Source organism: Chinchilla lanigera, unplaced genomic scaffold (genome assembly GCF_000276665.1).
Source record: "Chinchilla lanigera isolate Chin_1 unplaced genomic scaffold, ChiLan1.0 scaffold00075, whole genome shotgun sequence".
NCBI lineage: Eukaryota > Metazoa > Chordata > Mammalia > Rodentia > Chinchillidae > Chinchilla > Chinchilla lanigera.
This window is the reverse complement of record NW_004955476.1, coordinates 9,120,091-9,192,179: the sequence shown is the minus strand read 5'-3', so window position 1 is coordinate 9,192,179 and position 72,089 is coordinate 9,120,091. Positions and strand designations below refer to the sequence as shown.

General features: G+C 43.1%; 1 long non-coding RNA gene across 5 annotated transcripts; it reads right to left on the bottom strand.

Moving 5' to 3' along the window:
• Nucleotides 1-21,434: 21,434 nt before the first annotated feature.
• Nucleotides 21,435-44,186, bottom strand: LOC106146361. Of its 5 annotated transcripts, none has more exons than XR_001230772.1 (6): nt 44,107-44,186; nt 40,345-41,329; nt 39,299-39,467; nt 25,348-25,503; nt 23,279-23,391; nt 21,435-21,699 (listed from the first exon to the last, which is right to left on the bottom strand). It is a non-coding gene; the product is annotated as an uncharacterized LOC106146361 (long non-coding RNA). The 5 variants fall into 5 exon arrangements; XR_001230773.1 differs by lacking the exon at nt 44,107-44,186 and having other exon boundaries at nt 40,345-40,986; nt 41,193-42,230; XR_001230771.1 differs by lacking the exon at nt 44,107-44,186 and having other exon boundaries at nt 39,299-39,506; nt 40,345-42,230.
• Nucleotides 44,187-72,089: the final 27,903 nt, after the last annotated feature.

Sequence of the window (72,089 nt, the reverse complement as noted above, 5' to 3'; positions counted from 1 at the left end):
GCCTGCACTGCTTTCTGCAGAAAAAGCCCCTGTGCCTACCGCATCAGCATCGAGCTTGGGTGAGGCTAATACAGTGTGGGCAGTGGGGAGCCAGCCCCATGGAGCTCTAAGAAGCTGCATCTGATTTCATCAGCTTGGTTTTGTGTTTCCCCTACCCCAAGTTTGATAAAGTTAGCGGGAACTGAGCAGATCTGCTTTAGTCTTTGGACCTGATCCTAGAATGCAGAAGACATAGGGAAAAGATGCCACAGACTCATGGCCAAGGGGCAGCCATGCAATATAATCAAGAGAAAGACGTGGTTTTTGTTCTGACTTGGTCAAAGCTGTCTGATAGATAGTGCTGACCAATGAGAAGGGGCCAATTTGGGGGAGGTATGGAAGTGTGTGTGTGTGTGTGTGTGTGTGTGTGTGTGTGTGTGTAGGTGAGAAATCATTTGCCATGCTCAAGGAATGAGCAGAGACAGAGACTCTCATGCTCAAGGAACGAGACAGAACAGAGACAAAACTGGGGGTAGGGTGACACAGAATTGGAGATGACCTAGGACAGGGAAGGATGAGCCAGGCGTGTAAATCTGTACAGGTCACTGGCCAAAAGCCTGGACTATCTAAACTCTTTAGAAGGTCTAACAGAGGACACACCTGATATTTGTCTTTAAAACACTTTTCACACACCACATTAGATATTGGCTTTTGAACTTTTATTTTGAGTGCTTTCCAGTATGGGAGTAGAGTTCTAACAGTAGCAGAGGGGATTTCTGTACAGATTTCACCCAGCTACTTCCTCCTGTGGCCTCTGACAGGAGCCCAGCGGTTTCCAGGTCCAGAGTCCACATGGGTTTGACACCGAGAGCTGGACCACAGGCCTAGGTGAAGGTCACCTAGTTTTTCTGTGCACCTTGTTTTTCAGCCCCAGGGTCTTATTCAGGACCTTACCTTTGTGTTTGGTTCTCATTTCTCCTTAATCTCCTATGTTCTGTTATAGTTCTGCAGTTCTTTCTCTGGTCATTCCTGGCCTTAAAATTTTGAAGAATCAGGATCACGTATTTTGTCAAATGTCTCTCAAGTTTGTCTGATATTTTGCCATGATTGGAATGAGATAAAGTTATGCATTTTTGGCCAGAACATCAGAGAAATAGGAACTGTAGATGGATACAATCATTACAGAATTAGTATCGATTTTGTTCAAAAAATTAAAACTGGCAATACTGTGTGACTCATCGCTCCATCTTCTGCATACGTACTCAGCGCCCAGGGACATGGCACTGGGTAGAGTTTGAAGCTCCCAAGCTCTTTGCACTATTGTTCATAATGGTCAAGGTATGGAGACAGCCAAAGTGTCCACAGAGGAAAGATAGAGAAGTGTGTGTGTGTGTGTGTGTGTGTGTGTGTGTGTGTGTGTGTGTAAAAGGGATGATCAAAATACAGTGAATGTTTAAAAAGTACTACAGTGAGACAGTGCCCTTAATCCCCTTACAATCCTTCACTACTGTATGAAGCAGTTCTGGGAGTCCTCTTTCTTGGGTATCTTCATGAGATATAGTAAAAATATGGTAATTATTGCTGCTGAGTGGGTTCCACATAAAGGCAAGCTCATGAAAACATGATGATGTATCTTCACCCACCTTATTCGCTGGACCTAGTGTCTTGCAACTTCTATGTCTCCCCCAAAGTCATAACAACCACAAAAGAGAAAAGTGCTCAGCCATTTCCAGACATGGAGCAATCACAGCAGAGCAACCAAGACCCTCATGAAAGAGTACTCCAGAACTGCTGCAGAAGGTGGCAAGAGCAATGGGATGGGTGTGTTTGAAATGAGAGTATGTATTTTGCCGGGGATTAATGGTAATTTGTAATAATTTTTTGAAATTTAAGCATTCACTACCTTTTTAGATCATATCCCACAGGTATATAAATGGAATTTTATTCAGCCTTTAAAAAGAAGGCATTCCTGCCACTTGCAACAACGTGTGCAACCTATATGTTATACTAACTGGAGTAAGCCAGACACAGAAAGGAAAACACTGCACAATCTCGCTTACGTGTTGAATCTTAACACCAAAAGAATACATGGAAATAGAGAATGGTAGCCGCCACAGATGGGGATTGAGAGAAGTGGGTTTAAAGGAGGCACATTGAAACTGTGTAGGATAAGAGTAGAAATGTTATGCACACAGTGAGGACTATAGTTAGTAATACTGAATGTACCGACAGTAGATTTCACGTGCTCTTACCATACATGCACAAAAAGATAGCTATGTGAAGTGACGTGTAAGTTAACTTGCTTGACTGCAGTAATTATTTCAATGTAAATATCAAAGCATCATGCTTGACACCTTAAATATACTGTATACAGCTTTAAAAGAAGAAAACCACAGAAATTATATTCTACTGTGCTGTTGATGTATTATGCTGCAGGATTCACTATAACCATTGTCTGTGAGGTTGACTGATCTCTTCTCACCCACATTTAGCAAGCAGGTCCTTCTCACAGTATCTTGCCTCACACATGAAATTCATCCCTTCTACTAAGAGCCCTAGTCCCTTTTGTTAAGGAATGGTGTTTAGAAACCAAATCTGGTGCTGCACCTGCAATATTAATATGTTTTGCAAGCATTCCTAAGCAGACAAGATTGGGAAAGATGTTACATGTTTGAACGCATGTACATATGCACATGTTTATTGTTCTGCATTTATCTTTATCTATCTATCTATATATACATGTAGGTATGAATACATATATATGTATACACACATATATAGTGTATCAGTCAGAAACAGATAACAATAATGACAATAATACAAGATACACAAGTGTATATGATTTTACAAGATTGGCTTACAGTGGCTGCCCACAGAGCCAGCTGTGGAAGAGTTCGAAGGGCTGTCTGCACAGTGAGGATCTGAAGGATCCAGTGGAATGCCTCAAGCTCAGTGTAGTGTTCCCATGGGGGTCTGTACCAGGGGGCTGAATAGTTGGTTCTACAAGCTGAAAGGTCTTTCTGGAAGCCAGGGGAAGATGTCCAAGGTGAAAACAGATGGGAGCTCCTCCAAAGAAAACAGAAGCAGCCCACCCTTCTCCATTTCCCTTTTATAGAACTGTGGTGACAACCCCCCTTGGGGTGGGTCTTCCACACCCAGCATTATGCTGAACTAATTTAGTTGGGCATTTCTTATCAAGTTGACACAATCAATTGTCACAATCCACCCCTTGTCAACCTGACAAATGAACACATTTCTTTAAACCACAATCTCCAGATACAAAGGCAAATGTGTAATTACACCTAACACGTTATAACTCTCCTGTGTACAAACGGAAATGCACTCATTCCCTCCCCAGAATAGAAGCAAGTTTTCCTTGAGTGGTACTTACTCTTAACACTTTATAACTTGAACATTATAACACAGGCTTAACCATCCTTAAGAATAAATATTAAGTCTATCAGCATTATATTACATTGGAATCACATTAGGAGAAACTACTGCAGTTACAATCCTCGTTTTGGTAGCTGATCACGGGTTCAAAGCTGGTATTTAGAACTACCTTCTTCTATTACTCATGCTGTGTTCCCTTGGCCTTCAGCAAGCATCTCAGCAGGTCTTGGTTCTTTCCCAGGTGGAGTGACCCATACCTTCATTCCGGAAGGCTCTGGACCATTTGTTATTCTGCCTGGATTGGGTTGATGTAGTTTCCTATTGACTTTAATAACAGGGAATAGTTAAACTAGGAGGCAGCCTGAGGGATCTCCTGCACTCCATGTATATTCTCCCTTTACTCCACTGTGGAGTAGTAGTCCACTTTCCCCCTGATAGTCTGGGTCAATCACCCCTGACCACACTGTGACTTCCTTTCAGCTTATTTCCTCAGAGTCAGAAGGAGACCAAAATGATCAGAGGAAATCTTAGCTTCTAGTTCAATCATATCATTGTTGTGCTTCCTGGAATAAGCCTTCTTGCTACAGAGCAAAGACTTCTAAACCAGCAGAACATAAGGTTGTGGAACCAGGAAGCAAAAATTTTGCTAGTGAATCACTGGGGGTAATGGTGAGTGGTGCCTTTCCCACTTCCACCCCTTGATTCTTGGAGCCATGAATCCTGGATATGGGAAACACAGTGCCACACGGTGGGTGCTGATTCAAAGCATACACAGCCTTTTGAAGAACCTTGCCCCAGCCCAGCAAACTATTGACACCTAGCTGGCACCATAACTGTCTTCAAAGACCATTCCACCTTTCTACCAATCCAGCTGCTTCTGGATGGTGAGAACCACGGTATGATCAGTGAATTCCCTGAATAGGAGCCCACTGCCTCACCTCTTTGGCCGTAAAATGTGTTGCTTGGTCAGAGGCAATGCTGTGTGGAATTCCATGACGGGGGATAAGGTATTCTCTAGCCCTTGGGTGGTAGTTTTGGCAGCAGCACTACATATAGGGAAGGCAAATCCGTATCCAGCATAACTGCTCAGATATGTGGCAGGGATTTTATGCTAATATCTTATATTTTAACCCAAGGTTAAGGCATTTGTTTTAGACTTTCCTTTTCTTTTTAAAAAGTTCTTTCTCTGACTGTGAAAAACACATTTATAGGCAATATTATAGAGTTTACGTGTACTTAGTATTTCATGCCTTCAGCCTTACAATGGCCAGTTTTGACACTTTTTCAAAGTTACTTCTTTTCTTACCTATCCCCTAGTGTGTATTTATGTGATTCATTTGCAACAATTAGATCACATGTTAGTGTTTCCGTTCCATTGTGCATTCCCTGCACACGCTGTTTGCTTTAACTCTTGATTGTTTTGGTTGTGAAAAAGATAAGTGGGAGATTAGCATAGTCCTAAGAGTCACACCTCTAAAATATACACTAGAGCAGCGATGGTGAACCTTTCGAAGACAAGTGCCTGAACTAACCCAAGCCTGCTTACTCACTACAAAGTGTGATACTCCAATTAAACCTGAATACTGCGGTTTTCATTTAATCAAAAACAACTCATACAATAACATCTTTTGTCTTAAAGGGCAACCAAAATAATATGTGTGTTATAGGTTGGCCGTCCTGATCTAGAGTAATTTCCCACGTTCCTTCCCCCACTAACTTGCTGATTCCCCTGTTACTTCCCCTACTTTTCCTCACCTGCCTCCAGCATCCAGTCTCTTTCATTTCTGCTGTAGCCTTCCTGTATGTCTTCCGTATAACTGGGTAGATACCTGTGTACTTTCTCAAATACTGTTCTTTCTGATTTGAAGGATAGCATACTACACGCATCTGAAATTTGCTTTTTCGTGCAATAATTCTGAAAAATCAACAGTGTGTTTTAAAATTGGAGGGAAAATGCCACTTCTCATTCAGCTTAATCCTTTCTGCTCCTGTAATTTAAACAGAAAATAGCTCTGAGTTAAAGAGAAAATAAACTTCAGTATAATGTGTTCTTTAAAGCACACTGTTTACATTAAACCTTTAAAATGTTCTCATTTTACTTCCGTCTGTATTTCTGGCAGAAGAGCAAATACTTTGGGGCAGACCACAGACTTGTACGCTCCAGGCAGTGTCCACACTGTCAAGTGGGCTTTCCTTGCAGGTCAGCGGGCCTGACATCTGACGTGAAGTCAAGCAGTTGTCTCTCTGTTTCCACAGTTGGAAACTATGCACAGGAATGGAAAAAACTGGAAACGAGTGGCTGTGTTTGGTTTGGACGATTCGCGCAAAGGAGAGGCAGCCCAGCCCAGGTTCTGTGTGAGCGATGCCTGGAATTCCGGCTCCTTGGTCTACTTTCAAACCCTACCTGTTTGACTTTGACTGCAGCTCAGATGCATAAACTAAATCTCTTTGCTTTGGCCCGTCTTGAGTCATATCAATCCACACCGTGGCAGGAGTATGCAGTTTTTAAGAACAAAGAAGCAGTTGAGCATCCTAAATCCAGCTGTTAATTTTGGCCTCTGGGAATGTCAAGGAGAGGGCTTAGCATTGTTTATTTAATCGCGTTTCACTGGTACTTTCTGTGGTTAATAGGAATTTGAGTAGGAGAAGTTGTATTTTCTGTTATCAGTATGAAGAATTTGTTCCTGCCAATGCCAGCTTTTAAATTTAGGACTTTTTTAAAAATCACACTTTAAAAAAGAAAATATTTATCCAGAAGAGTACATGTCAATCAACATTCAGAAAAAGAGTGATTTGTTGGAATATTATATTATATTTTGGTTTATGAGTTTAAAAGTTTTTTGGTGTGTTTGTAACATAATGTTTCAAAACCTAATTCAGCAGCATACTTATTTGTGTAAGGAAAAATGTACAACTTGAAAATTACATCTTCATAAAGAAAGGAAAAGTGGAGTTGGTTCTATTTAAAAGCTATAGCTTTTCAGCCAAGCCTGGAAGTGATATAGTCTTGCCTCTCTCCATCAAGAATGGAGGAAATTCTCTGGATAGACCATTGCTCCTAAGCTAATAGTATTGGGAGTTAGAGAATCAAACTATTGATATAGTCACCCGCACTCTTCACTTGACCTTTGCATGCAGATGGCTTGGGATGGTCAAAGTTCCCACTGTCAGGCCTGTTCTAGGATATTTGTGTAAGCGTAGAACAAATTCTTTGTGTGAAGAAGAGTGAGAAGCACTGAAAGGGCAGTGGTTTGGGGCTGCTCCTGGAGACTGGTCCTAAAGGCTGTGTTTACAACAAGGACGAACAGTTAAGAAACCATATCCTAGGTTGGGGATGAGGACATCACCAAGCCCAGCGTTCACTTCACAGATTAACAGGCGGAGGCCAAGACAGAAGTCAGAGCCGAAAGGCAATTCTACTCCTTCATTCAAAAAGTATTTAAGGGAAGCCCATCCTCGATGGAGTAGATGTGGGAACTTGGTGGCAAGAAAGATGGTGTGGCTCTTGCCTTTACAGTGTAGCAGGAAGAAAGGGTGAAGGGTAGAAGGGAGATTGGGAGAACTGGCTGTGTCCTAAATTTGCATTCTTTCTATACTAATACAAAGCTTTTGCCTTCATTTGGGTTCTCATTACAACATCTACCTCAAAAGAGGAAACATCACCAAGTGTTTGCATGTGGGGCTGAGGCGGATAGCACTAGGGTAGGTCTTACCAGGAGGGGCCAGCAGTGTACCATGAATTTGGGTAAGTAACTATAGACAATTGGACAAGTGAAGTATGTAAATTTTATGTCTCGTAAATACTAAGAATCATCTTTTACATTTTCCCTAAGTTTTAAAAGGTCTGTTGTGTTTTCCACTGTCACACCTCCTTACTGTGTTTGACCCCTGGAGAGTTTGGGGTTACACTGCAATGTTGGCAAGTGAGGAGCTGTGACCCCTCAGCCCTCTCCAACTTCTCTGACTCACACTGAGACTTCTCAGACTCACACCAGGGGCCCTGGGAAACGCTGCAGCAAGGCAAGACCACCTGCAGTCAAACTTATATAACTTGTGTTTATAGAAAAGTGTATTGTTTCATCTGAATGCATTGTTTTGTTTTATTTTATATGCAGTGTACAAAGTAACATGGCTACTGATGCTCCCCATGGTTCTGTCTTGCTTTCCTCTGGCTTTAAAGGTTCATGGTGAATATTTTGGCAAGATAGGAAAAGACCAAGTTCATAACTCAAAGTTGATAGTTTGGAGATATTTAAGTTCCAGGGTTAGTAGATGATCTTACTATTGCTAACTGTAAACTGTGAACCGAAACTTGTGCTTCTGGGCTTTTAATCACAATTTCTTAACATATGTTCTTGTCTCAGAGGTGTCTCCTACCTAATTAAATTCAGTTGAGTGAATGAATTGAATTATAATGACATACTTTTAAGCAAATTCTAAACAGAATATAAGACAACTTCTACAAATGATTAGGTTTAAAATCTATCCAAGCTATACATTTCATGGTAGGCTTATAGTGTTTTTCTCAGACCTACTAGTATCAACATTTTATTTCAGATTAATAGATGATGCAACATAGTAAAATAGATATTAGACTTCAAGTTGCTTCAGACACTTCCCAATTAAGTTGTCACTGGTATTTGGATAGAATTTGGTTGGAATTTTATATAAAAATTTCAGAAGTCTAAAAGTGTAAGCAATTATTCTATTGGATATCCTCAAGTTTGTGCATTTGTTTGGACCTTCCTAACCTTGCGAGCCTGTTAAAAGCTATTGGAAATTGCTCATGGACAGGCTTTCTCATTAGATTTTCGGCACCTCTGCCTTGGTCCCAGCAGATCCCCGAAGAGCAAAGACTGTGCTGGAACACATTTATCTAAGTATTTCAGAGTCTCCAGTGAGGCTGCTTTGAAACCTAGAGAGGGTCATGGGGATTCTTTTGCTCCCTGCTTCATCTACCAAAAAAAAAAAAAAAAAAAAACAACAAAAACTTTCATTATCCAAATTCATTATGGAAAAAAATGCTGTCTCCAAATGTACTTTATTTGTAGAATATCTGCACAAAAACTTTTTGGTTCAGTTTCAGGTCCAGAAAACAATCTTATTAAACACAGCGGCCATCCAAGTGCAATTTAAAGATCCCATGGTGATTTTCAAAAAGAGCAAGGATTAGTCCCAAATCCTGGCCAATATCAATAAAACTGCTTCTAATTTCCACAGTGCCGTCTGAGCTACTGTCAAGAGCATAATGGCTTTCTCCACTAGCACACATGGCTTCTCACTCCTAGCGTTTAACTCATTACTTTGTAGAGCACTTTGAAGTACTTTAAAATACCCCAAGTATGAAAACTGCCATTTAAAAACAATCCTGCGCTGTTCTGCCCCACATCAGAATAGCCCACCTAGCCCACCTGAAATAACAGTAATCGTTTCTAAACTAGGGGTTTCACAGAAGTCTTTTTTCTCCACCAGTTCCAAATAAAATGCATGGCACCGTGAAGATGGCTCACAACCCATATCTAATGAATGTGATGCAGCTTCTCTTGGTCTTTTGGAAAATGGTCGTGAGTGATATAGGCCCTTTCCTTGTCTATGAACAACTTGAGCATAGGTTCTACTTTGAATTTCTCTCACTCAGAACAAATGTTCAGCATAAACTTGTCATTCATCAATCCTTTCAAATATCTTTTTTATCTGTCTTATGTGATAGTCCCTAGCCAGGCACTCAGGACAAAGTCATAAATCTAAATTTAAAGAGGCAGAAGTAATTATAAGTATAGAGTTATGAAAATTGGTTGGTTGGTCCTGACCTCAAGAGCTCTTGGGATAATGCTGGAAATCAGATAACACAGGACAATCAAAGTCTGGGGAGTCTTTCCCAGAGCTGTGCCTCCTGGGGAAGCACGGGAAGAGGAACTGGAGATTTACACTGACTTCCTGGATAAGAGACACCCACCCAGGCGGGGCTCTGGGGCTGAGCAGGTCATAGTGAGGCCAGGTAGGTGAGGAGCCTCCACACTTAGTCAAAGGCTGGCTGTCCGGAGAATTCCAGGCTCTTAGTATGACCTCTGCAGTATTCTCAGTGGGCACAAGACCAGTCCCTAGGAGACATTTTGAAAATTAAATGGGGATTATTCTAGGTCTCAGTGATTGGTTGGCCCTGTTGGCCTAGAAATGGTGAAGGATTAGCAATGCCACATGGTATTTAACAGACAAGGAAGCCTACACAATGAAGAATTGCCTCAAGTTTAAGTTTGAACAACCTTGGAACTTCCTTCCAAGTATGGTGTCAATGACAAGCCTATTCATAACTGTCTGGCAGAGCTTAACTCCTAATACATCTAACACCAGATATTTTTGTATAGCTTTAGCATACACTGAATTTTCCAAGAGTGCAATTACTATGTAAATCAAGGAAAGATGGTACTGTGGTTCATTTGGTGCTTTGCTGAGAGTCAATCCGCATTTCAGAAAATAACATCAGTGATTCAGTAACAGCGCTTGGTGTCAGAACTGCCAATCCAGCCACCCATACCAATCTCTGTAGTTACCATAGTCCAGGTGATTCTATTTTCAATCACAATTATCTACAATTTCATTAAGTTTCCTGTATAGCTGTGCCCAAACATATTTTACTATACATTACTTTTATTTTTCCTTTAATTATACTTGGGACATTTTTTTTTAAAGTTCTATAAAGATAGGTTATTTTATCTCTCGATTTCATTCCAGGACAGTAAAAGCGTCTTACTAACTGCTTGTTGCATCTAGGAGGGCTTTGGGTTACAGAGGAAGTACAGGCTTGGGCATCCATAGTATCTCTTTGCCCAAAGACCTCAGTTGTTACATGCAAGCCTACTATTAGCATGAGGTGTTTCCAGTTCTAAGGGTCTGATTATGGTTTAATGGTTGCTAGAAAAATAAATGAGCAAAATCAAGTCAGGAGGCCACTTATTTTTCCCTGCATGAAACATTTTAATATGACTTTATACTTCTATTCCCTTGGTTATTTTGGCCACATAAAAGGCCTCTTCCATCTCAGGACCCAGGTAAAAATATTCAAGGGCTGTTTTTAATCTTAACTTTTCTAATTGGTTCTTCAGTACCATTTACAGATGGTAGCAGTAATACTAATGACATTAAAATATTAGCATTTATGAAGTCCCTACTATATGCAAGGTACTGTGCTAAGTATTTTCACATGTACAGTTAACATGGAAAGTTAAGCATTCATATCATCGTGCTCTGGATGAGCAAACAGAAGGAAGTAAGTGTCCTGAGGCCACCCCAGCCTTAAGTGGTAGAGGAAGGATCCAAGGTCGGGTGTGCTTGGATCCACAGCGCAGAGTCCTGCATCACCAAACTGCGTATGTAAAGACAATCTTGTCTTCTGTGTTTCTAGGGTTTCCCACTTTTTGGGCAAGAAGGATTTCCACCTGAGTGGCTTCCACACGTGGGTGAAATCTACCCCCACTTGCGCCTCTGGTGGGAGCACAGGTAAGAAGGAAACTTGACTAAATACTCATCCGCTGCTCCATGAAATCATGACAAATGGCAAGACTGTGGGCCTCTCTGTGAAATATGACAAAAGCATATCAGACATGAGCCCATTCGTGTTGGATTTTTCCATGAAAAACTAATATTGCTGTAAAGTTGAAATCAATAGAATAGATGATATTGGATTTAACTGACATTGCCCAGAACTGATTGAAATATAGAAAGTGATTATGCTGTATTAAAAGGAAGACTTGGTGCCTGACCACGTTGTCCTTGGGAAGACATTCATCTTCTCTTCTGGTCCTTTTTAAGTAAAATTTTACAGGGAAGACAAGACAATGAAGTCATCACTATGTGACATGAGAGATTCCCTAGGGCACAGGCTTATCCCATTGCTGACACTGTAGTAAACCTACATCTCTTCTCTTCAAACACTTACTAAAAAAGTTCAAGTAAGCTATGAAACACGTAGTTAGATGGGAATATTTTTGGCTTTAAATTTGTGTTAAGTTCCTGCTGGGTTCATTTTGATTTCATTTTCTTCCCTTATCCTGTTATCCTAACTTATCTTCCTCACCGTCATTGTCACGTACACGTAGAGGTCACTAAGAAGAAAGACAACAGCCTTGAAGCTAGAGAACCTGCGATGAGCCTCCTGCAGCCGGACGGAGGAGGAAGTCACCGCTATGTGAAATGTGAGGATACTACTTCGTGTATGCAGGACCAGGCCTGGTGCAGGGCCCGTGCTCAGCCATCTGCCATGTCAGAAGTGCAAAATGAGTGCAAGAGTTTGATCCAGAGGTGTCCCTGAGTGTTCCCCTCTGTGAACGTCTCCTCACTGTGCTCCTCCTGTCACCTCAGGGTAGGTTCACAGATACAGCTGACCCTCCTCCGGATTCACAGATACAACTGCCCTTCCTCCAGGTCCCCTCCATTGGGCGTTTGGCCTCCTTACCCTCTGACAACCTGAGCTTTGCCACTGTCTTCCTCCTTGCCAGTGTTACCTTGGCGTGTTCTTTTCCATGCAGCTCCTGCCTGCAGGTCCAGACTACTGAACGTCACGCCTCGGTCATGTGGCCAGGATGAACCTAAGATTAGACTAGGACCAGATCTAGAAACAGATGAAAATTGAGGTTCTTCTAGTTCCCCAGGAAGGACATTGGAGACAGTGACAACACTCTGCAGGCTTAGAGGATGTGACCCAAATTAGAGTTTGTCTTCAAGTAAAATTAAAAATGAAAAAAACATTAAACTAGGTTCTCCTGGTGTAGCCCAGGCTGGCCTTGAACTCGTGATCCTGCTGCCTCAGCCTCCTGAATATTAGGAGTGTAGTCTTATGCCACCATGCCCAGCTAAAATTTCAAATAAAATACTTTGACATTTTGTATTTTAAGATTTTTAATATTAAGAGCTTATCAGCCCACCTTAAACAAAAGGGTAAGTACAATTTTTTTTCTCCTAAAATTTTCCTTTCTTCAGTAACGTCTATGAAGAATGAAACTGGAGAACTTCCACTTCTTCATTTTTCTACGAGTCCACGTTTGTAGCACACGATGATTCTCTTCCTTGTAGGAGGCTGGTGTGCGTACACAACACATCTGAATTCCTTTTTCAGTCCCTTTCCCTCACCTGCCTCCATATTTTAACCCTTCCCATTTGAAAAAGGTCTATCTCCCTACTTCCTAGTCTGTCTTTTGTTTTGCTCTTATTTATAAATTGGGTTTCTCGTATAAGAGAAACCATGTGATATTTAAGCTTCTGAGTCCTGCCAGGAGAGATACCAAGATTACAAAGGTAGTTTTCCCGGGGCAAGGCCTTCTTCTGTACCTCGGATTTGAAGAGTGGTTGTTTTCAGGCCTGGCCTTACTAGTAGATTTTCCATTTTCTTTCTATGATAGGCTTGGAATTTATTCTCTAATGTAAGAATAAACTGCACTGCTGCATTCTGGAAAACTTTGCATTGGGAGATGAAAAAGTCCTTCCTGCCAATCAGAAACATCTGCCACCAATTAAATGTAAAAAGGTGAATTCCTTTGCATTAAAACCAATTCTAATGCTTCAGTCTATTTAAAAACTGCTACCCAACATATCATGACTGCTGGATGTACTGCACAGATTTAACAGTTTATAAAACAAAATAGAATATTTAATGAAACTCACAGTTATTCAGCAATTTGGTATATGGCATAGTTTGGGAAAATACTAATCAGATTTGGAATTAAGAGATGTGGGTTCAAGCTCCAGCTTCAATGACTTGTGTCAAAGCACTTAACTTCTTCAAGACTCAGTTTTCCTTAGTTACAGAAGCAGAAATATGGGAGTAATAATATGTCACAAGTTTTGCTAAAGAGAACTCAGTATAAAAGGTAAAATGCCAGGCACGGATTCACTTACCTTATGTTGCATAACTGGTTTATAATTTTCTCTACTAGGACCTATACATTCCTTGATTGGAGGAAAATGGCAGGATGAATAGCTTCCTATCTCTTGATAATTTCTATTAGTTCTGCCCTTTGTGTGTATTGCTTCCTGACTGATGGGGTAAATGAGCAGCATGCATTTCATCTCCCTCACCTAGTGCTACCCTTGGCACGAAAGAGGTGCTCAAGAAATGTCAGTGTTCTCTGAGTGTCAACAGTTGTTAAGAAACTATAATGGAGCCAGGAGTGGTGGTGCACGCCTATAATCCCAGCACTTGGGCAGCTGAGGCAGGAGGATCACAGAGAGTTTGAGGCCAGCTTGGGCCACATAGTGAGACCATCTAAAAAAAACAAGAAACAGCAATGGACTATCCAGACAATTTCAGTTGAGGAGAATAAAGATAAGAATGCGATGGAAAAGAAGTGAATGAGAAAGGTAGACAATCTGGGGAAAAGACAAAAATCAAGGTGCCACTGGGAATGGGCCGGAAGAGGGACTCCCCGTTCCCAGGGAGACGGGCCAGGCCGCTCGCGTGGGCGATCGACCTGGCTCTGCTTGGACAGCATCTCTGCTGTGTTTTGCTTCCTTCTCCCGTGCGCCTCTGGCCTCCCATGTTTTTCCCGGTCTTCCTCACCTGTCCTTGATCTCTTCTTCCTTCCTCGTCTGTGAGGGTGTGCCTTTGCCCCCCGCCTGTTGTGTACGGACTCAGCCTGCACTGAAAATGGAATCTATTCAATTCAGTGAAAACTAGATGTTAAGGAAGAGAAGAGAACTGTTTACTAACTGACGAGTTTTGTTTGGCTGTGTTTTAAAAATTTCTGGACCCATCTCTGTTCGAACAGCAGCCAGGGTGTTCTAGACTCCCTGTGTTGGGGAAGGAACATACAGCTGGAAGTGGGCGTTTCAAAAGGTTGTGGCAGCACTGGTCTATTTGGGGGAATACGTAGTTGACCGAAATTGCTTGTACCCGAGTCCAGAGACTCGGTTAAGGACTAGGGGAGGCGAACAGAATAGCGGAAGTGGGGAAGGTCCCAACACGAGGCCCCCAAGGCGCGAAGCGACAGAATGTACAGGTGAGTTTTGCGCTCTAAGAGCACGGTGCGTCCATGAGACACAGCAGCCGGGCAAGGAGAAAAACACCGAGTCAGCAGGCGGCAGGAGCCAGAGCCCGAAGTGGCTGAATATGTTCGCTTCTTGCTGTTATAACAAATTAAAACACATTTATTGATTTAACACAACACAGATTTATTCTCTTAAAGTTATGGAGGTCAGATATCCACTGTGGGCCTCTGTGAGCTAAAATCCAGCTGTGGACAGGGCTGCACTCCTTTCTGGAGGTTCTAGGGAGGAATTTTTTCTTGTATTTTCTGGCTATTTCATGGCTGTGCACACTTCTTTGCCTCTGGTCCCGTTCTTTCATCTTCGAAGCAGCAATGGCCACTCACGTCTTTCTTACACTGAAGTGCTCTGACATTGACTCTTCTGCTGTTCCTTCCATGGCTGAAGACCCTTGTGATTACACCTGGCCCACCGGATATTCCAGAGTAACCTTCCTGTCTTGAAGTCAACTCATTAACAATCTTAACTGCATAGTCCACCTTAATTTTCCTTTGCTGTGAAAGATAGCATAACCAGCATAACCGCAGATGTTGGGGCTCAAGCACGGATATCTCCATGAGGACTTTGTCCAGCCCTCCTTAGCTGTGTGTGATGCCTGGCAGGACCTCACAGAAAGCCCAAGGTGTTGCAGAGTGTTTAGTCCTCATGCGGTGAGAACAGCGAGGACGGGGCATGGGCTCCTGGGGGATCCAGAGAGGTTGGTCAACTCCAGAAGAGATGGCAGCAGATTTCTATCCTGGACTAGGGCCTAAGAATGGGAAAGCGGGTACCATGGAGACTAATGGAAGTCCCAGCAGCTGTTGGCATTGAAACATGGTGGCCAAGGATGGGACAGCTTGTTTGTTTGTCACTGTAGTCGCTTTGAGATTACAGAGCGCCCCACTCTTCTTTCTCTTGGTGAACACAGAGACACCCCCGAGAAGAGAAATGGCAAATCCCAAATCAACCCAGCTACCCTGGAATTGACTAAAACTTAACCCCTCACTTCTATATGTAGACATTCATACTTATAGGGAAAATAGCACATTACACTTGAGTTTATGGTTTTGTGTTTATGTTTAAATAACATTATACTCTGAACCTATTTTGTGTGGTGCTGGGGATTAAACCAAAGGAGCTCTGAGGAGAGTATTTCCCAGCCACTTTTATTATTATTATGAATTACTTTATATCCAGACAGAGTTTTGATAAGCTGTTCAGGCTAGCCTTGAACTTGTGGTCCTCCTGCCTCAGCCTCCTGAGTAGCGAACACTTTTAAAAAAATAAACTAGAGCAAGCACTTTTGCTTTCTTTTCTATGTCCACTGGCAGTGAAAGACCTCACTTGTGTGATATTTCTCATATTTTTACTTCAGAGACAGAGGGAAGGGTGAAGACCCCAGACCGGAATCCTGTGTCCTTAGAAATCATCATCTCTTTCTCCTTCTCTTTCCAAATGGATGGCTTTCCCAGAGAAAACCCTTTCTCCTACCACGTGTGTGAAAGTTCTAATCCAGTTGCGTGTTTTAGGATGGTAAAGTTGAGTTCCCTACCACCTTTCAAAATCATGGCCTTTCCCAAGACTCATTGGAAGAACTTCCTTGAAGGACCTTCGTTTTCCACTGAAGAGGCATTTTACCTTGATAATGTCAAGAGAGAGAGCTGTGATCTTAATGAAGCTTACTGCTAAGAGTGTGATACTTTATCTCTAACTCCCGCAACTCTTCAAACTCTATCCCATTTATGTAAGAGAGCACTGAGACCCCAGTTTTACGAAGAGTGCTTTCCAATGTCTTCAGCCCAGTCCAAAATGGACACAAAGGCTTCTGTGCAGGTGGTTTGTTTGGGAACTGAGCCGGGAATAGGACTGAGGGGCACAGGAAAAGGAACAGAGAGGAGGGAAACTGGAAAACCGGTACAAGCTTTGCTCTGCCAGCGCCTCAGAGCTGGGCCGCCGAACTGTGCACCTGGGTCAACAAAGGGCGCTTTACCTTTGGTGTCTGACCTTATGGTTTATATCTAAATGTCCCCCAAGCCTCATGTGCTCATAGGTGGGGATTTTGGGAGGTGATTGGAACATGGGGCGTGACACTCACCAGCCAATTAGTCTACTGTTGAGGTAGTAGCTGAATGTGATGTTGGGCCGTGAAGCCCTGGTGGAGGAGGTGGTCACTGGATCTGTCTCCTCCGCACTCCTCCCTTGATCTAGCTCTCTGCTTCCTGCTGCTACACCATAAGCAGGCCTCCTCCACCATGTCCCTCTCCCATGCCACCCTGCCTTGAACTCAGCTGGCCACGATCTGAAACCTCCACAAGCCAAGCCAAAATAAACCTCTCCGTTTTTAGCTGGTAGGTGTTGGGTATTTTGTCCCAGTAAGGATAAAGTAACTAAGACAGACCTCTCTCTGGTCAAGGTGGCCCACCAAGCTTGCACATTCAAGATGGCATGTAGAAGTGCTGTACCAGTGGCAGCCTGTGAAGAGACAGCCAGGCCATCCATGGCAGAGGCACAAGGTGGGACTGGAGGACAGGAAGCGACCCACAGAGGTGGCCACTCCTCAAGGTCATGTGGCTCTTCCACACTTGTAAGCAGGCCTGTATGACTGCAAGCCCGGGTGCCTCCTATAATTCAGATGAGTTCCCAAGAAGATATTTGGTTTTGTGGAACTTAAGCATGACTTTATTACCCTGGCAATTAGATGAGGATCTGGTATTGATTTTGCACTATATCAGAAGCGCAGCATTCCCCGACCACTCTGCTTCTATCTGAGGGCATGAATCTTTCCCCCATTAACCTCCAAAATGGCTTTGGAAATAAATACACTGAATCTCAGGCTCAGCGACAGTGCTATTAAGCAGAAGCACCAAGTGAGCTAGATGGGTCGTTTTAAAATTTTAGTAGCCACATTAAAAAAGAAAAAAGAAGTGAAATTAATTTTCATAATCTATTTTATTCAACTCACTGGCTCTAAATTACTTGTATTATCTATCATTTCAACGTGTAATCAGCACAACATGATTGCTGAGCTATTTTGTGTTCTCTTTGCTTTGTTCTGTCCTAGTGCCTCCAAACTTCGGTGTGCGATTTACATATGTGGACACTTCTCATATCAGACCAGCCACACTCCCTGGGCTAGAAGATCACTTTGCTCCTGTGAACCGAAGGAGTTAATCTGGGAAAGGACAACCACTGCACTACTCCTCGGGATGAGATGGAGCAGGGAAGATTCTATTTACTTTCCTGACATTAAGACTTCAGTCTATATTATTTCTGTCTGAAATAAACAAAATGTCAAATTGACAAAGTTCATGCCCAGAAGTGGTAAGAACAGTAATTTAAAGACAAAACCAAGCCAGACATGAATTTAATACTTCAAGGTCTGCTTCAAGGTTTGAGAAGCAAACCTTTTCATTTTGAAAGTAGAAAAAAATAAGTTTTATACATTTACACGTTATACTACACAGTGAGCAATATACAGACAACCCTAAAACTGAGTTACAAACTAGGTATCCTATACCAGCTGAATTAAAATGTAAATCTGTTTGCTTTTACTTCTATAACAATTATGTAGTTTTTATTTTCATAGGTTTGTATTTCACACAAGCTACCTATGTAATTTATATAAGGTTCAGTAAGACTTTTGGCAGGGATAGGGGTTAAAATACAACTATTAAAAACACAGAATTCAAGGATGGGTCTGAATCAAATTCCAGCTTTACTACTTGCTGTGAGTAACTTTGAGCCAGTAACTTAACTCTTTAAGCTTCAGTTTTATCATTTTCATAAAGGCTATAATAACACTTATTTTTGGTTACAGTAAGAAATAAGTAAACTAGGATATGTTGGAAACTTGGCACACTAGCTGGTACATGATTAGCAGAACTCTCACTATTAATGAACAAAATCTAATAATAACACAACCTCTAGAATATAAACCCTGACTTCTACATTTCTCAGAGTTAAGAAAGTCATGTACAGAACCACAAATTACTGTGCATAACACTGAACTCCACCGTGTTCAGAAATGTATCAGTAAAAGGGACATTTCCCCTTCAAAGCTAGGAAAATTGTTCATGAAAATCCACAGGCTCAAAGAAACCTGGCTGGAGAGGTGCTGAGGTTTTGTTCTTTTGTCTCTTAATCCTTACTTTGTGACCTGATTCCCTCAACAGCTGAAATTAGTACTTTAATTTCCATATTATCTCCTTTGTATTAGAGATGAATAATGTGCTGGAATAAAGAAGAGGATCTGAGGGAAAATACAAGATGAAAAAAAAAAGTATTATGTTTCTTCCTGAACAGCTTTTACCCTGCGCCGACTTATCACTGTCCAAGGAGCACAGTGCCATGCTCTCCACACCAGGTCCAGTGGCAGACGGTGTCCCTTGGCGGGTCACAGGTCCTCTCACATGCACCTCCTCCGGTTCTCCTGCCATGTCTTTTTTTCCACTGCCCACTTGAAGTACTTGACTTGGTTTAGGCACAACTGTTTCTGAATAAAAATGCTATCATTTGCATGATCCTAATAATGATAGTAGGTGGAATTTTTCAAATGCTGCCTATGGGCCAAGCATTGGGCTAAGTATTTCACATGCTTGATTCATTTATGCAACCTCATAAAATGGCCTTCAGATAAAGAGATTGAAACAGATGCTTAATAATTTTCCCCAGATCAATAAGTATGGAAGTCAGGGTTCCAAGAAACAATTTGACACTAGTGCCCACACCCAAAGAGGTCCAACACATGTATAACCTTCCACCCCATCTGCAGGTTCTACTTTCAAAGCATGTGCCCTGTTCACTCGCTTTCCTTGTCTGCACCCTCATCTAAGCTGCCATTGGCTGTGGTCTGGGGATCCGCAGTGGTGTCCAGCTGGTGTCTTCTCCTTCCCTCACCCCCAACAACTGACACTCCATAGGACAGCTATGTATGAATGACAGGATATGTCGGGCTTGGATCTGATTTTGCTGCAATGCACAAAGCATTCAGATGGCCTCTCCATTCCTCTTAGGGTAAGTCAAAGTCCCTACTATAGTCTTTGAAACTGCATCTTGTCTGAGCATGGTTGATGTCCTCTCCGCAGCCCTTCCTCCTCTTGTCATTCGTCACACTATTTTTTTTTCTTTTCCTCATGGATGTCAAGCTCATCATTTAGGGCTTTGGCACTGACTTTTCCCTTTATTTGACACCTTCATCCCTTTTATCCTCACATAGAATATTTCTCGACATTCAGATAAAAAAAAGTAATGTCACCTTTTGAAGGAGACTTTCCGATCTTCCAAGCTAAAGCTGTCCACTTTCTTCCCTATGACTCCATTTGCTCTCATAACCTCATTAGGATTTATATCTAAGATGTTCCTCAGAACTGTCATTTGTTCAGAGGTAGAGTTTTGAAAGGTGATTGGATCATAGGGATTTTATACTCGTCATTGGTCCACTGATGAATACATAGCTAAATGTGCAAGTAAGAAGTGAGGCTTGGTTGGAAGAGGCAGGTCACAGGTCCCTGGGCACGTGACTTAGAAAGGTGTATTCTTGTTTCCTCCCCTGCTCCTCCACTCTCTCTTTCAGTTTCCTGGCTGCCGCGAGTGGAACAGCTTTCCTCTATCACACCTTCTGCCATAATATTTTGTTCTTGAGCTAGCCAACCATGAACTGAATGCCCCAAACCATGAACCAAACTACAACTCTCCTTTAAATTGTGGGGGTCAGGTATTTTATTCTAGTGCAGAAAAACTGACTAATACACACCTTGTTTCATTTTCTTCTTAACACTTTTCTCAATACAAAAATATTCATCCCCTTTCTATTAACTTCCTTGTTGTCTGCCTCCCTTCCAATATCAGGGAAATGTACAGCACTGTACATTAGAGATCTTGTCTGTTGTAGTCACTGCTTCTTCTGCTGAGCCTAGAACATGACCTGACACAAAATGGGCATTTACACATAAAATTTTATCAAATAAAGATATAAATGGATCAGTTAATTAATGCATGACAGAATAGCCTCCTTTCAACACATATTTTGCTGAATTTCTCTTAAGATCAATAAGATAGTTAGCAGGCAATGTTATATAACAGGAAAGACACACAAAGAAGCTATAACCAACTTCGCAAAGAAACAAGTAACCAGGGAATATGTGGTTTAGCTCTTGAAATTTTTCCCATGCGACCTATTGTTTCTCTGCCTGTGGTAGCTTTTCATTTTTTGTTCACCTCTTTAACTTTCTTGAGCAAAAATGTTTGGGACCTTATATATACCAAATACTGTACTATATGCTTGGGTACATAAATAAATAAAGAACTCTAAAAATGGCTTTATCTGATCATACAAATAATAATGATACAAATACTCTCCTCATGATTTGTGGAAAGAATTTCTGAACAACGGAATATTCAGCAATCATTAAGGAAAACCTATACGGCTGGCACCATAGTCCACTCGGCTGTTTGGGAGGCAGAAGCAGGTGGGCCATTTGAGCCCAGAGTTCAGCACTAGCCTCCACAACATAGTGAAACCCATCTTTAAGAAGACTATGGAATTTAAAATTTTAATAGCGGGGAGAAATAGTAATATTCTATAGCTTTTAAAGAAGAGTGTGATGTATCTTGAATATATGAAATACTTTGAAAAGGACTAGTATTTTTAGTGAGGGAAATCACTAACAGTATTTGCTTCCTGTTTGTATAATTAGAAACCTCTTTCCCCTCCTTCTTGTTTAAAGTTAGCTTATGTTCAGTTGTGCTTCAAAAACAAATCATTCCTAGACCACTCTCATCTTCACATCCACCTTGGTGGGGTGGGACACAGCTCTGTCCCACATTCTGTTCTCTCCTACCCAGGTTAGTGGGTTGAGTCTCCGTTTGGGACACTCTGGTCTCACGATAGAAGCAGGCAAAGGATTTGTCTTGAAAGTGGCACACTTCCCTTCCCCCCCATCTCATGTGTCTACACAGCCACACAAGGATGCCCTGTGGAGGAACTACATGCCCCCTGTAGAGAAAGACCCCAAATGTTTAACAAATAAAGAATTCACCTCCGGCCATTCTGTATTTCCAATTTATTCCTGCAATTTGTATACAGTTTTATTGATAGAAAAGTCAGCGACATGTGGATTTTTACAAAATTGTAATTTTCTTTATCCTTAGAAATGCATTTAGCTGTAAATAACAGAAAATTTGACTTTCAGTGGCTTAAAAAATTAAGACTTGCTGGAGCATGATGACACATGCTCAGAACCTCAGCTACTTGGGAGATTGAGGTAGGAGGATCACAAGTTCAAGGTCAGCACTGCCACATGTCTCACTCCTCTGTGGAAAGGAAGAGGAAACTGAGGTAAGCAAAGTAGACAGTCTCACCCGTCTCTTCATTGGGAAAGCAAGTTTTCCCCATGCAGTCCCCCAGCAGACTTCTCCTGCATGCATCCTGTTGGCAACACCCTCATTTAATGGAGCTTGGGAGAGCAGACTGTTGTCATTGGGATAGAGCAATCATCACCTTTTCGGTAGCTTCACCTGCTGGGGTGTGAAACAAGTCAGGGCTACATTAGAAAAGAGGAGTCAGGACAGGATGTTGGCTATGTGTGAGTCTCAGAAGCCAACAGTGAGTGCCATGAATTCTGACAGTGAATTTGGTGGACATTCTAGCTGGCCCTAGGAAGATAACGAGATTGTGCTCTGTCTCAGTCACTTTCTTATTGCTGAGACAAAGTACCTGACACCCACAGCTTGAAGGAGGAGAGGTTTATCTTGGCTCATGGTTCAGTCCATGGGCAGCTGGCTCCCAGGGAAGAACAAGATGGCGGAGGACCATGGAGGAAGAGAAAAGGACTCAACCCATGGCAGCCAGGAAGCAGAGAGAGAAAGGAGAAGAAATGGGGACCAGAGCACACTGCCCAGGTCATGTCCCCAGCAACCACCTCCAAGCAGGCCCACCTCCTCACAGCACATCTAGTTAGGAACTCATCCATGGATGAATCCACTGCATGGTACAATGCCCCCATGATCCCACCCCCTCCCATGCTCATAAGACTTTGGGGGCCATTTTAGATCTATACTGTAACATGCCCTGCAAACAGGAGTGGCATTTTCCACAATATGAGACCCCAAGAGCCATAGAAGGTAGTTTAAGAAATGCTAACTAGTTAGTCTGATATAACGATAGTGTATACTATTCTACTGTTGAGAGGGAGGTGAAGCTGGGAAGAAGGCATAGAGTCAGATGATGGATTAAAAATACCTTTATTCCCGTTATTTCATTTTCTTTTCACACATACATAATGTATGTGCTGAAGTTTTCCCCCATTTTATAGATGGACAGGCCATCTATAAAGTGACCCATTGAAAGTCACATAGCTAATGAGGAATAGCATTCGGATTGAACTTGATCTTCACTGTAGAGCCCTGGACTCAGGCTGCCTGGAGTCTATACCCTTTGCCCACACTCTTACACCTGGATCCCACCCCATTTTCTCACGCACTGACCCCACCCCCCAGGAAGTACATTGTAACCACCATCCAAAAACTAAAAACTACTGTAGCAGAGAACACATGCATGTGGAGAAAGATGTGAGGTAAGAAGGGTCTGGAATACTGAGACTGAATTTGCCAAGAAGATGCTTCTTGCTGTTTGCACCTTTCAAATTAGAGCACAAGGGAGACTTCCCTGGAAAGATCTGCTCCTCCCCTCATTAGTCTGTTACCTGAGGCAAGCAAGAAAGCCCAGAAACCCGTGGCTGGGTGGTCGCCCATCCACTGGCTGAGAAGAGGTGAGCTGAGCAAGAGGGCTTCCCAGACACATCCTTCACAAGCCAGCCCAGCCGCTGAGAGGGCGCTGCCTGAGAACTCGTGAATACTGGCAACCCATCTGCTAGAGCTTTACTTTTCATACCTGCTTTCACTTCCAGCATTCAAAGGACCTTACAGTTGCATGGTCCTCTATTTGACGTAGACTACAGCAATAGTTCTTCAGCTTTCACTTTCTTCACGATATTCAGAAGATTTCTGTATAAAAAGTACAGTTTCTTCTGTTATGACATTTTTTATAAAGTCATAGATACATCATAAAAAGGCATAAAACAATAAATGCATGGATATTCTTGTTTTACTTCTAAAGCATTAACAGTCCCTGTGTTCTGCAACTTTATTTCAGTATGGCTTAAGCCAATGTTTCCTAATTGGGCTCTGTTCTGTAGATGAATTCTTTATCATGCTAGACCGTCCCATGGGGCACTTGGTGCCCTAGTCAGCACTAGCACCCCTACATCATTTGAACAGTAATTTCTATTAAAAATTCCCACATTCATTTCACACACTTCTGCCATGGGTATTGTTTCTTCTTTCTCTACTCTATTGAGAAACACTTGTTGAAGAGATAGAGTTAGGGGTTGGCTCTAGCTTTCCATTCATAGGAAATCAATCAAGTTTCATGTCTGAAAATGGATATTTGTATCTACTCTATTTGCATAGATCAAATGAAATATGCAAGGCTCAATTCCCAATACACACACAAGGAGATAAGCCCTTCCCAGGGAATAACTAGATTGAACCAAACAGCACACAGTAACTGTTGGCCCCTCCTTCCCTGGGAAGTGTTCAGATGAATGTTGTTCATTCACTGCTCCACTGTAGTTGGTCTGTTCTGGCTCCTATTCATTTAAGAAAGTAGATACCTTGAGGAAATGTTTTTGCAAATGACGTACAGCTCTACGGTTGGTGTAAACTAGAATACTGGAAAAAGAATCATGGGACAGAGGGGGAAAGCCCATTCTGGAAAAGATGAGAATTGCAGTCAGTCATTTCGTAAAGTCTGTTTCCTTCACTTACAGACCCACGGATTGGAAAACTGATTCATATTTGGAAAATTATCTTTCAGGATATCATGTTCCCCTCTGTGAATGGGAAGCTAAATCACAAAATCCAAAACAATCATTCAGTTTCTAAAGTTCTACAAAGCATGTAGGATGGGATCTATTGATCTCTAGCATTTAAAAAGTTAGTGGCTCCGAGTTATGCTGACCTACAGTGTTCTCTTATGCTTTGTGAGGCACTCATAACTGGAACCCAGATGTGGCTACCATCCACATACCTGTATCTGCAGACTCCAGGCAAGCAGACTTTTTTCCACAGAGACTAAACAAGTGTGTGGAAGCATTTACAAAAATCCAGCTGCTTTCCAAAAGCAATGAAAATAAAGAAGGAGAGAAAGGGATATCTAAATGCCTTATTGGGTATAGTAATCTTACTTTCAATTTCAGTTTTGCATAAAATTATTCTAGGAACAGAGCTATTTCCTTAATTTAAAAGGTTCACTCAGCTGGATATTCTTGTCACCCTCCCAAGGCACTCACCATCTTGCTCTAGACCCCAGGAGGCAAAACTTTGTAGGTGGTCAGCTGAGCTTTTGGCTTTGGGCTTCCAATTGGGTTTGCTCAGCAAGAGAGACACAAGAGGTTGGGTATGGCTTGAGTGTGTTTCCCAAAGACCCAAGTTCTGCCAGCATGGCCTCCAGGGTGGCGATATTGAGAAGTTATGGAACCTTGAGGAAATGGAGCCTACCCAGGAACATGCTGTTCAGCTTCAAGAACTCTGAGCTGCACGAACCTCTTTTCTTTATAAAGTATCCAGCATCAGGACTTTTGTTATAACAGAAGAAAAGGGAGTGGGGCTGGTAAACCAGAGGGAGGTGAGAGAGAAATATTTCTTTTTCTTTCGTACACAGCATCCTTCTCTTATGCCTGATTCTAGCTCGTAACTATTCCAGATTCAGTAACTAATTTTTTCCTTGACTTTCTGGGCCTGGTGGTAGGAATCTTTTCTACTGTTGTTATCTCTGAAACACTGGACCACTCATTTTGGTTTCCCTAAATCCTGATGTCAGTTCTTTATTAAGGACCTCACAATTAGCCCATGTTGAGGCTGCTCTCTCTTTCCTACTGGAACTGTGACTGGCATATTCACCTTTTGAAATGGGCTAGAGTCACCTCATAACCACACTGTCAACTGTGGTGTCCTGCACTGGCTGGGAGTTCAGATGCTTGGACCAAGTCACAGCTTGACCACTTTTTTGCCATGAGATCTTGAACAAAGTTCTTTATGATCCCTCAGTTTCCTCATCTACAAAACAAAATGGATAGTAGTGAAAATAACTTTTGGTGTTCTTTCAAGGATTAAAACACCTTAGAAGAATGTCTTATACATACTAAATACTTACAAATGTCCACTGCTTCTGATGTCTTCATGCAACCCATAATACTCTTGGTAATAGACACTGAAACAGTGGGTAAAGATACCGATGTATCTAAAGGTGAGCTCAGAGGACCATCCTCTCCAAGCTTTTACTCTTTAACATTTGTAATTGAAGATAAGCATATTGGACTAATTTTCTCTGAACCTTGGGTGCCATTTTTAATATAATTGTTCAAAAATTCAACTATGGTGGCAAATTAAATTGTAATTGATGAAACATACATTCATTAGTGATGAAATTGATGGTGCACTTAAACAGGTTAGTTGAGATGAGTTTAATGAAGGGACTATTTATAAAGAAGGGTGAAATATTCCAATGTTAGTGATGTCCAGGAACTGTTACCATTCTTAGGACTGAAGGACAGCAGGCAAGAAATGAAGAGGAGCAGATCACCCAGACCCAGAGACACCTGGACCTGCAATTGCAGGGAGACTGTTTATGAGGACTTGGGGTCTTCAACAGAAAGCTAAGGAAACAAATACTCTGGACAATCCTTCTCACTTTCAACCTTCTACTGACACCTCTCTTTGAGAAAGGGCAAGGGAATGCATCTGACCGCGCCCATGGAGTTTAGTCTCCTGGGGAGCAGAATGGAATACGGAGGTATGGACAGGCAGAGCCTAGTGATGGAAGGACAGTGGAGAACATCCAGCACACAAGGCCAAACACACATATAATTCCGGTGACCACTTTCATCCTATGTGTCCATTGCTGTGTCTTTCCGAATAGTGCATCATCACTTCTGACTGGTGTTTTAAGGGACTTTATGACATTAGAATATAGAACTGTGAATAAAACTTGGAAATTATCCATGCTGTAATATAAGCAAGTTTCCCAAGAAATGTACCCATCAAAACCATTGTAAGCATCAAAAAACATTTGCCATGAGTTCTCTTCCTGATGATAATAACTATGCTGACAAAAATGATGGGAATTGAAACAATTACTTATTAAGTCTTACTATGGACTGTACCTTTCCATTTGCTCTATACAGAAGGCATCCACATGGTACATATACATGTAGGAAGAGGGTCAAATGATAGTAAGTGATTTGACAGAGCTCACAGGGCCAGAGTAGCAGCCTCGGAGAAAAATGACACCTCACTTTCAGCCCAGCAGCTAGAAAACCAGGTTAGATCCCAAGCAATTAGAGAGAAGGAAATGATAGCTTTAGAGACCCAGATCAATGAAAAAGAAATCAAAGCAGAAAGAAATAGTAGCAATGTTCAACAAAACCAAAGCCTTTTCTAAATGTATCCCTGTGTGTTGGAATAATTTAGCTTTAGGAAAAAGTCACAGAGAGAACATTTTCGTGTACCTCTCACTCAGTTTTTCGTGACATGTGCATCTCCTATAATCATGGTTCAGATTTCACAACTAAGACATCAACATTGGGGCATTGTTATTAACTAAATTCGTGTTCATATGGATTTTAGCAGTTTTTAATTAACATTATGTCAGGGTTTTGAAAAATAAGAAACTAGAAAGACAATGTCAGCAGCTGACCAAGAAGGAAATGATACCCTACAACAATATGTACAGTGGTCTCTGTCCCAGTCCCTGCAAAAACCCCCTAAAGCCCTGGTCATTTCCTCAGTATAGCGGCATTTGAGTACTAAATGTAGTGTCCACTTTGGTTCCTGAGACAGGGCTCTAAATACCCTTGTGGATAGGGACGTTAAGTGAATCTTTGGTCCTAATATTCAGTATTTGACTCCAGCTCCCTACACAGAGATCCTAAAACCATTGTACTGTCCCGAGTGATGCAGGGCCCAACACACAGCACATAACACCCTCAGAATTGCCTGGGTGATAAGAGCATCTTTGGTTCTAATGAGGTGCCTGCTGGTGGGCTCTTGGATGGGATTCATTATCAGAAAGACCAAGCCATGATGCTAAGTGGGGAACTTTCATGCCCCAACTCTTCTCTTTCTAGAGAGAGAGAAGATGGAGGGCTGGAATTGGACTGCATAATCAGCCACACTCTGTGAGTCCTCCTTAACCACCCCTGGCTATGGGGTGTGGGCAGTGTCCCAGGTGAGGAGCCCATCCCGGTGCGGGGGTGGTGGCTGTGGGCACAGAATTTCCTGTGCGCAGGACCTTGCTCGCCTTCTCCTGTGTATCTCTTCACCTGGCTGCTGACCTGTGTCCTTTATTATCTCTTTCATTGATAAACCAGTAAATGTAAGCAGATGCTTCCTTGAATTTTGAGAGATACTCTCACGAATTAATCAAGCCCGAGGGTGTGGTGACCAATCTGTCACCTGTTGCTCAGAAGCACAGCCCCCGCCTGGACTTGAGACTGGCATCTGAACTGGGAAGGGGCACTGAGCCCTGCATCTGCGGGACCTGTGGCTGTCTCCAGGGAGAATGGGTCAGAACTGAATTGAAGGAAAGGCCACTCAGCTGATGTCCACTGGAGGACCACTTTGTGTGTGAGAAACAACCCGCAGACATCTGGTTTCACAAGCACTTTGGTTTTTTCCCACATCAAGTAAATACACATAAGCAATTGTTAAAGGAAATGACCAGCAATGGAGTTTTTTTTAATGCATAAGATAGATATGCTGCATGCTCTGACTGTTGGTCTCTCTCCTTAGCAGGTGGAGCCATGGGACTCATTTCTGCCCCGGAATAGGAGCAGGATCAGTGTGGAATGTGTCAGCATGGATGGTTTTGCCCTGAGCACACCTGCCTCTTCTGAGTCCTCCTGAGTGAGAATGGGGCCTAGAAAGGTGACGCCGAGACTCCAAGGAGCGGTGGCTGTGAGCTTTCTCATCAGAACTGCTAGGACAAATAAATTTATTTACAATTTTTTAAAAATGTATTTGTAGCAAACTAGATGTAAAAAGAAACTTCTGGAAACTGAGAAAAAATATTATCTAATAAAAACATAGCAAACTTCTACTTAAAAGTTTAAAGACATTTTCATTAATATCAGGAGTGAGATAAGGATGAATGTTATTGTCACTGCTACTTAACATTGTTCTAGAAATTCTGACACTATGATAAAGCAAGAAAAAGAAATATGATAAATGATACTTAGGAATAGGCAAAATAGTCATTATTTCCAATACTGGGAATATATTTACATACAAAATGAAAAAAATCTATGGTTATTAAAATGTATGAGAATTCAGTGAGTTTTCTGAATATAAAATCAATTACATTCCTGTAACCAACCACTCAGTTTTGGGACAACTGAATTATCATGTAGGAAAAAAATCAAATTAAATGTGTAAATTATTCACGTCAAAAAATGAATCCCAGATTGATTAGAATGTGGAAACAAAAGGAATTAGAATCTGGAAACAAAGGGAACAAAACTTTAAGTCTATCAGAAAAATATGCAAAAATAACCAGCCTTGTAAACTCAAAGTAAGGAAAGATTTTCATGCGTTACCCCAAAAGCTCAAGCCATAAAGGGGAAGTTCAGTACGTCGACTTCTGTCCACTACGTCTGTCACTGTTACTAATTACAACAACAAAAGAGAGTGGACAAGTCCCAGACAAGGAGCAGGTAGAATACGCAAAACTATCCAACAATTGGCATCGGAAAAGATAAATAACTTTCAAGCCACATGGTAAAGAGAACCCACTGGAAAAATAGGAGGCAATTACGATTTTATGAAAGAAACCAAACTAGCAAATAAATTTACGAAAAGACAACGCAAAAATGTAGAGAGGATGGTGTAACCCACAACCAGAATTTTTATAGTGTCAACCCTCTGTCCTGGTAGCTTTAGAGCAAAGAAACTATCTAGTGCTACCTGGCTCCCAGACCCACCTGTGGGCCCTATCAGTCATGCTCCAGCCTACACTTTTATGCATCCGTCTTATATATAAACACTGTTGTGCTGTTTTTAGAATATGGAAGTATTTTGTTTTTAAGATAAAAATAAAAGTGGTGAGCACCAGGCTTTCCACCCTGGATGGGGCTGACTTTCAAACCCACGCTTCCCCAAGAGTGGCTATGTGCCACTTCCTAAACTGTGGCAATGTCTAGGGAATGTCAGTTCTGGGCCACTGGCTCAGTGCAGAACTCTGGAGCCTTCTTGGTTGGTCTGGGCAGGTGGGAATCAGGGCTTCTGACAGCCAACAACTGGTGATCAACTTATAACACTCAGCTGAACTGAGTAAGCGTGGTGCTGGGTGTTCGAGGCCCACCTAGGGACTATTGCCAGCAGCATAAGAGGCCGTTGGGAACTGAGGAAGGCTGTTGGGAGCTGGTAGAAGCTGTAAGGAGCTGTTGGTTGTTTTGGAGGAGCTCATCATGCTGGCTTTCCTGATGAACTTGGCTATTTTCATCCTCTGAGGAGTTCGGGACCTTGATGGCACTGAGAATGGCTTCGGTTCACCTTGGGGAAGCTCTGGTCCTCACTTTGAGCATCACTTCCTGGCTCCAGAGGGAAAGATGGTACACAGCTCAGTCTTCTCCACATTGGCTTTCCTGATTGAAACTCAGCTGTCTTTACCATTGGAGGAGGTTGGGACCTCACTGTTGCTGAGGATGGCTGTGGTACTTTTTGGGGGAGCTGTGGTTCTTACCTTGCACATCACTTCCTGGCTCCAGTGCAGATCCCTCAGTCTGCTAGCACAGATCCTTCATCCTGCTGGCACAGACTCGCTAGATTCCTCCACTGACCTTTGGGCCTTCCCAGTGCAGATCTGGGGAAAAGGCCTGCATGAGATATTGTTATGGGCTCTGGGCCTCCAGTTGGACTCGTGGGAGGCATTGTTATGGGCTCTAGGTCTTCAGCTGGACTCATGCAGGACATTTCCATGGGATCCAGGCCCTCACCTAGATTCCTTGGTCTTCGTATGTGGACAGATTTCCTGCACTCTTTTGTATATCATTCTTTGGGTGACTATTATAAATAATCTTATAAAATATGTGTCCTATATTATATTGTTCCCCTTGCAAAAAAAAAAAAAAAAAAAAAAACAACCAAACCAACACAGGCTTTGTGAAAGCCCTTCTGGAAAATCCAGGATGTCAATCTTGTAAAGGCTAAGGAGCTATCCCCGAGACTCATCAGAGGCAAAGCATAAATCTGGGGCAAGACCAGAGTTCAGTGCCAGGGAGACGGAGGGAGAAGGAGTGGGGCCATCAGCAAATGAGCACCCAGCCTCTTGGACTTTATGAACTTAGGGGAGTGGTGTAGGAATCTGGCTGTGCAGAAGGACAAAGAAGCAACCAAGATGTTGCCCCCTAGATAAGTGACCTCTGACTTTGGAAGGCTTTTTTCCCTTCCTTTTATGAGAAGACTGAAAGAAAATATATTTTCCCATTCTCATCCTCCAGTCTCTGTCCCTTTCCTTCTCAGGCCAGTGACAACAAACACATCAGCCCAGCTTTGGTTTAAGAAGCAGGGGACGCTAGGAGCTCAGCACAGAAGGACTGGCAGGAGGGAACTGCACCCACTTTGCTCTTTCCAAGGGCATCCACCATCTCCTTGGTGGGAGCACAGGCAGCATCAGATTTTTGATGGAAAAGGAGGAGAAAGAAAATCATGAAACCACTGGTCTGCTGATGTTGGCGTGCACCTGCCAGATGGAGGCGGCACAGGAAGAGAGATGCCCAGGTGAAAGTGGCTGGCAGGGAGGTGAAAGAAGTCGCCATAAAGGATGAGGCAGAAGTCCTCGGAGCATCGTAAAGCTCTTCAGCTCCCATAACCCCACCACAACTGTGTCAGCTTAGCTGGGTCAATTAGCTGCCCACTCTGTCTTCCTCTGTTGTTAATAATGGCAATATCCTCTCCCCTGCAAGAGTGAAAATGAGGGATCTGTGGTTATAGTAAGCTATCATTAAAAGCACATGAATTCCTAAAAGCCTCTGAAAATAAATTAGTCTTCACATTACCATCTGCAACCATTTCACCTCAGCTAGTGATCCCATTAGCCTCTGCGCACTCTGAAACAGAGCGGGCTTGGATGTTACTTAAGGAGAGATCTCCGAGGGAAACCAAGTGGTTGCAGAGATCAGACAGAGAAATTCCAAAGGTGGCATTGCTGCTCTCACATCACTCCGGAGCCAGGACCCCTGTGCCACATGAGAGAGACACCAGCTGGGCCACCTGTCAAACACAGACGAACTCCACAGCACAACCATCAGCCCGACTTCAGGATGGGCAGGAACAGGGCAGGAATCTGCACGCTGCAGGACAGTGCAGTCTACATGAATTCTCTGCGGGTCTCCACTTCCCCGTGCACCAGGATGAGTGCAAGCCATTTCTTGGACCTCTGAGCAGCTTTGTATGGTGCTGCTATGGCATCCTCTGGGGATTTATCTTTTCCCTGGTGTACTGGGTCTAATAGTGTCCTCCTAGAGTTCATGTCCATGTCCTCCCAGGGATCGATCCGAGCTGGTCATGGAGTCGTTCCTGAGCCATGCTGGAGCAGGGAGCCCTTCCATCCGTAACCAGCAACCTGGTGGGAAGAGAGCCATCAGGACAGAGATGTGTGGGGCAGCACCAGGTGGCCACAGTGGTAGAGACTGGAGCGATCTATCTGCCAGCCAAGGACCACCGAGGTCTGTGGGGAAAGCCAGTGGCTAAGAAGTAGGCACAAGGGAGATTCTCCCAGGAGCCCCGGAACATCAACACCTGTTGGTTTCAGACTTCTGACCTCCAGAGCTGTGAGAAGCCACATTTTTGTCTGGTGCTGTTCAGTTGTATTTTGTGGCTATGGCCCCAGGAAACGAGTGCACCTGACTTCTGTCGTGCTACATCCTTTGGTCCAGAACTTCCTCTGGCCCTTACACGGTGGAGCCTCTCAGCCTTTGTCTGAGGACTCTTCTGTTCTCATGCCAGTCTCTCCCTGGGGTCTCATCCACACTCGTTGCTCCCACTGCAGGTTCTGAGCAGTCAGCACCTACCTGTACAGGACCGCTGAAGCCCAAGTGCTGTTGTCTGCTCATCTCTCGGTTTTCTCAAAGCAGTTTAAACACACGTGCACCCAATCAGTGCCACCTCATTGTTCTGCTCCCAAGCTGCTGTGCTTCCCAGTATGTATATATATATATATATATATATATATATATATATATATATATGCACAGGAAATACAATGAGTGTAGTCCTGTCTGGTAAAACTTTACCTCCAAACCAGGCAGCAGGCAGGATTTGGCATGCTACAGCACACTGATACCACTCTGAGGAGAGCCCCTTCCAGCGGCATCATCTCTGTACCGGGTACTTCATTTAGTACCTCCCTCCCCTGCAGCTCTCCTTTGTATCTGAGTCCTTACACATCCCTAACCTGCACTTTCTCCCACATTTCTTTCACAAGTGCTCTCATCCCCTTATGTCTGAATCTCAGCAGCACTCTGCTGAAGTCTTTTCACACCCATGCCAGCCTCCTCCCGGAATGCCTTTCGTCTAGCCAAACGCTCTTCTCAGAATGCACAAGTCACTCAGTAATCCTCCTCTGTGGATACCCCTGCCATGCCCTGTGTTATGGTTTGGGATTATTTTGCAAGGGGAACAGTATAATATGGGACACATATTTTATAAGATTATGTGTAATAGTCACCCAAAGAATCATATACAAGAGAGTGCAGGAAATCTGTCCACACACTAGAGACCAGAGAATCCAGCTGAGGGTCTGGATCCCATGATAATGTCCTGCATGAGTCCAGCTGAAGACCTAGAGCCCATAACAATGCCTCCCACGAGTCCAACTGGAGGTTGAGAGCCCATAACAATATCTCATGCAGGCCTATTCCACAGATCTGTGTTGGGAGGGCCCAAAGGTCAGTGGTGGAAGCTAGAAAGTCTGCACCAGCAGGATGAAGGATCCGTGCTAGCAGGCTGAGGGATCTGCACTGGAGCCAGGAAGTGATGCTCGAAGTAAGAACCAGAGCTCCCCCAAAAAGTACCACAGCCATCCTCAGTAACAGTGAGGTCCCAAGCTTCTCAGATGGTGAAGATAGTTGAGTTTCCATCAGGAAAGCCAATGTGAAAAGCTCCAAGAGACTGACAGTGCACCGTCTTCCCCACTGGAGCCAGGAAGCGATGCTCAGAGTGAGGACCAGAGCTCCTCCAAAGTGAACCCAAGCCATTCTCAGTGCCAAGAATGTCCCTAGCTCCTCAGAGGATGAAAACAGCCAAGTTCATCAGGAAAGCCGGCATGACAAGTTCCTCGAACGGAACCAACAGCCCCTTACAGCTTCCACCAGCTCCCAACAGCCTTTCTCAGCTCCCAGCAGCCTAACTTCTTCTCCAGTTCTGCCTCTTATGCTGCTGGCAGCAATCCCCAGGTGGGCCTCCCACACCCAGCACCATGCTCACTCAGTTCAGCTGGATGCTACAAGTTGACCACCAGTTGTCAGTCCACCACAGCCTGTCCACGGTCGCCCTCTCTTCCCCTGTAGCTTCATGGTCTGTGCCGCCTCCTCCTCCTGTCCCTGGTCCAGGCCTGGTTTTGAATTTTTTACTTCCTCTCTCACTTCCGGGTGCAGAAGTGCACCCACGTCCCTCTTCCCTTCCTCCTCTTCATTCCCCGTTTCATCAGTCAGTTCTGAGTCCTCTTTCAGATCCAAGCCCAAGCACCACTCCCTTGGAGATGATTCCCCAGACCCTGCGACCAGACCTCGGCCCTCATCAGGTTCCCCTGTGCACCTCTCCTGTGCATGGAGTTGGAGCTGTTGTCTGCATTGACATCTGAGGTGCTGAGCATCTTCCCTTCTCCTCGGCCGCTGCCGAACTTTGTGAGAGACGAGACCTTGTGTCTTTTGCTCTTCGTCAGATCCCTGTCACTCAGCACAACAATAGCTTCATGGTGAATGAATAAATGCATGGGAATCATCCGGTGCACAGAGATTCAACCTGGAACTGGGGTGGGCCCGCCTTTCTCTCTTCCATACTCTGGCTTTCCCTGAAGACTGCCTGCTGAAGGGCTGGCTTCATGGGTTTGGCAGCTGAGAGCAGGAACTTCCTAACCTCTGCTGTAGCGCTGCACCTCAGACAGCAACCCCTGTGTGCAGGTCGTTCCCGGGGACAGCGACCCAGCACCCAGCCTCGGCTTTGAAAAGGCCCTGCCTCTGGTTCCCATGATGACAGTGTACTTTTCAAAATTTGGATTTTATGTTCTTTTAACCTGATGTTTCAGTTTTTAAAGATATAACAATTTTTATATTAACAAATTTTTTGCGATGAAGAAAGTGAGCATCCCCGAGATTTTGGGGTCTGCCCGCGAGGTCTGTGTCTTTCTGGACACAAAATGACATCAGACAGTTGAAACTGTACAATGTGCCGGAGGAAAGTATTCATGAAGTAATTGAAAATAAGAACTATCATCTGTCCATGGTGAGCTAATTTGTCCACAGTGCTTGCTTCAAAATGTCTCTTTGCAGTGTAATGATGAAATTATACGCCTCCCCTCATTAGAGCTTGGCATCCTATCAGCATTCTGTGTGTGGAGCCCGACAGAGTGGCGACTTCAATGTGAGCTCCCTTCTTCCATGTTAAATGTTATACATATGGTGTTTTTAAAAAGATCCCTTTCCTATATTTATGGAAGGTTGTATAGCGTCCAAGAAAGAGCTCTGAGTAGGAGCTGCAGTGAGCTTGCTGGCCCCATCACTAGCCCCTCTCCCAGGTTGTGGGTAAAGCAGCGCTGTCCTGCTGGCCTGGCATGGCGGTCACAAGAGTCCAGGAAGATGAGATTTGGGGACAGAGTATACAGTTCTTGGATAGTTAAAGTACTCAGCAAATGTGAGGAGTACATTGCTGTTACTATTGTTTATCACACTGTCTTAGTTCCTTCTTGCTGCTATAACAAAATACCACACACTGGATGGCTGATACTCAACAGTATGTACTCGTCACAGCTTGGAGCCTGAGAAGTGCAAAGGTCCAGGGGCTAGGACAACCTGTATCTGTCAAATGCTGGCTTCCTTGTTTATAAGTGGTAGCTGCCTTTTTTGTTGTTTGCTTGAAATTTAAGTCAGCGTTTCACTATGTGACCCAAGCTTTCCTCCAACTTGGGGTCTTCCTGCCTCAGCCTCCTGGTTATGGGGATCACAGATGTGCATTTCCACACCTGGCAAATGCTGCTTTCTTGCTGGATTTTTACTTAGTGAGAAGGAATGAGCCTCCTGGCCAAGGCCTCTTCAGTAAGACCCTAATCATTTCCCAAATTCCCCACCTCCAATACCATCACCTTGGGGAGCAGAGTTCAACTCATTCATTTGAGGGGAGACAGTCATTCAGCTCATGGCAAGATCCCTTCAGGACCCAAAGCAGAAGATGGGAGAGGGGAGGGCGAGGAGGGGACCATCTACAATCTAAAGATGAGAAATAGTAAACTGAGGAAAGATGTCAGGTTTACCCGTGGATGATAGTCCATTTGTGGCGATTAACACAAGCATCAGTGATAGCTGGTGTATGAAACATAAGTAGTTGTCACAATGGCAGCAAAATACACAGATGTTGGATAACATCCAGGGAGTGGTTTAGAACAATGTAGTCTTGTCTAAAGAGAAACGGATGCCAGGCTTGGTGCCACACACCTCAGTTCCAGCACTCGGGGAGGTCAAGGCAGGAGGATCCTACTTCGAGCCCAGTTTGGACAACCAAATAATTTAACAAGACTCCATCTCAAAATAAAATGTAAAAAGGGGGGCCGCGGATAGGAATGCAGGTAAGTGCTAAGGTCCTATGTTCAACCCCCAGTCAGTAACACACACACACACACACACACACACACACACACACACACACAGACACACTGCAAGGGGTTCCCTGGAGTAATATATGACTACATGTATAAGGAGATTTTGGGATGGACACAACCTCAAGCACAAATGGTTCTAGAAACATCACTTAAGCATATAATCAGAAATGGGGTCAAAGCTTGGCACAAACACAAAGTCAAAATCACAAGGAGAAATCACTTTATACCTCTGAGTGTTGGTTGGGGCTGCTCAAAATAATTAAACAGAATTACTGTGTGACTTGGCAATTCCACTTCTAGGTTTGTACCCACAGATTTTAACAGAGACCTGTACTCATATATCCAGTATATTCGGCACTAATAGTCACAGTGGTCAAAAAACTAAAGGAACACAAACACCCACAATGGATGAATGGAAAAGCAAAATATAGTACAGACACCCCACTTGTGGTGTTTTGACTTACACAGTTTTTCGGCTTTGGGATGGTGTGACAGTAATACAGTTAATGGATATTGCATTTTAAAACTTGAAATTCGATCTTTTTCTGAACTAAAAATACCCTGCTGAAGCTGAGTGGCAACAGAGAACATTACGTTGAACAAAAGAAGTAAAAAAGCCACATACTGTATTATTCCACTAAACAAATTCAGTTTCTCACACCAAACTGACTCTCTGGTGTAAGAAACTGAAAGTGTAAATAAGAATAAAGCATATAATAGATACTGTGAAATAGGAAGAAATTGTTCGAAAGGAAAGGAGAAGAAGGGAGGGAGAAGGGAAAAAAGGAAGGGAAAAGGAAAAAATGAGAAAAGACAGATAAAATAGAAATAAAGTTTTGTAAATAAGGGGGGGAAGGGAAAGAGGGGAGGGCAATGGGAAGAAAAAGAATCAAGGTATATCACGTACAGATACAAACTCCCTATGATGACTGTGATCATTACGTATGTCTAAAATGTACCAGTAAACTTAATACAAACATAAGCACATTCGGGAGCAAAGCGTCTCGGGTTAGGGTTGGGAACTAGCTGCCTAGATGCAGTGTTGGCTCCACAGTCACACAGTTCTGAAAATCTCATCGAGCAGCGGAGTCACTGTGCGGTGTGTGTCAGCTCAGAGAACTATGAAGGCTTAAGAATCACGGATGTGGATGTATTCCTATAGGATGGTGCCAAAGGTAAGACAGGGAGAGTGAACACCAAGAAATCTTCCAGAAGTTGAGAAAGATAGGAGGAAAGAAAGGAAGAAGGTAGGAAAGGGGAAGAAGAAAGAAAGAGGAATCAGAGAAGGTAAAGAGAAGAAATTGGTGAAAAATTAAAAATATGCTAAACATGGCAACTTCCAAGAGGAAGAAGCATGAATGAATCTTTTCCCATTTGTGTTTTCTGCATCTACTGTGTTTTCCACAGTAGCATGGATGTTTGTGAAGAGAAAAATACATATACTTTAAAGTGTAAACTGTATGTGAATTTATGAACATAGTCATAGGGTTGAAGGTTTCAAGGAACCAACATTCAATCCTGTGAGCTTTCTTCCTGTACCATACACATCACACTGCAAATCCATTTTGACAAGACAAAGACAGATTTTCAAGGATTTCAGCTGGGCGTAGTGGCGTACACCTGTAATCCCAGCACTAGGGAGGCTGAGGCAGCAGGATTGTTGTGAGTTTGAGACCAGCCCGGGCTACAAAGTGAGCTCAAGGCCAGCCTGAACTGCATAGCAAGACCCTGCTTTAAAAAGACAAAGATTTCATTAATTTTTTCCTAAAGCAGAACTGAAACATAACTTTGAATACAAAACAAGTCTCCTCCAAATGTAAGACCACCCTTTCCTCAAGATCATCCACTTCTCTCTGTTCTGATGGGAAGTCGTGCTTCCCAAATTACCCATCATGGTAAAAATTGTACAGCAGGTGTGACACTCATGTTTTCTAAAGAGGCTGACTAACATTTTGAATAATCTTACCTGCTACTGATGACACCTGAGGTGGTATAATGTATGGTAAGCCACATTTTTAATTTTATTCCACCAAACGATATAAATGCAGCCAGTACTGAAGATATAGTTTAATTATATGAAAAATACAACTGTGGTCTTTATTTTTTAGCTCACTTGCTATGCGTTAGTTGAGACAATGGGACCACTGGGGAGACCAGGAGAGCTCCTCCGGTCCAGGTGGGGTCTGGTGACCTCTGCGGTTGGCTGCAAGCTCTGCGTGGACTGGATGCTCTCACAGGACCTCATACTTTACCTGGGACCCCAGCTGCTCCGCTTGTCTGAGTCCTAGGTAGTCTCCATGCCCCATGAGCTGTGCTCAGCCATGAACAGACACCGCAGCAATCCACCTACCCTCAGAAACAGAGACATGGCTCCAAGGTAGTGCAGTGTCCTTTCTGTCACATTCAACTGGACAAAACAAGTCACAAGGCCACCTAGATTCAAAGGGTGGGGAGAAGGACTCCATCCCTTGACAAAGCCTTCATGATCACTTAAGATTTGCCACAACACACAGGCAAGGGCATCAGCAAACTGCATGTGGTTGACATTCTCGTGAATAACCAAGAAGGTCCGTGTGTATCCAGAGCCAGTGAGAACGTAACAGTGGCTTTGTCTGTGTGAAGAAGGGTGAACAGGAAATGAGAGAGTGCCAGAGAACCGTGTGGACAGATGGAGTGGACTCTGAACAGAAAGGGCTCCCTGCTGCACGGGATTCAGAAGACACAAGAATGTGGCATCTGTATTCCTGCCCCACAGTACTCGGAGTAACTCCCAAAGAGTGGCCTCCAAGACAGCTTGGCCAACTATGAGACAACTGCAAAGGAAATAACATCCTTCAGAAGGAGCAACTTTTCTGCTAAAGAAAGAGGGAATTTGCACAGGAAAATAAGGAGGGCTTTATGAATAATAGACCATGGACCAGGAAACTGGGAAAAGCCAGAATAGGAGACAGGTGATGATTAGTCAAGGAGTACGAAATAACTTACTGGCAGTGGCATTTGAAGATGACAGGGTCAAGAGGCAAGAAGTCAACTTCAAAGCTCTCAGCAGAAATTTGATCAAGGGGCACTTTGGTCTCGGCGTTGTCCCCTGGATTGGAGAACCCCCGTGTCCGCTGCAGGTGTCCCTGAAGGTGTGTGGCTGTGGCCGCCAGATCTAGTGAAGTAAATGAAGGATGTCTGGCCAACTTTGAATCTCATATAAACAGAAAATAATCTTTTAGTATATATTCCATGCAGCCCTGCTTTGCTATTTTTACTAAAACATTGTTATTGTCTGACACACAGATGTAACTGAGGGCACTGCAAAGAAAAGGGAAGGTGTGACTGATCACGGTGACGTTCCTGGTGCCCACTTAGGGTGGAACCAGATTTGGAACTACATCCTTGGACATCCAGCCCAATGCCCTTTTCCCCTCTCTGAATCTCTCCTTCATCACTTCCATCTCTTCTTCCTGCCCATTCAGCTCTCCCGAACCCAAACCCTGGCCCTCTCTTCTTGCCTACTGTTCTCTGAGCCGACCAGGCAACTTGAAATTCACTGTGAAACTAGCACATCTGCTCCAGCAGTTACATCCCCAAGTTTCTGTCTATTGAAGGAGGGCAAAATTGCTCCTCACAGTAAATAGAGGGGATCCTTCTAAAGTCACTTCTTCCGGTGGCAACCACAGTTTGCTATACAAAGAACCAGTTCTGCAAGTCAGGAGTGAAGGTGACACCCGCTAGGAAATATCAAATAAAATATTTAGATGTGCTTCAATTTCATACCCACGGGTTGGTTATGGAAACCCTCAGGGTTGGTGGAAAGGCTGCTTCATTTTATGAGCCGTGAATAAATACCAAATGAAGTACTTAAAATTGCTCTGGAACACACCTCAGTGCAGAACCAATAAGTTAATAAACCTGGATCTGCCAGGAACCGAATTCACAGCTACGCTACAGAAGAGTGGAAGTGCAGGCTCACCTTCCAGGGCAACAAGGCCCAGATCATTTTTCACTGCCAGCCCCTGTTAAAAAATGCATACAGTGCTTACCATGCTTTGCTTAATAGCGATGTTAACGATCTTCATGTCCTTGTCACTCTTTCCTTTCTCATTTGCTTTTGAGGAATTCCGGCTTACAAATAAGAACTGCAGCTGGCTTTTGGCTTATTTAACCAAGGATTCTGAGCGCACCAGGTAGTAATCAGCCGAGTACACTTACCCTGGTGTGGGATAAGGAATTGTATACTCAGCTTCCATTGCTGTTCATAAATTAGTGTTCCTGTGTGCACCATCCTGAAGATGTACCCCGAGGGGCTTTGTTGGGGCTGCGTGTTCCCCTAGCTGGTGGAAGTAGGAATCTCACCAGAAATCTGGAAAAGGCCAATTAAAAGGCAAATCCTGTCGTCCCATTCCAATAATGCTGACCGAAGCAAATGAGCACAAGGAGATCAATGTGAATTATTTTCAATGTTTTGCATAAATGTTGTAAATTTTAAAATCCATTTTAATACTGAGCACACCATAATGTTCCCTGGAGAGTTCTGCTTACCAACCATTTAAAGATGGACCATGCCCGCTGCCCACCTTTACAATTCCAGGTACCTTGGAGAGTGGAGGGTTTTCATCAAGGAGGGTTTGATGGTCAGGACTTGACTATCACAGAACGAAGTTGTAGCATCGTGAAGCTTCTGTCTTTTAGAGCACAAATTAGACACTTGGACCCAGGAAGTAGCAGTCAGACCAGGGTCAAACCCTCAGTAAGACATTTTTGTTTCTCTCTCTGTCTCTGTCTCTCTTTGTGTCTCTGTCTTTGTCTCTGTCTCTGTATCTCTCTCTCTGTCTCTCTCTCTCTCTCAATGCCATGGCCAGGTAGTTACTGATGATATCTGGGGTTTTACCTTAGTGTGAGTCTCCCATATGCATCCCAGAGGCTGTGGAGAATTGACGCATGTTCCACTGGGTGGTTTCCTAGGGTCCGGGTCGAAGGAGACACCATCTGCCCTTCAGTAGCTCAGGTCCGGCTTGAAGGATGCTCCTGGGGCAAAGCATACGATGCTGCCTGGAGTTTAGAGGGTTCTGCAGCAACCTAGGCGCAGGTCACCCAATGCTGGGGTCCGTCTTCTTCCTCTTCCTCCTCCTCCTCTTCTTCACTTCTTTCTAGAAGCACTGAGCTTAATTGTCATGGGAAAATATTTCAATTTTTTTCTTTTGTTTTACTTATGAGAAATATTTCTGGAAAAGTCAGAGACACAAGCTTAGATATCACATGGTTTGTCTTATGCAAGAAACCCAGAGTGAAGATAAGGAGTCAGATGAAAGGCCAGTAATAGGAGGTAGGGAGAAAGATTGTGTCCAAGGGGAAGGGAAAAAGATGGAGGTCGGGCAGAGGAAGGGAAAAAACAAGGTACTCCACACAAAGAAGGTGAGCGTTGAGTGTTACGCATACTCACTAACAAACAAGGAAAGTGAGCGTTGAGTGTTACGCATACTCACTAACAAACGCAACAAGAAATGTGTCGGGGAGGCTGAGGTAGGAAGGTGGCCCGTTTGCACCCATCTGAGCGACTTAGCAAGACCCTGTTTCAAAATCAAAAATAAACTTAAAAAAGATGCCTTTTGCTCCTCTCACCACTTCTCACAGACCCCTGGGCAGGGGAGGCAACCACAGAGCTCCCCTGAGCCTGGAGCTTGGCCCAGACAAGGCAGGTGGGAGGACAGTGTTGCTTGTTTCAGCTGCAGGGGTGAAATGTTATGGTTTTAATGTGATATAACGTTGATAGACGTAATACTGGTTCTTAAGGATTGTTAAACCTGTGTGATGATGTTCGAGTCATGAAAATAAACATGTCTTTTATCTGCAAACTGAAAAAAACAAAAAAAGATCTGGGGATGAAGCTCAGTGGGAAGGCCCTGAGTTCAATCCCCAGTACTGGGGGGGGGAGGGGGCAACTGTTTCTTTTCTTCACAAACAAAGATTTCTTTCTGAAAAAAATGTCTTCGTTAAAACAGCTAGTACTTCAATACAAACCAAATAAAATGAATTTACCGGTGCACACAATAACACACAGTAGACCAATCGACTACTAGCAGGGCCACTTTTTAAAAATGATGTTTTCCTTAAAGATCTTATTAAACAGAAATAAACTCTAGAACAAAAGTGAAACTGTGGTGGAAACTGCACCCTGATGGAGGAAAACAGAGATACCGAGTTCCTGGCGGTGAACTTTGGCTTTAAGGATCTGAAATGTACCGCCAGACTCATGCGCAGTTAGCTTCTCTCTATGTTATCTATTTTATCTTTACTAGAGAATTTGGTGAAGCCTTTGATGATACAAAAACATATGGGATGAATTAAGCGTCATTTTACCAGCCATGTGTGAAGATTTAGATTTGAGATTTTAAAATTTTTTTTAATCCAGCTGACCAATTTTTTTTTTTTAAATCTAACGTCCAAATCATTTTTCATGATTATTAGCCTCTTCTCCACCAATTTGCTTCGCAGCCCAAGACCTCATTCTGACGAACCGACTACTAGCAGGGCTACTTTTTAAAAATGATGTTTTGCTTAAAGATCTGTTTAGGTTTCAACAAAACAAATAAAGTGTATTAGGGGACATGGTGTTTTAGAAACAAAGAAAACAACCAAGATTAGAGGGAAGTTAACTGTTCCCCAGGGAGAAGCCCTGGTGGTTAAAACTGTTTCATCAACAACAATACAGAAATTGTTTCAGTGGTGTTTTGAACACCTTGTTCTTGCAAAAATAATACCAGTGATCGCAAAACACGAAGACTGCGGTGCAGGCTGTGTGTTCGGACGCTGACGTGTAGGGCACCCAGTAGTCAGAAGGTCGGTTAAAGTCTGCAGCGCAGGGCCGGGAAACCGCGGCGTGACTTCATACTGGATGGAGTGTTTCCGCGGCACCAGCCCCACCGTGGAGAACAATGGGAATTATTCAGAATCTGGAGACACAACTCCTTTCTAGGACGGAGCTCTCGGGCAAAAGCCATCTCCTAAAGCTTACTTAACAGCGGCTGGAAATAAAGCACACGGAAGCAAAGCTGAAGTCTTGTATTTATACAGGCGCAGCCTGTGCCTGCGGGGCTTGTCCCTGCCTTCCCTTCCCTTGTAAAATACAGCGCTCTTTTCTCTCCGTTCCGATTTTCCATGCCTTGGTGGGAAAACTCCCCGAAACGTAGCAGGGGCGACTGTCCTGCTCGCGTACTACAGTCTGCGGCAGCCTTTCCCGGTCTGTAAATTTAAAAATAAAACTGCAGCCCTTATCCCGGCTGGATCGGCCTGGAGCAACTCCAAGATCGTCAGGGCAGCCGACTCGGCCCGCAGGCCTTGGAGGACAGACAGACAGACAGACAGACAGAGGACAGGCGGGAGGCGGGGCAGGGTTTGCACGTCTCCTCCGCCTTCGTGTGCAAGGACTGGTGTCCCGCGTGCACCGCCTCGGCCTGCGCCGGTCACAGTGCCATGTCAGGGCACAGTCCTTTGGTAAAACTTGCCGTTATTTATGCACAAGGAAGGAAAACCTTGTCTATTAAATTCATTAGAATGCGGCCTGAACGGGAGTATTTTTTGATCAGCGAGAGCAGAAGTCCCGGGCGCGGAAAGGCGGGCGGGAGGGCGGGCGCGGAGGCCGCAGACAGAGCCGCATTGTTCGCCCGGGCCTGCGAGCCCTTTGTGCCCGCCCGCGCCGAGCGGGGCCCCCTGGATTTCCGCAGAATACAGTTTCAGAGCATCTGCATTCAGGGCCAGAGTCACGGCCCTGGAACCGATAATTGCCTCTGACAGGATTTAATTACCTTCTCCAGGACCTTTTCTCTGTTTGATTGGAGACCACCCCCTGCCTCGGATCAAACCGACAGTAATAACACGCTGGCGCGCCGGCCAATCGGAGCCGGGCTGCGCGTACCGCGGGCGCGCTGATTGGCGGTGTCGGGCCGTCACCCTGTCACCCTGCCGCCCAGTCACCCTGTCGCCCTGTCGCCGCGTCGGGCCGTCCGCGGGACGGGACGGGCGGCCTGAGCACCGCCGGGCAGCGGCCTGCAGGGAGCGAAGCCGAGCCCCCGCACGAGGCTGCAATGCGCGGGGCACCGCGCGCACCTGCAGCTGGGGTTCTGCTCGTGCCCAAGGTGCAGTTGGCAGGCGACCCAAAGAGTGGCAGACACGGCACATGCTGCGACAGGGTAGCTTGCGTGGAAAGAACACGCCCTAGGAAGAGCTGGATGAACTGGAGCTGGGGGCTCTTGCCGGGTGCAAGCTGCAGGACTTTCTAAAATGTTTCACTGCAGGACTGGGATGCGGGCATTTAAAATGCACCAGTCAACGCTGCTTTGATATTAACCCGACCTAGCAGTCGCTGTATTATTTATGACCGCTTTAGCCCGGGATATAAGCCTACCCATAATCTTAACCCAGAGTGATACATTCATTACAGGCCCAACCTTTATGTACACACAGTTTTGAGATAGTTCATAGTAATGCATTATTCAAAAAAAGGGTTTATCAGACTTAAAACTTCTTAACCTCTATTTCTTTCGAAAAGGTGCTTTCCCTCAGAAAAACAACCCCGAACCCTCGGCGAGTTCCAATATGTACGGAGTTGGCCGCAAAATGGTAATAAACTGAGATTCGGAAGAGGAGGGGAGTGTATTACCAGATCTGTACTAACTTAGAATTTAATGAATTCATTACATGCGCCTATAAATAATCTTTCTGATAGTGTTTATTTTGTTTCTCACTCACCTACATCTCTACAAGTGTAGCAACAAAGGTGACAAATATATTTGGAGTTATATTAGAATTTTTCCTAATTTAGGGACTAAGCTTCAGTTAACTTTGGTAGAAATTAAAGGAATGAGCGTGATACACAGCATTTTTCATAAATTTTTTAAGCACAGCGGCCTAATTTAACTTCTCTCAAAATGAAAGGACGGAGGACTCAAACCCAGTGAAATATCACTTTTAAAAATAATGTCAGCTGACTCAAATTTCAGGCAAGTTTCTGCCACTTCTCTACATGTATACATTTTCTGAGCATTTTTCTCCTTCACCAGGAAACTGTACCTTTGCGGAAGTTGAGTCAGTGTTTTTGACTGCCATTGTGTTCTTACACACCCCTCCATGGACTCACACAGACCCTCCAGGCTGCCTGCGAGTCTTCCGCCTCATCATCGTGGAATTCAGAAGAGAGTTTCACGTGTGGGTGAACCCTATTTTTGCACCAGATCAAAATGTATAGTAGACTTGTTAAGCTGAGATCATTATTTTGACTTTTCAGAGAGCTATCTGAAGCAACCTACAGAAATGTACAGCCATCCGAGAAGACTGCTTATTTTCAGAGCCCCGTGATTAGAAGGAGTCTCTTAGAGAAAGATGTATTTTACCCAGGAAATGAGAAGCTTCGGAGTCTGACTCCAGCCCCACCATTGACAACCTGTCCATTCTGGATCACGACTCGCTGTCCTTGTGGGTATTGGTTTTCTCAGCCGTAAAAGGCAGTTAGCATGAGGTTGCCAAAAGCATGGAAAGTCTTCAGACCGCACGAGAACAGAGTCATTTGCGCTCGGGGACGCTCTCCCGGTGGGGGTTTCCTAGCGCATCTGTTCCATCAGCCACAAGAGTCCTGCGTCCTATCTCTACACATCATACGTGTTTTTTTTCTTTTCTGTGCTGGGAATTGAGCCCAGGATCTTCACACTGAGCTACACCCATGGCTTTAATTTTAATTTTGAAACAGGTGTTAACTAAATTGTCCACACTGATCTTGCTCTTGTGATTCTCCTGCCTCAGCCTCCCAGAGTGCTAGGATCATAGATAGGCACCACCAACCCACCTCTGCTAAGTCTTAGTCCTAGATTCTGTCTTACCCTGCTTTTTGCCGCTTGGAACTCACGAACTGTACTTAAATATAATTGCTGATCTTTCACTGCAGTAGTTTTAAAGAGCTACCCTGGTGTAGCCTGTGACAAATACTAATTTTTACAGACTGGGAAAAATAAACAAACCTAAGCTCTGTGCGGTCATCTTCCCTATGAATTATTGATCACTTCTGGCTACTGTCCCCAAGTCTAGAGCTTGCAAAACTGTTACAGTAAGGATAGCTATTTTAAAAGTATTAAAGAGAGCAAAACAGTCAGATCCGTGTGCATCCCACACTCAGCAGGCCTTGATGCCATGGAGCAGGGAGTCGATCGCGTTTTATTTCAGCGGAGGACCCAATGCTTTCCAGGGACAATGGGTGCCGGTTGTGCAGCGAGGGCAGACCTTCCTTCTCCTCTCTGTTCTCGTGTCTTCAGCCGGCTCAGACTCTCGCTGCCTCCCCAGACAGGGCAGGAAAGAAGCCAATACCAGGCCTGCTTTTTTCCTCCAGTAACCAGGCAGGTGAATAATTAATGCCCATCTGACTCCACCTAATTAAACGCACGTTCATCAGTTCTGTTGATTTGAATGCGCCTTCTTATAGAGAAAATAGCCTTTGCTTATCGGCGCAGTTTAGATTTCCGAAATGAACATTTTTAGAATTAGAGAGATTCTATCTGGGTTCCGAAAGCCTTCTGTGCATGTGCGTGTGTGTGTGCATATGCATGTGTGTGCTGCTCATTAGAAATAAATGGCAAAGCCTTATGAATTTTTCTAAGTGGAAGAGAGAATGTTAAGCCATTACTGGTTGAGATTCATGTAAACCTAATAGTCAAGCCTCCTGTAATCCTTGATTATGCCCTGCATTTTCCTAAGGAGATGAAAAAATAAAGATTTTTGCTCATTTGAAAATTGAATATACGCACAAAACGAGAGTGGGGTAGAATGCACGCACCGAACGCTGGGTGACATCTTGGTTGCTGTTCAGCACGGCCCTGCATAATCAGAGCTGCACACAGATCGGTTCCAGTTGCAAATCCAATCACTCGTTGACCGAGGCTTGGAAATCAATTACCAGTAAAATATGACACTCAGTCACTCAAAACAACAGAATCGTCAATACTTCTCCCCAACAGCCTCGTTAGGACTCATTTCAATACAGTATAAATTCAGTTCTTTTACTGCGCCAGGCAAGTCCATTCAATTCTGTGTAACCCAGCCTAACATTCCTAGTCACTGAAGCCATGATGGAAAGTTAAAGAAAATCGTGAGGTTGCCAAGCCTCGTAGGCAGAACTGCACTCGAACACTTCTGATCTCAGACTTCTGATCTTTCCCTTCATTTGTATTGATTGCCAGCGTCTCTGTATCCTCATGGCTTGGCAATTTGAATTCAGATATAGATCATCCAAGTGTGAAGGGGTGCGAAAGAGTACTGCGGATGGGAGGAAACAAGGGAGGGGCCAAGAAATTTGCGCTCAATTAGACTCTTAAATCTGAGCTGAGACTGTAGAATCCTGAGGTCTACTGTCCTTAAAATTGAAATTGCATTGCCATTTTCCAATAAAGTCCCCTTTGGCATTGTTTTCCCCACTCTGAAAGACTAGGATACAGAAAAGGTAAAACTCCGATATGGAATTATAAACCAAGTCTAAATAGAAAACTGGTTAAGTAGATATTCTGTATCAGCAAATGTCACTAAACTGAAATTCCCAAGTTTTATCTTGGTTTTATTGCTCACTTATTTCCCTGACTAAGTCACTTGACTACCAAAATCTCAGTTGTTTTTCCTAAACCCGAAACTCTAAGCTGTTCAGACACAAGTCTTGTTTTACAGCTTGAACTTTCACATTATCTAAATAAAATACCCAGGGATTACACTGTTTTGTCATAGGGTTGTTGTTACTATGATAACAATATTGGGATTTGCCTGTGTGTTTGGGAAGGGGTGTTTGTGCAAAGAATATATCTGATTAAGTACACTGTTTATTTACGTTCGGGCCCACATTTTAAAAGACTCGTACACAAAAGGCTTGGAAATGCTTCCAAAATGAGAAACTCTAGTCAAGTGATTACTCAGCTGGCAAAATGGAAATTTCAAGTTGCATAGACAGCTAATTGTGGGCTGCCTCTGGAATGACAGGTCTATAATTTTTAGTTTTGTGTGCATTGAAAGCCAGTCACCTTGACACTCCGTGCTCCATTATCCACCGGCCACCAACCATATGATGGTGTTCAAGGAGTGACAGGCAATCTCCATTAGGGCTGATGAAACACTCATGTTTTATTTGGAGAAAGCTGTCCGGAGAGAAAAAGGGAGAGCCAGGTGCTGCCCCTCCCCATGACCAGCAACGACACGGGAGCACCTTTACTTCCAGAGAATCCGCTCCTTTGTTCCTGGCTGATCGCAACCATCAGTTACTCCCAGTCTGTGTTTCCAGCATCTTTAATGTGTTGTGACTCTGGCCTTTTCAGTACAAATTTTGCTTCCTGATATCAAGAGCTCTTCCCATTAAATTACACTAAGTTCAAAGAACTTAAAAGCCGGTTGATGCCCATGTTCCGTGGGAAATCTCCACGTGCTTGTTCTTTGTGGTTTTGTCTCTTTTTTAAATGCAAAGCTGTTGTACGTTATTTCAGGGCTTCATGAGGTGGAGGAATATTATTACAATAAGGGCCAGGAGATGCTGTAACTTCAGCTCTTCACTGAATGGCTGCTAACTTTGAATCATATCAGATTTCTGACGCTCCCATCTTTAAAATACAGAGGCTGAACCAGAAGCCCATTCTGTCCCGTGCTTGCATGCTTCTGCTGCTATGTAAGCGTTAAAAATATGATCATAAAACCTCCTCAACTGCAAATGGCACTGCACTTCATTTGTCAAGCAGAACAGTGAAGATGTATTGGGCAGCAAGTAACCATCCCAACCAGCGGTGGTGCAAATAGAGAGACAGACGGTCAGTGATCACACCCAGCTGGAAACCTGGAGCTGTGCTCTATGGCCGTGCAATGTTGTCTTCAGAACCTGGACTTTTCTGCCTTCTGTGAGTAGGTTCTAATCCTTAGATGTTGTTTGCTTGTTACAGAAATGGTTGCAGCTGCTCCTGGCACAGTTTTTCCTAAAAATTCAGAGAAAGAAGAAGCAAAAATACTAAAAAGAAAGAAGGAAGGGAAAACACATATATGTATATACAAGGATAGCTGGGATAAGTGTATTGCCGATGTCTATTGGTTTATTGAAAGGAACAGATACTGCTTAAATTTTTTTTTTCCTTGAAAAATTTTGCATGCTTCTATCTGGTAATGTGAACAACTAATTCAAAGACAATATGCAATGTAGCAACCATTGTTGAATTCCTACGATCTTGTTTAGTGAAGCTCTGTATCATTTCTAATGGTATTTTTTCTTTGATTTTTATTCCCTTCAATTGTTTGATTAATCTTGCATTCTTACATCTGGTAATCTGAGCAACTTTGTTGAGGATAACAATATGTAATACAATAATCATTGTTAATTCCTATCATTTTGTTTTGAAACCCTGTGTTGTTTTTATTGTTTTGGCTTTGTTTTGTTTTTGTCTCTGTTGTAGTTGTCTTGTTAACTGTTTTTCTAATTCTCTTTAAAATAAAAAAAGGACTGAAAGGAAGGCTCCCTGATGATCAGGAAGGAAAAACTGGCCCAGAGGCCTTGGAGTAACTAAGTAACATCCTCTGTTTCACTGTTGTGGTTCCTGCAGCCTGTGACTGCCACCTATGTCAAAGGACTCTGCAAATGTGACTAAATTAAGGATTTCCAGGGTGGGAGACTATTCTAGATTTCTATATAATCTTGGGTCTTGAAAAGGGGAAATAGCAGGAGATTTGACACTTGAGAGAAGCTACAGCACTTGAGCTAGAAGGTTGGCAAGATGTGAAGAAGGGACCCTGGGCCAAAGAACGAGGACCTGATGACCCGACGCTGCCCTGGTCTCCAGAAGGAACAGCCGTGCCAACCTCTCTCCACTTTGTCCCAGTGTGAATCACTTCAGACTTTGGCTTCCAGAACTATAAGAACATAAATTTGCTTTTTAAGCCACTAACTTTGTGGTTATTTGTTATAATATGGGTAGAAGGCTAGTACTAGCTCCCAGCAACCCTCTTTTACATCGGATTGACCACATATAAACCACACCTAGGGTGTTCCTACATACCGGCTGCTGCCAAGGAAGAAGAGAGAGGATTGTCTTGATCTACTTTGAGTCATCTCTTAGGGTGATGAAACTGTAAGAGTGGGCCATGGAAAATTAGTAAAATCTGCCATCTCAGAGTTCCAGGACATCTATATGTGCTGAGATTATTTCTTCCTTGATAGGTTTCAAAAACTTATTTAATGAAAATACTTACCAAATGTCTCATTATCCTGCTTACCTTCAGGGTCCACCAGGGCGCATCTCTTAGACTGTTTCCTGCACCCTTAGGGACCCAGCCCCCCTGGTATTTTTGGTGACAAACCAAGCTGTCTCCCTCTGACTTAACCCCTGTACATCTGGTTGGCTTTTCATGGACATCTGCTCCACTCACACCTCCTCCCACGCTCCTGGCTTAGCTGGATTCTACTGACTTTTCAGTTCTCAACTTGAGCAGCAGTTCCTCAATGTTGTTCCCTGGGAAACTTCAGCCTGAGTTGGCAACCCACGTTGTGTGTTCATTTCTCAACAGACAAAACTATAGGTTAGGGTATAGCCTGGCTCTAACGTGGGAGAGCGTGCTGAGGGACAGGCCAGGCCGGGAGATGAGGCAGCCTCATGGAGTCACAGGAGAGCAAAACAAAGAAGGCAATACAACTACATTCACCCGCCTCACGGTAAGCACTGGTTCTTCCATTGTGTGTTGAACACTGCGTATTGAACTCTTGGGTTCAACTGCTTTCCTTGGTGTCTTTTTATCACAGTAGCCCCTGGCACATATTACCTTAAAATTGTGGGGAAGGATACCCATGGTGAGGCTGTGCTCAGAGACGTGAAAGGGGAGGTATTGAAAATGAGCCCCAGCCACGGCCTAACCCGCTTACAGAGCACTCTGAAAATGAGAGGAGCACACCAAGCCTTCAGAGGAATTGTATTTGTTGAGCAGAGGTAGCAAGCTGGGCAATGGAGCTATTCAAGTAAAGAAGCCAGGAACCTGGTTCATGGGCGGTTAAACCCGTCCTGTCATGGCAACCAGTGTTCGTTAAAATTTGGTCCATACCGCTTGCATCAGGGTCAACTGCAGTGCTTGGGTTAGTACTCTGGTGACTTCAGACGGACACAAGCTCAAGAACCACCACCATAGGCTGAAAACAAGAACACATAGTCCTATATTTTCCTACCCAAGAGACTTTGGGCTCTCATTTGCTAGCTTTTGGCTATCCCAAAGACATCTGCCTTTTGCCAGTGTGGCATCACACACCTCTGCTGCTAGTTACTCGGAGATGCTGAAGCAGGAAGATGGCAAGTTTGAGCCCAGCTTGGGCAACTTAGGGAGACATTGTCTCAAAAATAACATTAAAAGGAAAAAGAGGTACACATGGTTGTAGTTCAGAGTTAAAGTACTCGTCTATCATGAGTGAAACCCTGGGTTCAACCCCAGTACTGCAGAAACAACAACAAGATAGACAAGCAGAGGCATTCGTCCTGTTTGCTCTTTAGCACAATGCTTCACACTTGCTTTACTCAATTAGATACAGCACCAGCTGAACGATTCTGGGATCTTCTTCTATCCCTCCCTGCAACTACAAAACTGAAGCACTGTTTACTCCACAGGGCAGCTCTCATTGGGGAATTGTGTTTCATCTCATTTCTTGCAATTAATGAACAGGTCCTCTCCGTTTTAATGGTCTGATCGCAGGTCTACATTTAGTGTAAATTATTTATTCTGCTAATTTAACGGCAAACAGTTATCAAGGTGAGCTTAAGGCAATAATTTCACACATATATTGGTTATAGGTTAATTATTCAGCACCACAACTGGCTTTGTAATAATGAACTCTCCTGGGTATACCCCATAAAATACATTCCTCAGCCCTAAAGAAAGAGGCTTACTGTTTTGAAGTTTCCCATACTGAGGATGATGAAACCTTTGTAGTGGTGCTGCATTTTCAGAGAAAAGCAGAGAAATGTTTGTTCCCAGTAAAAGACACAGAGGAGGTGACAGCAAAGAAGAAAGAGCAAGAACTTTATAAGACAGTTGCAGAAATTAGTGGTGGCTCAGGTTAAAGAAGTGTGCAATTTAAAACATTCAATACCCATGTTTTAAGGCACGGCTTATTTTTAAAAGACCCTTAGGTTCCTCCATTTGCAATCTGTAGGGTTAATGTTTATAGCATATTACGCTCAGATGAAATCGTTGGTTCATTTACCCATAGCTGGTAAGTAGCAAACTGCCCAGCCGTTTTGACACAATAGCCATCTCCAGCCACCGGGAGAGGATGTTCTGGTGCACTCCACATCTTCCCTGGGTGGTGCCAACACTTAGTCACTTTAAAACTTACGTGTTACCAAGTCAGACACACCGAGTAGAATAACAGATAGGAAACAGGCAGGTACATCTTTGCGGAGAGGAAGAGGACCAAGAGGTGTGGGGGAAAGGGAAGCGGGGAGGGAAGTAAAAGGAGCTCCAATGTGTGCTGTGCGTGTACCAGCTCCCCACGGGGAGCGTGACTGCGGTGCGCTGCAAGCAAGTACCAACACAGTAGAAATTTAATAAAACAGAAACAAAGTCGGGCGCAGACAATGAGACCGAATGAGGAGCTGAGCAGCTGGTGGACGGCGGTGTACTGCAGAATGAAAACCTTCAGCAGTAAAAGACCTGTGTTAGGCAGGAGCTGTTTTCAAAACGTGTGCCTTTCCTGAAAAGCTTGGAAAGATCTGCTCTCTGAGTGTGTAAACCAGAAAGGTCAGTATCTCTTAAATGGCCATGGGGCCTGGGGGCTCCCCAGGAACGGAGGGGCTTTTATGGGTATCACTGATGCCTTCAACTGTCCTGCCTGAATTCCATGCTCAGAAACCAATGAAGGTGAAGCTTCCTGTCACCCCCAGTAACAAGGGACACAGCAAAGCTACTCACAGGGTATTTGGGGATGCAAAGACGGAACCTTGTTGGTTCTGGGTTTGTGGGTAGAGGGTTGCCCTTCCATTGTTAATACTTCACAGAAGAGCTGAAATCACGAAGGAAATAATATACTTCGTAATAACCTGGAAAATAATGAAAGCCAGCAGAAAGCCAGAAGCTCCCAGAGAGCATGCAATGTGTTGGAGAGGACAAAGGTTTCTGCCCTTAAAGATCCAAACATCTACAGATGTCCACATCTTCTTTGTCTCTGTTTTCTCCTGCATGTTAATCAGGAGTATGCCATTCCCTTGTTTTTGGAGGCCTCTTCCATCTGTGGCCAGTGTTCCACCCATGTGTCTCTGGATTAGACGACAAGGGTGGGAAACATACACTTTCCAACAGCTGAAACCAGCAAAATTCCAACCTCCCTCAAATCTATTTCACTCTCGTGGCCTCTGATCTGCGGGAGATCTTTTTGGTCCTTGTATTCCAGCAAGAACATTGTTTACTTCTTTGTCCCTTTGCTCAACTTATCACTTTGGAGTGAATCTCAGTCCCCTGGACTCCTGTCCTATACAGGTCTCTCTCACTCAGACTCACAGAATAGAATCCCTTTGCAAATCGGCACCCTCAGGTTTCTAGTGGGCACCAGGTGAGCTCTGCAGCTGACCCGACACCTTTGTAGATTTCTAGTACTCACATCTGCTCTTGGTTCTCTGCTCATGGGCAAACTCCTATTTCTCAGCATTACATAAAGCAAGCTAGCATTATCATCTCAACTCTCTGTTCTCTGAAAACTCTGAGTTCCTCTAGCATCAACTACTGTTAGCACTATCTATTATTTCCTTATCTCCTGAAGTGGCACCAATGTTTATCACCTGTTCCTTTAAATATCTTATAATGGGTGGTAGCAGTACATGAAGATTGTAGTGTTTATGTCATTTTAGACCTGGAATGAGCATTCTTTGATGTGCAACCATTGGGTTGGGAGGTTGGGTCCTCACAAGCATCCTCATTGGTCTAAACTCTGGTTTAAGCAGCACCGATGGAAGGAGTGTCTTTCACTCTTTACTATGTTAAGAGCCCAGCATAAAGGTAGTGCTGATATTTCCATCAAAGCAGCCTAAGAACAAATTAGGATAATAAGAGAAAAAGGTGAGGTATGAATGTATACATTTTCCTTGAGATGCAATGAAATAATTTTCATTTTGATACAAAAATCTGTTAATATGATTTTTTTCCTGAGTAGCCCCTCTGCTTAATTTTAAAAACTTAATTACCCTTGAGGATGCAGACCCACCCAAGAGACTGCACCAGGGAAAATAGGTGACTTAACTTTGAGATTCTGGTTTGTCCAGCAAAGAAGTCAGAAGTCTTTACTGCATCCTGATAGTCTTCCAGGATATGTCAGGAAAGCGATGTCACAAGACAAACTCAACCCCAAGATGAGAGAGGGAAGCCTGCTGGACAGAAAAACACCACGGCTGAAGAAGTCTCTGAGCAAACCCTGTGGTGGCAGCAGGGATCTGCCACCAGTGTAGAAATGGTGGGAAGCTCACTGTGCATGAACCCAGAGATTGAAAGTTGTGGCACCCAGTCACGTGGGCACCCTCACACTGCTGTGGGATTCACCTGCAGGGTCCTCAACGAGTTCTCACGGTGAAAGTCAGAGAAAGCTGTCCTCACATTTCCATCAAGGGGTTGGGAAAGGAGTTGTTTTAAAACATGCAGAACCTCCATTTCTTCTCAGGAAGGCCTGCCCTGAGGAGAAACTGATTCACTGGTGCTATATCTATTGAGGTTATATCAGATACAAGCTTGGAGGGTTTGGGTCTAGAATGTGCCCTAAAGGCCATGGCTTAGTCCCCAGGGTGGTGACACCTCGCAGAGGCAAGACCTGGCAGGATGCGGCATGAGGGTAGGTCACCGGCTGTCACCCAGGCACCACTGTGGCAAGGGTGTGGGTTGACTGTATCGAGGAGGAGGTGAACATAGGACCTCTCCCTGCCTTCCGCTCAGCTTTACTCTGAACATAAACTATTCTCAAAATAGGACATTCCTTTAAAAAAAAAAAAAAAGTAAATGACGTGTCCAAGATCGCACAATCAGAGCAAATACTTGCAAACAGAGATTCCTTTGTCAGCCAGCATTTTCCCATTACCCTAACCACTCATTCATCTCTCCAGTTTTATTTTTGTTTCTTATCCTGAAAATTAGATAAAATGTTTGTCGTACGTACTCTCCTTTGTGGAATCTGAGCTGCTCTATCCCGGGTGAACTATCATTTTGCAGATGTTCCTCTAGTTATGTCTTGATTAATGCAGCATGCATTATTCATATCAAGAAAACAGAGCTTAGACTTATTTGTATTTCAGGATTTCCCTGAATCCTCATGTTAACAATTCAGGAACACGCAGTTCAAGTACACCTTTCCTCTTCCAGAGTGTCTGATGTTTCTTCTGGGTGCACGTGGTCTTCAGAATCTTCAAGCAGATCGTTTCCATGCCAAGACTTGTTCAGTGCCATAAATCCTAATTCCTTGATTATCTGTTTAAGCATAATCTGTATTTCATTAGTTTTACTTATTTCCCCCTAGAGAAAACTACAGACATCTTGCATCTGTTTCTCATAGTTGGATATAAATAATGAAGATAAACTGTACATGTGAAAAGATAGAATAATTTTTGAAAATATTTTGGACTACAGTATTGTCATTTCAGACTGCTGTTGAAATTAACATTCTATCTTTTATAATCTCATTCATAATGGGGTGGGGGGCAAACAGTATTACAAATGAATATTCTTTCTCACCTTATGTGTTCAGGCCGTTTGTCCTCCGTGGGGAAGTCCCACTAAGTGTCTGGTGGTTTGGATGCCTCGCCGGCTTGCCAGAATTCTTTCAGCTGAGATTGGAAGGATTAAACTTCCATCAAGCGGAGGTGTCATTATGTTGAGACCTGAGGAAATGAGCTGAGTAGAATTTGTATCACTTATCTTTTTTCACCTAAACATGAAATAAGTTTGAGGTCCAATTAATATTTTCATGTTTAAAAGCATGAAATAAAAACAGTTTCATGCAATTACATTGGAGGCACATGGTACGTGCAATTTCAATGTATGTTTTAAAATTGTAGTTTATAAGCACATAGAATAAGTATAGAGGAAAATACAAAAGAAAGAAATGGGAGGAATTTGCTTCTGGTTTAAATAACCTCAAAAAGTGTTAGTTTGGTCATAAAGCATAGGACTGGGAATCAGCTCAGAGGAAAAAGAGGGGCAGAAAGTTTCTGTTTGGCCAGTGGATGATTTCTGGGACTCAGAAAATCTGAAGAAAATCATAGACCATCCGGATAGAGAGAAGGGGTTGTTAGGTTTCAGTTTTAAGATAGTCCTGAGAAAGGTGTGTCATCCAAGGTAATAGCCAACCTAGACTTAAAATTTCTTTGCCCACTCAACAAAGTTCCCCCTTGAAGAAATGGCGATTAGAGTCCTCACACAGCAACCTACAGGATGAGAAGACACACCAGAGGCAAGAGAAAGATGTCCCAGGGAGGAGAAGCAGCTCGAGCAGTGGCCCCACAGCTGTAAAATGTCTCGAGGAAAATAAAAGTCAATGCATCTGCAACACAAAATGTAGAAAATAAGACTAACACCAGACTTTGTGAAGAATATAAACCAAAGCCCCCTCATGTATGGTGCTGAAGGGTTTATACGGGATTTGAATAATTCTGTCTGAGCCGTGGAAGGACTTGCAGTGACGGGACTTTGTGCAATGGATGAAGAACAGTAGCTCTCCACAGAAGCTGGTTTGGTCCCCAGGGGACATTTGGCAATGTCTTCTCCCGGCAGATATGCTTGGTTGTCATAACCAAGGTAGGAAGGGGAAGTCAGCTACTCCCATCAAGTTTTTAGAGGTAAGGATATGACCGTGCTGCAGTGCATGGGACAACCTCCCTGCCCCCATCCCAAAAAAGAATCATCCTGCCTGAAATGTCCCAAGTGCACAGGCTGACAAATGCTGTAGTCAAGGAAGGAACCTGGAATGGAGGGAAGTTACCGGAATGAGTATTGTAGCAGTCTAGTAAAAGGAAATGGTGATATTTAGATTTTTGATAGTGACATGGACAGAACTGGGTGACTCTAATGTATAGGTTAGAGAGAAACTAATGGAACTGGACTTCTATTTTTGATAGTGACAGATTAGATCATTCAAACCACTGCTGGAGATTACTGATAAATGTGAAGTAATTTTTAAAAATATCTTAAAGACAATCTAAGAGGAAGGGGAAGTACAGAAGAATTAAAGTGTGTTATGTGCATGTACCTACTCTCCATGATGAATGTGACCATTAGGCACTGCTAACATTCATAATAAAAGTAACAAATAAAAAATAATCAAAGAGCTAACAAATACATGAGAAACCAATAGACTGACATCCCCCCCAAAAGGATGGAAATTCAGAGATGTGGACCAAACACTTGAAGTTATTTTTGCTCTGTGTCTGCTCATCGAGGAGAGGAAATCAGGGACTAAACTGTGTCTTCAACGTCCTCAAGAAGACTGGGAAATGAAAATCAAACCCCAAGGCTAGCAAAGAATGGACACTGCCTGCAAAGCCATCTCAGACTCAGGAGGCTACATCACAAAAGATGGGTGAACTGCAGAAAGCTAATCTTTACACAAAAGACTTCAGCATCTAGTCACTAGAGTGGCACACGAAAGCTTCCAGTATGGAAAATGGACTGGATGGTCCTCAGATTCTAATATATAGATGCATGTCTGAACACATAAGTAGCCTATCTGGAGAAAGAAAATATGCTCTATCAACTTTTCTACAATTTTTCTTTCAAACCAAACCTAATTATATGCATAAGAAGACAAGATAAATGTGGATATATGGATGTATAGTAGATGTAAAAGTCAATAGAAATAGACCAGCCAGTACTCCATATCCTGGAACTTTCAATCACAGACTATAAATCACTGTATTCATGAAGAAGAAAGTCAGTCCTAATGAAATCAAGCAGGGGATCAGAGACTTTCAAGATATACCAAAATAGATATGAAAAAACCTAAATAAAAATTCTATAATGGAAGAATACCAAAATCAAAATTAAGTCTTATGTGGTTGACAGAGTTGAAGAGATAATTAATGAATGAGAAGAAAGCATTTAGAAAAAAGCAGGCAAAGACAAAGAGACAGAAAATATAAAAGCAGCATACCTATCACAGAACAGACAGGGAGAAGTTTAACACACACTTAATTGCAGTCTTGGGGAAGAGAAAAGCAATAATAAAAGAGTAACATTTAAACAAAAAATGATTTACTTTTTTTTCCAATCTTCTGGCAGACATCAACCTATACATTCAAAAACCTCAATTAATTCCAGAAGGATGAATAAAAATACTGCACAGGTAGACACATAACCAAAGACTAAATTAAAATCTAGATTGGAGAAGGAACTGTCATGCAGTGGGCTGAGGAAAAACAGAGGAAGAGAAATGGGAAGATTGTAATCCTGCAAACACTACACAGCTGGAATAAAGTGAGAGTTCAGCTACCTCAAACATAACACAAAGTGTTTTAGTTAAAAGAACACCCAAAATGAAACTGTGTCCACCCTAAGTGTTCACCTAGCACTTAAAACACTCACCACACATTACTGGAATAACTTGCTCTAAACTACACACTTTGAAACTAAGAGCAACGTCCTGTACCTGTTACCATTGAAGAATAACAACTTAACACATTTCTAGAAAAATGTCTGCAAGAATTATGACAGGAATTGTGCTGATCCATGAACATGGTATATCCTCCCATTTATTTAAGAAATATTTATTAACTTTCTTCATTTTAACCGTAGACACTATTTAAAATATCTTTGTTAAGCAGGTCTGCTGTACCCACATTCTAGAGGAGGGTCTCTGTGGGTCTGAGGCCAGCCAGGTCTACAAAGTTAGAGCAAGTGCAGTCTGAAATACATAGTGAAACCCTGCCTCAAAAAAAATCTTCATTAAATGGATTGTTAATTTATACCTTTTGCATCATGCTTAAGGTTTTCTTTTCAAATGTTATGACACAGATATTCCTTTAATTTTTAAACAGTAGTAGTTCACATCTGGGGCTTTCCAAAATTACTTATTAGTTGTAGTACAATTTTTTTGTTGACAGCTGTCTTAGTTACTTTTCTCATTGCTGAGACAAAATACCAACAGCCAAATTTAACAGGGAAAAAGTTAATTCAGCTCACAGTTTGTAGAGGTTTCAGTCCGTAGTTGTCTGGCACCAAGTCAGGGAGGCCTCACAGAAGAGAAACATTCAAGATGAACATAAGGTGTGAAAGCAACAAGGGTTGACCACAGCTCTTTCTATTCCTTGTATGTTATCCAGGCTACTCAGGGTAGGCAGCACTCACACCCTTAGTCCTAGTGCTCTTGATCCTAATATTGCACAATGAATCAATTTCAACATCACACACTCTAGATCCAGCCACCTCTGAAAAATCCTTACCTATGACCATATGAGGCACTGGGGGGACACTTAGACACAAGCCATAAGAATACCTTTTTAGGTAAAAAATCTTGCCATCTGTGTAAATAAGATTTATTCTTCATTTTCTTTATTTCTACAGCTTCCAATAATATGTTGAATGAAGTAGTCAGAAAGATGTACATTTTTAAAAATTTTAAGGATGAAAGCATCTGGTCTATAGCCAGCTATAATTTTTTCATAGGTATTTTGTGTCATATTAAGAAGTTTTCTCTTATTCTTTAGTTTGATAAGAGTTGTTATCATGAATGACTAAGAAATTTTGTCAAATTTGTTTTCCTGTCCTTGTTGAAATAACTACATATTTTCATTTACTCAGCTGTATGGTGCATTATTTTGACTAATTTTTAAATGCTAAATCAAATTTGCATTTTGGGGTAATTTCCACTGGGCTTGAAGCAGTATCCATTTATATATTTCTGTACTTGATTCCCTCATATTTTATTAAGTTTTTTGGAAAATATGAAGAAAGCATTTTTAAATTTAGAAAGACTGATCATGGGCAAAACAAAATAAACACAAAATACCTGTATCAATCTCTAGCCTTTCCCTCCAGGAAAGGAAGAAAAAGAAAAAAATCTTAAGTTCAAATTATTCATTGGTAAATTTTGACAAATATTAAAGGAAGGAATATTGTCAATTTTACACAAATTCCTTCAGAAAATAGAAAAAGAGGAGAATTTCCTAATTTATGGATCAGTGATAATCCTTATATCCAAATTGAAGGAACAGTGATAATCTTGATACCCAAATTCAAAAAGAAAAAGGAAGGAAAGAAAGAGAAAGATGGAAGAGAGAAATAGAGGAAGGAAGGAAGAAAAAAACAATGAAGGAGAAAAGAATGTAGGACAAAACTTCCCATGAAAAACACGAAACAACTGGTATCCATATGAAAAGTAAAATAAACAACAAATGTTACAATACACAAAATTTTATTGAAGCCAGGGGCGCAGTGGTGCATGCTTGTAATCCCAGCACTTGGGAGGCTGAGGTAGGAGGATCATTGTGAGTTCGAGGCCAGCCTGGGCCACATAAGTGAGTTCAGGGCCAGCCTGAACTGCATAGTGAGACCCTGTCTCAAAAAAGACACAAACAAAAATTTAATTGAGCAGGTTTTAGACATAAATATAAACTATAAAGCTTTTAAAAGAAAATGTAAGAGATTAGTTTTGTAACATGAAAACAGACAAAAATAGCAAGGCATGGTGGTACATGTCTGTAATCTTAGCACTCCGGAAGGTTGAGGTAGGAGGATCACAAGTTTGAGCTCAGACTCGGCAACTTGGCAGTATGACAATGTTAAGCATGCATATATTCCACGCAATAATTCTGCCTCTATGTAGCTATCCAAGAGAAATAAAAAGCTATATTCATAAAAGGAAATGTATTAGAAATATTCATAAAAGCTTTTTCACAATACCCATAAGGTAAACAACAACCCAAATCCTTAAATCGAAAAAATCTTTGTCTGTACAATGCAATGCAAAAAATGATGAATTACTCATAAGCTCAATAATGTGAATGAATGTCACATATATGCTGAACTATACAAAATGTACATATTTATTATTCCACTTATATGTTGGGTGTTTTTGTTTTTGATATATTTTAGGACAGGTGAACCTGATAGGAGATACTGTTCTTGAGAAACTGAATTACATGACTAAGGTTTCTTTTGCATATGTGGTATTGGGTCAGGGCCTTTGCTCTGAACTATACATCTAGCCTTTCTATTTTTTACTTTGAGACAAGTTCTCACTAAGTCACTAAGTTGTCCAGGCTGGAATACAACTTGTGAGCCTTCTGCCTCAACCTCCTAGAATGTTGGAATTATAAGTGTGCTCTACCACATCTGAATATGTACATTTTAATGTATGAATTTTAAGATAAAAACCCTAAAATATGTATTTTAGTTGGGGGTGGATAGAGGAAAGAATAGCAAATTTGATAATTCTTGAAGCTGAGTGATAATACGGGATTCGTTATTTACTTTGTTTTTTTTTTTTTTTTTTTTTTTGGTTTTTCTCCGGTATCGGAAACCGAACTCACGACCTTGCGCTTGCCAGGCAGGCGCTTTTGCCGCTGAGCTAAATCCCCAGCCCCTTCGTTATTTACTTTGAATGTTTGAAATTTTCCAGGAAAATATTTTACACAAAGATTATCTTTATCCAATAATAGCCTGTGTTTTTATCTCAGATCAATTCTAAGTGCATATGCTTTATGCAAAGAGTATTTGGGACTTTCTTTGATATTCTAAAGTCTCATTCATAAGAGTCACCCTATGAATAATATCTGCACAAGGAAAATCTTATTAAACCAAAGTAAATCATTGGCTGGATAATTCAAAGATAAAATGATGAAACAAGTTAGTAAGCCAATCAACTTCATGATATCAAAAGTAGGAAGATTTTGTATTGAAAATCAAAGTTTATAATAAGAATAAAAAGATTATGGAATTAGTCTTCAGTGCAGTACGTGAATAAAGCTTGATAAAACATGTTCCAACATCAAAGAAGGCATCGGAGTCCAGTACAAAAATGGATCCACTCTGAGTATGTAAAACATAAGAATTTTCCCTTTGTGATAAAAGTCTTGAAGAAAATAGGTATAAAAGGATCTAACCTTAATATAATGAAAGCTATGTAGGACAAAATCATAGCCAACACCATCCTGAATGGGATAAAAATGGAAAGCATTTCTTATAAAATAAAAACAACACAAATGTCACCACTTCTGTTCAACATAACACTTGAAATTTAAGCCAAAGTAACCAGGTAAGAGGAAGAAATACAAGTGAAATAACTAGGAAAAGAAGAGGTCAAATTATGCCTGTTTGCAGCCAATATAATCTTTTATCTGTAAGACCCTAATGACACCACCAGAAGACTTTCAGATCTGATCAGTTCAGCCAAGTAGCAGGATACTAAGTCAAGAGCAAAACAATCAGTAAACCCAAGGAAGGAGATGAAAGACCTCTATGATGAAAATTACAAAATTGAAGAAGACACTGGGATGTGGGAAGACTCCCAAAATTTATCAACAGATCAATACTGTTTAAATGGTCATAATTCCAAAAGCTGAGATCTATGAAGAAGAGATATACAGCTCAATGCAATCTCTGTCAAAATACTGATGACATTCTTCACAGAACTAGGGAAAAACAACCCCAAAATTCATATGGAAGCACAGCAGACCTAGAATAACCAAAGCAAGCTTGAACAAAAAGAACAGTCCTAAGGGCATAAATTACCCAACTTCAAAATACAATGCAAAGCCATAATAACAAAAGCAGCATGTTATGGGCACAAAAATACACACATACACCAAAGGCACAGAGTAGAGGACACAGAAACAAACTCATACAACTACAGCCATGTGATTCTTGAGACAGGGCCAAAAGCATGTGTTAGAGAAAAGGCATCCCCTTAACAAATGAAGCTGGGAAAACTGGAATTCCATATGGAGAATCTTGAGAAATCAATCTTTATCTCTCACCCTGTACAAAAATCAATTTAAAATCAAGCAGAGACCTAGATAAGAGACCTGTAATTTTGAAATTCCTAAAAGAAAACAGTGTGAACAATCACAGTCAGTGGCACAGGCAAAGATATTCTGAATAGGACTTCAGTGGCTCAGGAAACAGCAACAAGTGTCAACACATGGGATTGCACCAAATTAAAACATTTCTGCACAGCAAAGGAAATGATCAACTTTGATGAAAGGCACTCCTAGACAGTAGAAGGACATCTCTGCTAGCTGCTCTTCCAATGGGAATTAATACCAGAATAAATTAAGAACTTAAAAAATTAATACCAGAAAAAAAAATATCCCAGTCCCAACTAGAAAAATGAACTAAGCAGATACTTTTCAAAAGAAGTACAATTTGCCAATAAATATGCAAGAAAAATGATTAACATCTTTCGTTATCCAGGAATTGAAAATCAAAACTGCATTTAGATTCCCTTGCACCCTATTCAGAATGACTATGATCAAAATACAATTTCAAAAATAAGTGCACCAATAAAAACTGGGGGTTTTAATGCAAGGAACCAATTACCCAGGTAATGGAGAAGCAGAAAAGCCAAGGGGAAATAGTGAGGTCACCCAGAGTTAGCAACAACCAGAAATGTCTCTCCTACCATGCAGGAAAATATTCTACCCCCTTGTGGCTAGGAAGAGCCAAGGAGCTAAGGTCCCTTCTTAGCCACGGCATCCATGAAAGTGTCCTCCAGCCCCAGGACCAGAGGAGACACAGCTGCTTCTGCTTGGGCCACTCAGGCTGAGAGCTGGGTGCACAGCTCAATTGCGTCTCTGACTCCCCGCCCTCCCCTCTGCACAGCAGGCTCCCATTGGCCAAAGCCAGCTGATACAGGAACCTGGGACACTCAGCTGCAGGTGATTTAAAAACCCTTAGAGACAAAAGAGGATTACTCCAGAACAAGGTAGATAATGCAGGACAAAGGTAAGAATATGCTTGGACCAAGGCTGGTGCTGCAGTTTCTATCAACTCACTGCCTTCCTTCCATTCTCCAGCTTTGTCTGGTCATGGTAGAAACACAGATGGTTAAAGTCCCAGCAATTGACCACAGAGATTTCCTTATTCTTCCTTCCTCCAACCAGAAGTGAGTGACAGCAAAGCCAAGGGTTCTTCAACTTCAGAGCCCTTCACTGGCTCCAACCTCTTCTAAAGTGCTAGGAAAGATCTTAGCAATTTAAGAAATGTCAATGGTATATTCTTTATAAAGAACGTGTACATAAGAAGATGTACAAGATTCTCATCCCATAAACCCTGAATTTGTCCCTTCTGTCACTGCTCCCCGAGCATCATATCTGTTAGTGTCCTCTCATGTATCCGTTTCTTCATCTCCTACCTCATCCCATGAAAACAGAACCCTGGATGAGAGGAACTGCCGAATTCTTGTTCTGCCTGGTAAGGTGTAAAATCATGCATCCTGCCCTGGAAACTTTCTGGACAAGAGAAATCACAAAGGAATCCTTCCTGGGATCCAGGCTGGAGACAAATGGATGAAGAAGGGTGGGCGGGCTCAGGCCCAGGTGAAAGTGAGCTTCCTGCTCAGCTCTAGCCAGCTGCTGTGTGGAAGTGAGTCTACTGTATCCAGGTCTTCTGGAGAGAGAGAGAGAGAGAGAGAGAGAGAGAGAGAGAGAGAGAGAGAGAGAGAGAGAGAGAGAGAGAGAGAGAGAGAAAGAAAGAGAGGGACAGGGAGAGGGACAGGGAGGGGGAGAGGGAGGGACAGGGACAGGGAGAGAGAGTGAGGCTGAAAATGCAATTGGTTTTTCATAAGCAAAACCTTGAACTACTCTTGCTTTTTAAATGTACCCTGAAAATGTTTTACTTTAGTGGATTATTGAGCAAAACAAATCACATCTAGGTGCTATATTGAACATTTGAGCCATAAGTTTAAAATATTAATTTTATAGAAAATATGTATAACTTGAGAAATGAATAACCAAACTTCCTAAGAAATTGAATTCTTCTCATTCTCAAAGTCAAAGTGGAGAGAATGAAAAGAAGTTTCTGCCTTAAGAAGTTTCCCTCCAAGCGCTTAGCAGGTTGGTTATTTTTTAGTTACCATAAATGTGATGTTTAATCTTGGTTGTCAGCTTGATTGATATTCTGGTTTATGTCTGCATGTCCCCCCAAATCCTCATGCACTTATGGGGCAGGCTTCTAGATATTTGATTAATCCATGGTCCAATGCTGGGATTATGGATGTGAGTGCTACACAGGTCCTAGGGTGGGTAGTTTGCATATGTAAGGGAGAGAAAGAGGCTGCTTGCCTCCATTCCTTACTTTTGCTCTGGTTGCTTTTTCTATTTACTGCCACCATGAAAGGTTGCTCTCTGCGATGTGCCACTCTGCCTCAGAGCCAACCAAGTATGTACTGAAACCTCCACAAACTGTGAGCTAAATAAACCTTTCCTTCTTTAATTTTGGGTGTCAGGTACTTTGTCTCAGCAACAAGAGAACTGTAACCAAGACAGAATTTGGTTCCAGAGGAGTGGGGTTGTTGCTATCACTATCTGTACCTGACCATCTGGTTCAAGAGCCTTTGGAAATGGCTTGTGGGAAGGGTTTGGAAAGGTCCGGAGATACTGTCTGCAAGAGTAGAGCTGGAATGCCTTCGGCTGTTCTGTGTGGGAGATTCTGGTCAGGGCTCAGAAGATCAGAAGGTTGATAGAAAGAGCAGGTAAAGACCTGCCAGTAAAGACCAGGTTTGAGAGGATTCTTCAGGGAAGGAGGGCTGCATTGGTTGTTGGACTCCAGATGATGTGTTTGTTATAGCTTGGCAGAAAGTTTGTCTGCATTTTGCTCGTGTCCAGAGACTTTGCCTGAGACTGAGGTTGAGGACATTGGACTGATTAATCTGGCAGAAGAAATTTCAAGGCAGTTGAATGTTGAGTCTGTGATGTGGCTGTTGTTGGGGGCTTTTAGCCAGATTTATATTGGGAATCAAGAGCAAAGAGCCCAGAAGGATGATTTAAAATGTTGTGAGTTTGGCCAGAGAGCACCAATAAAGCTGTGGACTGCAAAGATAAGGCTGTGGAGATCTTGATTGCTGAGGAATAAGAGAATAGAAAAGATGGCTTGAGGGCATCAGAAGAAGCAATTCTCCACCCTTAGCACCCTCAAAACTGAAAAGGTGAAAGACCTTGCCTTGAGGAGAAAGCTGCAGTGCACCCCGTTCCAGAATGGCAGCAGAATAGAAAATCTGCTCCTCAGAATTGGATTCAGAGAGCCCAGCGATTCAGGCACTCGACCCCTATTGGCCAAAAGAGGGGAAAGCTTGGCTCCTGCTCCAGGTGGCAGCAGACCATGGCATCATCCATGTGATACTGGTTTTAGGCCCATACAGAATGTAAGAGTTCTGAGGTTAAAAAGGCTTCCTCCTCAATTTCAGGAGGCCTGGGAGGCCAGGCAGTGTGCCCCTGAAGCATACTGTGTGAACCTGCAAGTGTGAAGTGAAAGGTGCAGTGGAGACCTCAGAAGTTTGGAAAAGCCAGGACCATGGATTGTCTAAGGAAAGCTGCAGGGAGGGAGCAAAGCGGGCCTAAGAGAAAAGCCATGGAAGCTGTAACTACCAGACGTGCCACAGGGGTGGACTCATTCAAACCCTTTGGAGCTAACAATGTGCCACAGATTGCTTCAGATGCTGGACATGGAACTGCAGGACCTAACGTTAGCCCTGCTGGATTTTGAACTTGCTTTGGTCCCAATGCTCTGTATCCCCCTGTTTGTACCTTTTGGAATGGTAATGTTTATTTTATGCCATTGAATATTGGAAGTGTTTAACTTTACCTTTGTACAAGGGCTCACAGCTAAGAGTTTACATCTCAAAGGAGATTTGGCACTTGGACTCCTCAGCAATGCTCAAACTGTTAGGACTTGGGCAACTCTTGCAGATGGACTAAATGCCTTTTGCTTAAAGGAATGTGCATGAGTCTTTGGGGGGTGAAATGTTATAGTTCTAATGTAATAGCATGTCTTTGTGTCTGGAAACTGGTTTAAAGAAATGTGTCTGGTTGCCAAATTGACAAGAGGTAGATTGTTATGATTGATGCACTGTATCAACTTGGGGAGTCTAGCAGTTTGGCTAAGTTACTCAGCAATTCTGCACCTTGGGGTGAAAAGGACATGCCCTTCCTGCTCTACAATGTTGTTCATTGTGTCAATTTGAGGAGCTTAGAAGGTTAACTATGTGACTCAGCAGGGGGCCAGGGTGCTTACTTTTTATTCATCCTGAGCCTGGGCAAGAGGAGGGCATGGCGATTATGAGTGCTACCCGCCTCCTGGGTGGGGGTAGCCTGCTTACAATGTAAGGAGGGAAAAGAGGCTTGCTCTTCTCTGCCGGTGGACTCCCGCTTTTTGCTCTTGTTGCTTTGCTATTTTCTGCTGCCACTCCTTCACCTGGGCGTTGGGTATTTTGTCTCAGCAGCGAGAGAAAAGTAACTAATACAGAATTTGGTACCTAGAATGGTTGCTTGGGATGTTCCACATGAAACTACAGGACACAGGGTTAGCCTGCTGGATTTTGGACTTGCTTTAGTACCAATGCTCTGTATCCCTGTTTGTACCTTTTGAAATGGTAATGTTTATTTTGTGCCATTGAATTTTGGAAGTGTTTAACTTTCATTTGTACAGAGGCTTACAGCTAGGAGTTTACCTTACATCTCAGAGGAGGCTTGGGCCTTGGACTTTTCAGCAGTGCTGAAACTGTTAGGATGTTGGCAACTCTTGCAGATGGACTAAATGCTGTTTGGATAAAGGAATGTGCCTGAGTCTTTGAGGAGTAGGGGTGGAATGTTATGGTTTGTGTCTGCGTGTCCCCCCAAATCCTCATGCAGTCATGGGGCAGGCTCCTAGATATTTGATTGATCCATATAGTCCAACGCTGGGATTATGGGTGTGAGTGCTATACCCAGTAGTTTGCATATGTAAGGGAGAGGAAAAAGTTGCCTGCTGCCCCTCCTCCCATTTGCTCCAGTTGCCTTTGCTATTTTGAGCTGCCCTGAAGGGTTGCCCTCTGCCCTGTGCCACTCTAAGATGGAGCCAACCAAGTATGGACTGAAACCTCCATGAACAGGGAGCTGCATAAACTTTTCCTTCCTTAATTTTGGGCTCAGGTACGTTGTCTCAGTAACGAGAGAAAAGTAACTAAGACAATTGACTTGATGGATACCTAGTAAATGAGCAAGCACACACTTGGGTGGGCCATGTGGGCGTGACCCTAGGGACTCTCTGGGCCCTGGCCCCTTCCTCTCCACTTCTTTCCAAGCCTCAGCTTCCCTCTTCTTCCACACTGTGATGTTTCCTACTTGGAGCTAATGGTCACGGACTGAATCCCCCCAACTGGGAACCCGAATTCACTTCTCCTCCTTCGCGTTCCAGGGGTCAGATAGACATTTTGTTGTAGCAACAGGAAAGCTGACCAATACTATTAAAAATCTTTTTTCTTTTTTTTTTTTTGGATTTTTTTCTGGTACCGGGAATCGAACTCATGACCTTGCACTTGCCAGGCAGGCACTGTGCCACTGAGCTAAATCCCCAGCCCTGACTTTTAAAAATCTAGAAGCAACAAAATGTCAGCTCAGTGCCCAGCACTATGCTGGTGCTGAGACACAAACGTGAGAGAGGTGGGAGGAGAGGAGCAGGGGCTGCGGACAGAAGAATCGCTAAGTCGACCACGGTGATGGTAAAACAGCTAGCAGGGGTTGGGCACGATGTGCCAGACCCTGTGCTCAGTGCGTCTGTCAATCAAATCAGCATCAACAAACACGTGTTAAGCCAGGTGCTATTCTTAAGCGATGAAGAAGACTGAGCATCATGCTTCTAGAAACCCAGAGTCCAAGGGAAGAGGAGAGGGAACAAACACGGAACGAAGATCTAGGGATGATGGAAGGCATCCTACACGATGAGAAAGAATGTAGGGCGATGGGTAGGAAGAGAACAGTGTGGGGGAGGTGAGGGGTTGTCTAGCCTGCCGGGGGAGGCCTCGCCAGGAGCTAACTTCGAATGGATTCATGAAGCCAAGAGTATGAGTCTGTTCCAAGCGAGAGGGAGAGCAAATGTTAAAGGTCCAAGGGTTCTGCACGTTTATCACAATTGAGGGATGAGGCTTGGACCAGTGGAGGAGAACCAGGGAAGGGACAAGAGAATGAGCCTCAGGGCAGGCATGGCAGGTCCCTGAGAGGGGTGCAGACATTTACCTGTGAGTCCCCAGAGCATGGCCTATTGTTCCGGTAGAAGCATGAAGGTGGACTCAGCTGTGGGTGCAGGAGGAGAAAAGGCCAAGCTGGGAGTGGCCAGACCATAGCCCCAGTGTCCTGGGAAGGCTTGGGATCGACTTGTTCCTCTTCAGTAGCCTGGATGCAGAACCTGAAGGTGTGGCCTAAAGCAAGGACGATTTTCTGTTGGGAGCTGGCAGAAGCCACACCACCACCACCATCAGCACCACCTTCATCGCTGTCACCTGCCAAGCTGGGCCTGTTGACCACCCTCCCTTGGCAGCACCATCCCAGGCCCGTCACTCTGTCCGAGACTCTTAGGTCACTTAGAGAGCTAGCGAAGCAAGTGCAGTCTAACTTTGGATGGCCAGTGACTTGTTCTGTGAGTGTCCACAAGGTGAGCAGATGTTTCCGATAAATTGTAGCTTGATAAACGAGTGATGTCCTGTACTACCGGTAGTACGTGATGCTAAACATCACATGATCGCAACTGAGCCAGTGGGTCTCCCTCTCTCCCTCTCTCTCTTTCTCTCTCTCATGGTGGGTTTGTAGGTGATTGTCTTTCAATAGCAAGAGGTTATCTGGTCTGCAGAGGATGAGGAGAAAAAAGCAGAGGAATCTCTCACTTCAAAGGAGATTAAAGAGATGTGTAAAGTGAGGGAAACAGTGAAAAATTTGTAGAAAAGAACCACCTGAATAAGGTTGTAGCGGTGCAAGCAATAGATCTGTTTAATGACAATGCAATGTCGTATTTCTGGAAAAGCCTCAAAAGGAGGCAAAAGCAAGTATCACTGGACAGGTTCCTTGTTCAAGTGGCATGAAAAGAAAAGATTCCATTGAGTCAGTAGAGACCAGTGACTGTGATGGGGAGCATCGTATCACACCATAACCCTCCTCTCTCTTGTCTTCCCCACACCAGCCGCAAAGGTTCTCAGATGTAAATGCAGGTGAATTTGCTTGTTTTTCTTTATATTTTGCATTTTTATTACTTTGTATTATATTACAATATTGTAATCCTTTTCACATGAATATTTTTAGGTTGTAGAACAAATGATCTGAGTTTCCGTGATTTCTTATGGGAAAATTCACTTTGACATACAAGACATTTGGGTTACGAGCATGTTTATGGAATGAATTATGCTTGCAAAGCAAGGTTTTACTGTATTTCTCTCAGGTGGTGTGGCACAGTTTTGACACTGTGACAATAGTGCAGCCACCTGAGGTCACACCAGGTGAATGTTAGTCCCAGACTAAGAAATTTGAGATCTGTGCTGTTTGACAGAGGACATGGGAGAGCATTTCTGACCAAGGGAATGAGGTGATCAAAGTTGGGTTTCCTGAAGGTGGAGCGGCTGCAGGATGAGTTAGAGAGCGGGAAGGAAAAACCGGAGGCAAGGAGAACAGTTAACAGGTTATTCCAGAGCAGGCCCAAGATAGGGTGAGAAGAACACATTAATTCTCCAAAGGTTTTGCTGTGAAAATTAGGCCTTGTGTCAACAGGAAGAAGATAATGCAATACCTTCCACCTTTAAATTGATTTCTCGGAGCTCTGCTTTGCTGCTGAGGGTGCCAAGGGAATGTATCATTGTCACCTACATGCCCTGTGGAGAGATGGTACCACAACCATCATTTCCTCTCTCTTGAAGGAACGAAAGTTAAAACCCTGTAGTATGGAGTGCACTGGACTAGGAGTGAATTCTTGAGGTAGCCTGTCACTTCCTGGTGACAGAATGTGTCTATGACTCTTCGCTATGTTGGTTAACCTGGGGTACGGGGAGAGACACACAGCTGACATGGGAAGTATTTACAATCCCTGAAAAATCATCACAATATGTCTCTGATGATTTATGACTCTCCAGATAGATAGAGCAAGAGAGAGAAAAGGAGGCAGAGCAAAAAAGTAACAGCTGAAGCATTTTCAAGTCAGGGTGAGAGTTGTAGGGAGGATCCTTGTGCTGTCTCCCCACTTCAATGTAGTTCTGAAATTTTTGAAATTAAAGGAAAAGACAGGAACTAATTTCCAGATGGCTAATTGTTCCTTCTGGGACAGAGGTGACCTTCGGTTTTCTGCGGAGATCGTGTTAAGGAGCCACTTTATTTTCACCCTTGGGAAAGTGGTTCCATGGGTGAGAAGTGGATTTTGTAGGTCAACATCAAGGGGCAACACAGTAACTACAAGGCGGGACTGAACAATATGGTGTGTGTGTAAATTAAAAACTTATTACAGTCAAAGACACATTGACATGAATTTCCCTCAAAACTCTCACCCACTGTGGGGAACGCATTTGTCCTATTGCTTTTGCCGCTCTGCAACAGCTCTGGGGTCCTTTTTCCTGAGTGGCTTTAGTTGCACTGTCCTGGCTGTCTTGATGCCCTGATCGATGCAGAACGTTTCCCTTTCACAGTCTTCTTTTTTTTCTTTTAAAGAGTAAAAAAAGGATAACGTAGTAATGGGGGAGCTTACCGAATTACAAACAAAGCAGTAAGAAATGATCAGTGGTGGTTGTTTTACATATTGTTAGCTACAAGATAGTTTCTCAGGAAAACAAATAGACAAATAA